This window comes from Myotis daubentonii, chromosome X (genome assembly GCF_963259705.1).
Source record: "Myotis daubentonii chromosome X, mMyoDau2.1, whole genome shotgun sequence".
In the NCBI taxonomy this organism is placed as follows: Eukaryota; Metazoa; Chordata; class Mammalia; order Chiroptera; family Vespertilionidae; genus Myotis; species Myotis daubentonii.
Window position 1 is genome coordinate 84,529,109 of NC_081861.1, and position 72,089 is coordinate 84,601,197.

At 39.0% G+C, this 72,089-nt stretch overlaps 1 protein-coding gene across 1 annotated transcript; it reads left to right on the forward strand.

Annotated features, from left to right (window-relative positions):
* The first annotated feature begins 7,486 nt into the window (after positions 1-7,486).
* Positions 7,487-42,768, forward strand: LOC132224455 (cytochrome b-245 heavy chain). Its single transcript, XM_059679653.1, has 13 exons — positions 7,487-7,614; positions 10,040-10,135; positions 11,725-11,835; positions 18,491-18,575; positions 20,541-20,686; positions 23,004-23,194; positions 27,010-27,139; positions 29,668-29,760; positions 32,701-32,954; positions 33,805-33,967; positions 35,329-35,475; positions 38,544-38,668; positions 40,120-42,768. Exons 1-13 carry the CDS (start codon positions 7,570-7,572, stop codon positions 40,244-40,246), a joined length of 1,713 nt encoding a protein of 570 aa, XP_059535636.1. The 5' UTR covers positions 7,487-7,569; the 3' UTR covers positions 40,247-42,768.
* Positions 42,769-72,089: the final 29,321 nt, after the last annotated feature.

The following is a 72,089-nucleotide window of genomic DNA, read 5'->3' on the forward strand; positions in this document are numbered from 1 at the left end:
AGATTGTTGGGTGGTGCTCTGGTATGGTCTGAAGTTCTACACTGAGTATGCTGGCTCTGGGACCTCCTGGAAGTTGCAGGCCAAGGTCAGCCATGCTCTGTGCTCTTCTTGCGGCCATATGACAGGAGTCACAGAGCAATCTTCAGATGGTTTCCACTTGTGCTGGGCTTGGAGTTCCCTGGGAGTGCTTGGCTTAGGGCTGCTTAGCAAGAGGTACAGAACATGCTGAGCCAGATGCTGATTGTTTGAGGTTTGTGGACCTTTGAGATATTTTAGGAAAGACTACAGCTTGAGGCAAAACAGACAGGCCATTTGCATGGAAACACCACTGGTAGCTGTTTCGTGGTGGTGGTTGGGGGGCAGGGGGCCTGCAAGTTGGGTGGGGCACATAAGGCACTTGAGGTGTATATAAACTGCTTTGCAAATGTTAGCTGTTTTTAAGATCAAAATCAGTCTGAACAAATAGATTATTTTCAAGAAAAAAAAATAGCCAATTTACACCAGAGGCATAGAAAATTTTAAATTCAAATCAATGATCAGTGAAGGAAAATATGTAAGCTTTATCATTTTCTTCCTTATTCTGATGAATTAATGAATGCCAATCATTTAATATAAAGAGTTCAATTTGAAATCCTCATCACAGAGATCTTTGAACTTTCTATTAAATGAAATACCAGTAAAACCATGTTCTTAATGCCTTTAGTCACCTAGAACAGTAAATTGCCTTTTCATTTCTGAATGTTTCTTCTTTTTCTTTATTTTCTCTTTCAAATGGGAGATAAAACATCTGGACCCCATTCCAGCAGCCTTATTTAACTTTCACTAACCTTAGAGATTATGGTTATGGAATAAAAACTTACAATTTACAAGAACCATAAACCAAGGATGTAACACAGTGGTTCTCAACCTTCCTAATGCAGTGACCCTTTAATACAGTTCCTCATGTTGTGGTGACCCCCAACCATAAAATTATTTTCGTTGCTACATCATAACTGTAATTTTGCTACTGTTATGAATCGTAATGTAAATATCTGATATGCAGGATGTATTTTCATTGTTACAAATTGAACATAATTAAAGCATAGTGATTAATCACAAAAACAATATGTAATTATATATGGGTTTTCCGATAGTCTTAGGTGACCCCTGTGAAAGAAAGGGTTGTTTGACCCCCAAAGGGGTCGCGACCCATAGGTTGGTGACCGACAGGTTGAGAACTGCTGATGTAACAGCTTAACTGGAGGGAGGTCACTGACGCCATCCAGGATGGACATTAGATACAATCTAAATTAACCATTTAACTGACTTGAGGGGGGCTGTGAGAGTCCACTACAGAAGCTTGGTAGTTAGGAAACAAAGAAACTCAGAAATATATAAGGAGAAAATCTCATTGTCTAAGTTGTTCAGGATCTGGATCTTTGAGTCCCCTGAACCAGCAGCACTGATTTGAATAAAGGCTTACTTTCCTGTACCTCCCAAGTGTTCAACTGTCTTCTTCCACGCCAATTCCATAACAAGATAGAAGCATCAATGACGAGAGAGAATCTTTGATTGACTGCCTCCTGCATACCCCACACTGAGGATCTAACCCACAACCCAGGCATGTGCCCTGACTGGCAATCAAACCATGACCTCCTGGTTCATAGGTCGACACTCAACCACTGAGCCATGCCAGCCCAGCAACCTGTCTTTCTAAGAGCGGTGCAAAATATGATTTACTAGAACAGTGTTCTCAAAAGGGAAGGCGCTTGCCATGAAATAAAGATTTTACTCTTCATTGTAACTGATATCTCTTCCTCCAGCTGTTAAACTGATTGAGGTTCTTAAAGCTATCAAGAAATATCTACTCACAATCCTGTGATTACTTTTATAAAGAAAGAAAAGCAATAGCAGAGAATGGTTGATTACCCACAGAAAATATCCTTTTTTAAAATTTCTTCTCCAAGTGTAGAGTGGGAAGAGTTGGAAAATGTTCCAAAAGTAGGTTTATGTGAAACAAGGAACATTATTTCCTAGTATATGAGTGTTCATGGTCCCCTTTCCATTGCTTCTCCAGCAGAGCACAGGTCTCAGGATATAGATGAAAAAATGTGGGAGAGACTTGAAGATCTAGATAGAATAAAAGAAGATTGACCAGTAGTTTAGAAAGAGAAAAGAGGGGAGAAATAGAGAGGAGAAGACTTTGATAAATTTCAAAGAGCTCAATGGAGCAGTAGTCATTCCTATGAAAGAGTTTGAGGGTACCCTAACTAGGGAAAACAGATTTTAGATTTGTAATGTTTTTTATTTCTCATTAGGCATATTACCTCACTTCTTTAATTACATGAAAAAATGAGTACATATCTGAATTAGTTTTTGTTTCAGGCAAAGTAAGTCAGAAGCCACCATATTTCAACAGAGGGGATTTCATACCAGGAATTTGTTACACGGATGATGTGAAAGTGGAGAATCCCAACATGGGTAGAGAGGCAACATAAACATTAACAATAAATATAAAATTGGTTGCAACCCTTATTAAATCCAAGAAGCCAGTACCATCTGGAAGGAGTTAGAACCACAGTAGCAATAACCAGCATGAGCTTATGCTACAGAGGGAAAGGCTGGCTGGTGAGAGCTGGAGCCTCAGTGAAAATGCAGCCACTCCAGCGATGCCACTTGAAGGGAAAGCCAGGGGAAGAAACACTCTGGCTTCTCTCCTGCTCCTCATTCTCCAGTTGGGCTGATCATATCAAAAGCCAGAGGCTAGGAACCTGACAAATACATTTCTCTCTGAAACAAGAAGAGCAAGTGCCGGGAGCCAGTCCATCCTTGCTGTTTCAAGGGACCTGGCATATATGGCATACGGTTCTTAATATGTTTGCTCACCTTCTTGGCGCTGTGTTTTAACCAAGGTCACCTCTCCGAGAAAGGTTGAATCCCCAAGTAGGGATTTTCCCCTGAAGTTAGGGAGGGAATAAAACCCCTCAACTAAGTGCCAGGCGGGTAATTAATCACTTTAACTACGAACAATCATGCTTAAGCTACATAATCTTTACTCCCTGGAATGGAGATAAGAAACGCCCTAACCTTTGTAATAGAGATTGATAGGATTGAATCAACTGGTATAAATGCAGATGTAACAAGACAGAAAGAGACAGAACTTAGAAGAGGGCCAAGAGGACAGAACCTACACAGAACCTACAGACAGAAGAGCTTCGCTGGAGAGAACATGGCAGAAGATCCTGGACTGAGCCTGACTGCAGAAGTTGGCAGGGGAGCCTGACTGGAACCTGGTGGCTGGGCCTGGCTGGAGAGCCTGGACGGAGCCTGGCTGGGGGACCTAGTGTGGGAAAATGGCCACAGAACCTGGCTGGAGATCCTAAGCAGAACCTCTCTGGAGATCGAGACCAGAACTTGGCTGGAGATCCTGGCTAGGCTGCTGATCAACTGAACGCTGTCTCCATGTCATTCCTTCTTCGCCGACTCCGTCCACACCTTTGGGGACCCCTGGACCTGCTGGGGTTGGACCCCGGCAAGCAAGGAAAGGGTGGGAACTAGATCTCAGAGGAGATGCAAATAACTAGTACATGTTTTGATTGTCTGTGTTTCTCTGAATTAATCTGTGTGCAATGGAAGCATGACAGCAATAATTATTAATGTGGGTTATATATCATCCAAGAGTAATGGAGATGGTCACATTTGAGTATCTTTCTTTAAATACTAAAAAAGAAAAATAATATTACTTAACTAATTGTCATAATTCTGGAGGCTATCTCAAGTTGTTTGTAGATAACAACCAAAAGATTTCATGCCTCTCCTTCTCTTTTTACTTATTTCATTCCCTTTTGTTCCTCTAATTTCTTATTTTACCTCTAATAAGTATAGCTGTTGTACAACCACCCTTGTGCAATTAGTCAAGTTTAATCTCATAGTGGGGTTGCTTACAAGTTCATTGGTTGATCTCTTCTCATCCATCCCCCCCCCCCCCGCTTCCCTCTGAGGTTCAAAAACTGATTATCAAAAATAGACCCAGAGCCCTGACCGGTTTGGCTCAGTGGATAGAGCGTCGGCCTGCGGACTGAAAGGTCCCAGGTTCGATCCCGGTCAAGGGCATGTACCTTGGTTGCAGGCCCGGGCCCATCCCCAGTAGGGGGTGTGCAGGAGGCAGCTGATCAATGTTTCTAACTCTCTATCCCTCTCCCTTCCTCTCTCTGTAGAAAATCAATAAAATATATTTTTTAAAAAATAGAACCAGAGTCATAGAAACATGAACAGGCTGTTGAACCTCAGAGGTATATTTGTTATATTTTAATTTCCTATACTTGTATTTGGAGTGATTTTGAATGGGGTTGTCACAGTCAGGCTTTTTTGTCTGGTAACATGGTTAAAAGTATAGCCAAGATTTTTTTTTGATGTAGTCCCATTTGTTTATTTTCTCTTTAGTTTCCACTGCCCTAGGAGCTGTATTGGTGAAAATATTACTTTGGCATATGTCTGAGATTTTGCTACCTGTGGATTCCTCTAAGATTTTTATGGTTTCCTGTCTTACATTTAAGGCCTTTATCCATTTTGAGTTTATTTTTGTGTACGGTGTAAGTTGGTGGTCTAGATTCGGTTTTTTTGCATGTATCTGTCCAATTTTCCCAAAACCATTTATTGAAGAGACTGTCTTGACTCCATTATATGTTCATGCTTCCTTTGTCGAATATTAATTGAGCATAGTGGTTTGGGTTGATTTCTGGGTTCTCTATTCTATTCCATTGATCTATATGTCTGTTCTTGTGCCAGTACCAAAGAGTTTTGAGAACAGTGGCTTTGCAATACAGCTTGATATCTGCTATTGAGATCCCTCCTACTTTGTTCTTGCTGCAGCTACTTGGGGATTTTTTTTTAAATTTTAGATGAATTTTTGGAGAGTTCGTTCTAGGTCTGTGAAATATACCATTGGTATTTTAATGGGGATTGCATTGAATCTGTAGATTGCTTTGGGTAGTATGGACATTTTAATGATGTTGATTCTACCAATCCATGAACACGGTATTTCTTCCATCTGTTTATGTCTTCCTCTATCTCTTTTTTTAGTATCCTGTAGTTTTCTGAGTACAGGTCTTTTACCTCCTTAGTTAAGTTTATTCCTAGGTATCTTAATGTTTTTGGTGTGATGGTAAGTGGGATTGTTTTTTAAAGCTCTCTTTCAGTAAGTTCACTATTGGTGTACAAAAATACCATAGATTTCTTGGCGTTAATTTTGTATCCTGCTACATTGCCAAATTCATTTATTAAGTCTAATAATTTTTTGATGGAGTCTTTAGGATTTTCTATGTACAGTGTCATGTCATCTGTGAATGACAGTTTTACATCTTCTTTTCCAATTTAGATACCTTGTATTTCTTCTTGTCTAATTGCTATGGCTAGGAGTTCCAGTACTATATAGAACAGGAGTAGTGAATGTGGGCATCCCTGTCTCGTTCCTGTTCTTAGGTGAAATGGTTTGAGTTTTTGCCCATTGAGTATGATGATGGCTGTAGGTTTGTCATATAAGGCTTTTATTATGCCGAGGTATGATCCCTCTATTACCATTTTGCTGAGGGTTTTTATCAAGAAAAAATGTTGGGTTTTGTCAAATGCTTTTTCTACATCAATTGATATGACCATGTGATTTTATCTCTCAATTTGTTTATGTGATGTATCATGTTTAATGATTTGAGGGTTTTGTACCATTCTTGCATCCCCGGGATAAATCCTACTTGATCATGGTGTATGATCTTTCTGATGTAATGCTGGACCCGATTTGCTAGAATTATTTGAGTATTTTGGCATCTATGTTCATGAGGGATATTGGCCTGTAATTCTCTTTCATTGTGTTGTCTCTATCTGGTTTTGGTATTAGGATAATGCTGGCTCCATAGAATGAGCTTGGAAGTGTTCTTGTGGTACCATCTCACACCTGTCAGATTGGCTATCATTAACATATCAACAAATGACAAGTGCTGGCAAGCATGTGGAGAAAAAGGAACCCTCGTGCACTGCTGGTGGGAATGCAGACTGGTGCAACCACTGTGGAGAACATTATGGAGTTTCCTCAAAAACCTAAAAATGGAACTGCAATTTGACCCAATGATCCCACATCTATGATTATATCCCAAGAAACTAGAAACACCAATCAGAAAGGATATATGCAACCCTATGTTTATAGCAGCACAATTTACCATAGTTAACATTTGGAAACAGCCTAAGTGCCCATCAGCAGATGAGTGGATTAAAAAGCTGTGATACATCTACACAATGGAATACTATGCTGCTGTAAAAAAGAAGGAATTCTTACCATTTGCAACAGCATGGATGGAACTGGAGAGCATTATGCTAAGTGAAATAAGCCAGTCAGAGGAAGGTAAATATCACATGATCTCACTCATTTGTGGAATATATTGAACAACATAAAGTGATGAACAAAAACAGATCCTGAGACAGAGAAGCATCAATCAGACCATCAAACCGCAGTGGGAAGGTAGGGGAGGGTGGGAGTAAGGGGGAGAGATCAACCAAAGGACTTGTATGCATCCATATAAGCTTAATGAATGAACCCAGAGACCAGAGGAGTGAGGGCATGAGTGGTCAGGTGAGGAGGGGTCAATGGGGGGGAAAGCACACATATGTAATACCTTGATCAATAAAGAAAAATAGTATAGCCAAATTGCTTATGTTTCAAATCCCAGCTTTACTATTTCTTAACTGCATGACCTTTGCCAAATAACTGCTCTGGGTCTCAAGTTCCTCATCTGTAAATGTAATCATAATAATAGAGCCTACATTATGTGGCTTGAATTGTTACAATCAAATGAATTACACATACTGAATTAATATATGAGTGTGTCTTTGTATGTATATATACATACACATATATATATCAACTCATATGCACATATATATGTGTGTACATATATATGTATATATGTATATATATGTACACATATATATCAACTCATATGCACATAGATATGTGTGTACATATATATGTATATATGTGTATATATATGTGTGTGTGTGTGTGTATGTATACACATTTATGTATTTTAGAAAACTGGCACAATATAAACATTCTATAAATATCAATAACCACTATTGTTATTATTTTACTCAACAAGACTGAAAATGCTCTTCCAGCCTGTCAAAATATATCACTTCTATTTAATGGTTTTTACCCAGCATGAAGACATGTTTAGTTGCATGACTTTTAAAAAATTTCTAGTTGATTACTGATTAGTAAAAAAGTTAATTCCCTGTGTAAAATACATCCCATGAATTACACTGTTATTTGTCTCTCAGTTGTAGAAATTAGTTTCATTCATATCCCACTACGTTTAGTTGCTATTGGATCATTATAGATCCTATTTCTGTAGTCTTTTGTGGTTTAAAGAGTTAATTTTTTTATGAAAATAAGTTTTTCAGTTGACCAATGATTAGCTAATTTCTGATTGTAGAAAAGGAAATAGGTTGCCCCGAGGCGCTATTTTCATTTCCTCATGGGGAAATGAAAGAAGAGCATAGCAGAGAAGAAAGGCTAGACACAAGCACTGAACCTCTGCCACTATGGGGAACTGGGCTGTGAATGAGGGTCTCTCCATCTTTGTCATTGTAAGTACTGATGCATTATGAATTCTCTGACTTGTCTGGGTTCTCTTGGGAACTAAAATAGAGAAAATCTTTTTTGTTTGTTCATTTTATTTCTTTGATAAATTGTATTGAAACTGATTTATTGTGTGAACATGCATCCATTTGTGAGCCAACTGAGTTCATTCTCCCAAACTTACTTTTGGAAAGAATATAACTATGGGCTCCCTTCACTTACTTTATTTCTTGAGTTTTTTGGAGTACGAAATTATCCAACATTTCACATGGGAGCAGAAGACATTTCATGTTAATGATCGCTGAGTCTGAGTTGTTTATTAATGTTTACTCCGAAAGCAAATTTCTACTTTTTATGTGTTTATTCCAACTCAAAAATGAGCAATTTAAATTTTATATCACTTTCCAAATAACAACTACAAGACTAGCTGATCTGTGGGAAATTGGCCTTTATTTCAGGAATTACAGCAAAAGTGATTGACATTCTCATATTTATTTTTTTAAAGTGCCTTCTTATCTCTGAGGTAAATTAAGTTATTTATAAGGTTTATAAAAATTTAAGGAAAGAATTGAAATTGTATATCTAGACTCATATATATATTGTATATATAATATATACTATATATGATATATGTAAATCATTTTAATCTATCTTGAGAAATGATTTTTGTAGGTAAAGATATGGCTAATCTGCAAATAGAAATGTTAATTTCTTTGATTTTTAACATAGCAAAGGTCAACCATTATTTTATGATGGTGGTCTCAGCAAAGCAATCATGGACAACTGGGAAGATGGAAATGTGATTTATAGCTATAGCTTTCCCAAATATCCAATGAAAGCATTATATATATGTTAAAAAGAACTCATAAATTGAACTTTTGAAAGAATTTATCATGAAGTAAATATTGAGTCTTTGAATTTTCTAGGTAGAGAGAAATTAGTGGCACAAGTATAATTGAAACAACAAGTATTTTGTCATTTAAAAATATGCCAAACCAACATTCTAATGCATGTGGAATTCTTCTGAGGATTCAGAGCCATTAACTTGAGTTATCACCATTTTATGAAAAGGTTACTCCTACAAAAAACAAGTTCAAATTATACTTTTAGATCCTACCACACCTTCTAAATTTCACAAACTTGAAAGTGAAGGCACAGCTTGAAAAGCAAGAGTAAGAATGACAAGGTTAGGAAATGGATAAATTGTTTTTAAAGAAATTGTTCTCAAGTGTCTATGACAGTGGTTCTCAACCTGTGGGTCACGACCCCTGAAAATACATCCTGCATATCAGTTATTTACATTATGATTCATAACAGTAGCAAAATTACAGTTATGAAGTAGCAACGAAAATAATTTTATGGTTGGGGGTCACCACAACATGAGGAACTGTATTAAAGGGTCGCGGCATTAGGAAGGTTGAGAACCACTGGTCTATGAGCATTTAACAGCTTCAAAGCACAGTTAAGAAAAGATCACTATGGAGCTGAAGGTAGAGACTAGATAGTGTCACCACTTGTTGCAGTCAGTGCTTCAGATGAAATAAGCATCAGAATCTAGAAGGTTCTTTAAAAAAAAAAATCCCAACGCCCTTCACCTCTTCATTCATGCTCAATAACGCTCATCAAAATTTAAACAAAACTTACCAAAGTAGAACTAAAGCAGTGATGTTCAACCTTTGTAAAAATTGAATGTCACACATAAATTAATTACTAAAATTCTGCAGCACACCAAAAAATATATTTTTTTGCCGAACTGACAAAAAATATAGGTACAATTTTGATTCATTCACACTGGACAGCTATTATTGTATTAGCTATTGTTATTTTTTTATTTGGCAATCTAAGGGAAAATAAGTCAGTGTCTCTTACTAAATAGTCACCCATTTCATGTTTTAAAAATTCTTACAGCACACCAGTGTGTCTCTTGACCCCAATGTGCTGTGGCACACCATTGAAAATCGCTGAATTAAAGACTTGACATTTTAGCTGATGAGACTCCCACTAGCTGGGGTGGGATGCTGTGTGGTGGAGGGAGGTGATCAGCACCTGTGAGAGAATAACACAGAGTCCTACTGGTGTCGGGGACAACATAAGAATATATTTTTTTTCCTTCTCTTTTTAAGAAAAGTCATGTGCTATCATCTATCTATCTAAGGCTAAGCAGAAAAGAGGAGTTATTATCAGTCTTGGCATACTAGCCAAGTAGTAAAACAATCATGTGAAACAACACGGGGTGCAAGGGTTAATTATAGGGAAGTATAGTGTCACTGCCCTAGGAAAGAGCTGGTTCTAAAATGGTTACATCCAGTTTTTGTAACCATCTGTGTCAAAGGCTGGACTTGGGGAAGTCCTAACCTTGGTCTGTCACCAATATTGTGTGAAATCCACCGGTTAAGATGTGAAAACCTCATGTAACTGTTTCTGTTTGTGCAGCTGGTATGGCTGGGCATGAACGTCTTCCTCTTTGTCTGGTATTACCGGGTTTATGATATTCCACCTAAGTTCTTTTACACTCGAAAACTTCTTGGGGTAAGTATAAATTCCATCTCATGCAATAATGAGTGGCTCACATTTTAATCAAATATTCTTGTTCACATTCCTTTGAAATATTTCAGTAAATATTCTATCCAACCCAAATAGCACTATCAGCCTCACTTCCTCCATTGCAACCCCTTGGACAAGAGTTTTTAGGTCTTCTAGTGTAGGACAAACAAAAGTGTGGCAGGGGTCCCAGCAGCATCCCTCCTCTCCCCAAAACCTCTGGACAAGTGTTTAGCTTAAAAGAGAAATCTAGTACTAGCTCTGGAATGGAAGGGCAGGTTGGAGAGATGTATCCAGGCATGACACAGTTGGGACAAGTGGAACTTTTCATATGATTCTTACCACTTGTGTACATATAAAGCCCTAATCCTAGTGCAGTGATGGCGAACCTATGACACGCGTGTGAGAGGTGACACGCAAACTCATTTTTTTGGTTGATTTTTCTTTGTTAAATGGCATTTAAATATATAAAATAAATATAAAAAATATAAGTCTTTATTTTACTATGGTTGCAAATATCAAAAAATTTCTTATGTGACACGGCACCAGAGTTAAGTCAGGGTTTTTCAAAATGCTGACATGCCGAGCTCAAAAGGTTCGCCATCACTGTCCTAGTGGAATGTTATGAAATGATCTGAAGGAAATATGAATTTCCCTATATATGGAGTCTTTGAAGGATGTGCCCAAGAATCACATTCATTGATTAGGCCAGCAGAATAAAGGCTCCCAACATTCCTTGGGTCTGTTAGCATTCCCAGTTTTGTTGAACTGCCTGTTCTCTTCTTCATCACAGATGAAAATAATTACAACTATAGCTGCCCCCAGAGGATATTATTTGCTACATCATGCTGAAACCATGAATTTATTACTTAATAATAATGCTAATTGTAATATATATCATAAATCATACATATAAATAATTATATCATTATACTATATTATTATGGTTGTTGGTGCCTTATTCAGGTTGATGCTGAGAAGGATGATTTCTCTTCACTTTCCCCCTCCAAAATATGCAACTTCTTTAAGTATTTCAAAGAACAATTATAATGGAAAAGCATTATACAATACCAACTTAAGTTAGTGTTGAGGTTAGTCTAAGTGCTTAGAAAAGACTCTTTAACAACCCCAGTTTCTATACTGAACTCTAGTTAATGATATGCATTTTAAGTATTTAGGGGAAGTGAACTAATGTCTGCAATTTACTTTGAAATGCATCAAAAGTAAGATATGTTGATGGATGGGTAGAGGGATGGGTAGATAGACAAATAGATGGATAGATATGTGATAAAGCAAGCAGAGTAAAATGTAAAAGATGTAATCTTGGAGATAGGTAAACAGTATTCAATATGAAATGATTTAAAATTCTCTTTATGTTTGAAATTTTTCATTTAAAAATGGGTTGGGGGTAAGGGCCAAATTAAAACAAAGGGTCCCAGCAGGCCCTAAAGGTAAACCTTCCTTTCCAAGTAACTAGATCTCTCAGGTGTGTGGGGCTCATGCTGGGAACCTTGGGGAACTGGGGAGGTGTTCTGTGCTCACAGGTACAACCCTACTCCCTCTTCTGCCTCTTTTAGTCAGCACTGGCCTTGGCCAGGGCCCCTGCGGCCTGCCTGAATTTCAACTGCATGCTGATCTTGTTACCAGTCTGTCGAAATCTGCTCTCCTTCCTCAGGGGTTCCAGTGAGGTAAGAACAAACGTTTACAAAGTTTGAGTTCCTCAAAATCTCAAAGACCATCAAGCTAAGTGTCCTATCTTAAGAAGAGCAAATCAATGGTTTATTAGGATTTCAATCTCTGTAGACTATTCATGAGCCACACCATGCTTGATTCTGTAGTTTATTTCTATATTAACTGTTGGTGGAGCTCCCTGGGACATCCATTTAACCTGAAACAGACATTAAAAAAAACAAAAAGAACCAATCAACCTATACCTCAGTTTATAGCAATAAAATCCATGTGCATGCACACACAGAGACGTACATAATATAATATGTATGTACATGTATATGTATATGTATGTGTATATAAACACAGCTTTATGAGGCTGATGTGAAATGTGGGAATTAATCTTACAGTGCCACACTTTTCAAAGTCAGAGAAAATCTCTTTTGTGGATAACATCCCAAGCAAATGGAATCAATGGGCAATGAGTCATACTATAATGAATGTGATGAAGAGGTGTTGGGTCTGAGGAACTGAGGAGTTCAGAGTTTTCCAATTGTCCAGGGCTCCTTTCACTTTCAATTCAACAATTTCATGAGCCCCTGAATGTACTATGCTTGAAGAAAAAAAGAGGTTATGTAGAAAGAACTTTTGTAACCTCTAAAATGGTATATGAATTTCTTATTGATATCATTATACAAAGATGCGAAGCACGGAACTTAGAACCTACAAATAATACTCAAATAAATGGGTCCCACAAGATGTTACAAATAAGGAACTACAGGGAATCAAAGGAGGGGAAAATTATACCAGATTGGCAGAGGATGAAGAAAGGCTTTCTGGAGAAGGTGGCATTAGATATGGGCATATAAAGATAAAATGAGCCTCTAGGAGATGTAAATGAGAGAAAAAAAACTTTCTACCTGGAGAACATGGCAAGAGCAAAAGCACAGGAAATTGTATTCTTGAAAGCCATGACTAAGCATGACCTCTGGCTTCCCTTTGGACATTTTTGCCATTCCTGATCACAACTAAATAGCTCTTCCAAAGCTGGGATTGATATGCTGGTGGGACCTATTCTACTAGCTCAGCCTCTGATTTTTCTCTTAATAAAACATATGTTTTTAATATTAACTACTTTTTAAAAAAAGATGACTTATTAAATGCAGATAATTTCTAGAGGGGAGCAGCAAAAAATCTCCTTTAGGGGAATGTAGGTATTGTAAAGGGCAGATATATGAGATAAGGCTGATGTGGAAGCTGGAGCTTTTTTTTTAATGTATTTTATTGATTTTTTACAGAGAAGAAGGGAGAGGGATAGAGAGTCAGAAACATTGATGAGAGAGAAACATCGATCAGCTGCTTCCTGCACACCCCCCACCGGGGATGTGCCTGCAACTAAGGTACATGCCCTTGACCAGAATCGAACATGGGACCCTTCAGTCCCCAGGCCGACGCCCTATCCAGTGAGCCAAACCGGTCAGGGTGGAAGCTGGAGCTTTGCTGATAAACTAGAACCTTGAATGTACAGCTGAGGAATTTAATACCTAATTTTGCAATGACAGAATATTTTGGGGAAGGAAAATGGTCTAAACTGTCAATAACAAGGAGAACTTGCCTTGAACTCTGCCTCATTTTTCCTAGTTATACTAAATTCACATTTATCCTAAGGGGAATTTTTTAAGAACAATACAAAACTCAATTTACTAATATAGGATTAGAAGACTACAACTAAAGCAGACATTGATTACAAAGATTTCCAAATAATCTCTTCAACGGAAGAAACCACAGAGGTAAAACCACATTTGCTTGAAAGTTTTATTGATGAGCCACCTATGAAGTACAATGTCTGATATACCATAGGTATCCAGTGAACATTTGCTAAATGAAGCTCATTCACTGTAGTTTTTTATTTTTAAGGAGACACAATTTTTATTCTTCCCCCTGCCTCCTGTTTGAATGCTTAGAGGAAGTAAGCCCTGAGAAGTGGGCAGTGTTTTCACCAGGATGGCCTATTAGGAAATCCTTGTTACCCCACAGGCCAAATTGCATTGCCTTTGAACTGTCATGCCCCATGAGCAATGTCTGTTGTAATGGCTGATTTTTGGCTTCCTGTGGCCCAGGAAGGAATATCCTCATGAGGGTCTCTAAAGACAGGGATGAAATAAGGCTGCTCTTCAAATTACAGAGAAGCTCAGCTCTGTAACCAGAAAGACCTGTATGTCAAATAATATATGTTGCTTAAATTAGCAGCAAGCAACATTCTTTTATAGATGGGATGTGTCCCTCCTTCTAGGTCTCACCGCTTAAAACGTGAACTTTGTAAAGGAAACTTATTTTTCTGATTGAGATTAAAGTGAGTGAGCATGTTGTGACTAATGTTGGAAATCATATTAGCTGCCACTTATTGAGCCTTCATAGACCTCACCTAATGAAATATGTATGCTAAGTCAGTGAGGTGAGGAAACAATTAAACGGAAGTGTTGGAATTCAAACCACAGTCATTGTGCCCCCAGAGCCCATTCACTTTCCTACAAGCCACTTAAACTCAAAACTGTCCTATTTTGATATTATGGTCTTAGATAGTTATTCATATATATGAATGATTGGATCATGCTGAATAACTTAGGCTAGACATGGCAAAGATGTAACTTTAAAGATTTGTTAGTAGAACACTGTAATTTGTTAACAGTCACAGAACTTCTGTTCAGTTTCTAGTGGTTTTAATCATTTAGACTTTGCGTTATAATCCTTCTGGTTACCTAGAGAAAAAAATGTGTATGGTTGGTCCACCCCAGGAAAGATAGGGGTAAAGACTCATTCTGCTTTATTGAGGAAAATGGGGAAGAATAGGCCTTAGCATACAGAAATCCCCAAAATTTTTCAAAATGATGTCAGAAAGTAAAAATGAAAACAGTGCGACAAGTGTGGATATGTGGGTAAATACATCTGTGTAGGTTTAGAATAATCATCATAGATTCCAGTACAGTGAAAATGTAATTCATTTAAACAAATAATAATTTAAGGATTTTTAAAAATGCATGACATACTGCTCTACATACAGGAAACTTACATTCTAGCTGGGGAGCCAAGCCATACTAAAGGAAAAGTTAAATAATGATACAAAAAAGCAAATATTTACTAAACACCACTCAATGAATCTATGAAAAGACTTAAGAGGAAAGAACTATGATAAATATATAGGTAAGGACACTGGTAACAGAGTAAATTGTTCAATGTCTCATAGCTAGGTGGTAGGACTGGGATACAACACAGGTATATTTCATGGCAAAAGTTGCTCTCTGAAATGTAATTCAGTACTGCTTTCTGACCCTACTAATTTTCATTCTCTCATTCATAGAAATCCAATTATGCATCAGGATGCCAATAAGGACTGTATTAATTATCTATTACTGTGCAACAACTTTCCACAAACTCAGTGGCTTAAAACAACCCCAATATTTTAGCTCATTGCCCTGCAGGTCAGAATTTCATCTGTGGTTGGGTTCTCTGCTCAAGGCTGAAACCAAGGTGCCAACTGGGCTGAATTCCCATATGGAAACTCTGGGTAATAATCTTCCTCCAAGCTCATTCTTGTTAGCAAAATTCAATTCCTTGCAGTTTCAGGACTGAGGTCCCTATCTCCTTGCTGATGGTCATCCAGGGGCTGCTTTCAGATCCTAGATGTCCCTGTTTTCCTTGTCACGTGGCTCTGTAACTGCAGATCCAGCTCAAACTGTTTGTAACAAGACCCAGAACAAAAGTTTACACCAAGTTTACACTTGGTAATCCTTAACTGCTTCCTCCCCATAATCCTTCTGGTTACCTGGAGAAAAAAATATTCAATATTGGCCCACCCAGGAAAAACAAAGGACCAGGACAGGACAGCAACCTGAGCACAGAAGTGAAGGGTCCATTGTCCAGGAAGATACGGCACTGAAACCCCTTAAAATCCTACCCTGAACCCTGGATCAGGGAGCAGAATTGAGCCTTGCCTCCTGTCTCAATGCCAGTTGACTCAAAGATAAAAGCCTTTTCTTTTCTCAAAAGCCAGTGCCATGACTTCTAAGCACATTGGGCAGTGAGCCCTTGCCTGGTAACGGCCCCCTCCGTCTTCAAGTCAGCAACAGTGCATCAAACACTTCTCATGCCTCTAATCTCTGACTTCTTCCAACTCTGACTTCTAGACCGAGATTTAAAGGGCTTTGGTGATTGGGTCAGACTCACAAAAATAATCTCTCTCATAAGGTCAATTTGGAATTTTACCACTGCAAAGTCCCTTTTGCTATATAATGTAACAAAATCACTGGAATGGCATCGATCATATTCATAGGTCAGGTTCTACCCACATTCAAAGGGAGAAAATTACATAAGGTCATTGGGAATCATCTTAGACTTCTGCTTACCACAGGGACTCTAAGAACAATTGGGAAATATGAAAAGATAATTCCTTAAAATTATAAAGAATACAATGTAGTAAAACTAAGCACAGAACTTGAAATAAACACAAAAGACAATGAGGTTATATAAGAAATAAAGGACAGTCAGGTTTTCATCAACAAAAGTGTAAAATAAGTTATTTCAAATAAGAAACCCTTGTTTTGAGAGCCTGAATCACTGCTGAACTTCACCCATTTTCCCTCCACACTGACAATTCCAGTACATGGGCAACTGCCTTCTTGAAGCCCAGTCATTCTCTGCCCGAGGATTTTTTTTCAGCCATTTCCTGGGTGAAATAGCAGGGTGCTAATGCTCTGGGTACAGCCCTCAGCCAGTGATAGATGGAAATTGGTGGATGAGTATCAAGTTTCCTAACCCTTCAGGAAAAAAATAAATAGAACAGAAAACAAAACTCTGTGGCATGTTCTATAGTCTCCTAGAGTTCACTGATATATATGATATGATAGTGGTAGTTGATATGACACACCCTTTATAGGTTTTCTTCCTTTCCAAGTCTTACTTCCCCTAACCTTGATTTCTGTGATCATCTTCCAGAATTTACACTTAAATTCTTGTGTGTGTGTGTGTGTGTGTGTGTGTGTGTGTGTGTGTGTGTGTGTTTGACAGGTAGAATAATAGTGAGTATATTTTTACCTTTGGTTTGGTTGAAAAGGACATGAACTTTCAAGACAATTAGATGTAGATCCAAGGAACATGAGAGTTAGTACTATTATCTGTAAAATGAGGACAGTAATAGTTATCTCATTGTATTAAATGATGTAATGAGTATTGGTAACCTTCCTGGCTCACAGAAGCCCAATTATTTGTTCCTTTTTCTGGAATCCTCAATGTCTTACTAGTATTTCTACATTTCTAGGAATCTGCTGTCCTAGTGAAAGTTGCCTGTCCTCCTTATATGTAGCTAACTGAGAGATAGTGGAGTAAGCAAAGTTTTTCATACAATTATATTTTTCTATAAAACCAGGACATTTTATTTAAAATTAGTAAGCCTAATATTAAACACCCTTATATTAAAATTGAATAATATGTTTAGAACCATATATTTATAATACCTAAGTTTTTTTTGTTTTGTTGGTTTCTTTGTTTGTTTGGTGTGTTTTTTGTTTTGTTTTGTTTTTTTGGCACTTCATTCTGCTCTCCTTAAAAGTTCTCTGAATCTCTATGGCAGTACATCTAGCCTTGGGGACAAAACAGCCATAGTGTGCATTTGAACAGTTTTCAGAAGAGCAAAACTCTGATTCAAACATAAACCAGGTTTTGTTTGGGGTTGGTTTTTTTTCTACTTTGGGTAGTGATCTGAATCCAGATTCAAATCCACATCTTCTTGCATACACTGGGAGAACAGTTACACCAATGTATTGAACAAAATACTATTTTTAATGTCCAGGTAATCATATAAGGTATTGGATATCAGAATATTTATATCTTTGGCATCAGACATTATGAGTTTAAATCCCAGCTCTGCCACTTTAATTAAACTATGTGACCTAAGGCAAGGTAACCTCTCTATGCTTTTTTTTTCCTTCTCATCTCTTATATAAGCATAATAATGGTACCTCCCTGATAGGATTGATGTAAGAATGAAATGACTCAATGCATGTAAAACAATTAAAACAACTCCTTGCATAAGCTCTTTGTAAATATTAACTATTATTACTTGTGCTATTATTATTTGGTTAATGAACTCCCCTTGTGATGTTGTCAACATAGGCAGGTGGACTATTTTTTTCTCCTTTAGTGTATAACCTAGAAGGGTGTTGTTCTAAAGCTATTCACTTGTTCTAGAACTGTTCACTTGTCTGTGTCCCCATTAGACTGTCAGGTCTTTAAGGGAAAGCCTGTCCTTTGCTAATTTTTATATCCTCTGTTTATTTAATAAATTAATCTGAACTATAAACTGTATAGTTAGATACGTTTTCTGTCCAAATTCATATTTTATATAATTAAGCAATGGATTCCAGGAGAAACTTTTTGGGCCACTAGTAAGGGAACATAAAATACAGTGGTTAAACCAGTTATGCCACTTACTGGCCCTTTGACGTTGGGGCGATGAGTACATCAATCTGAGCTTCAGTATTTTCACCTACCAAATGAGTACAATGACAGTTTTTATGGTGGTTGCGAGAATTAAATGAGATGATATGTCTCTAATGTCTGGCACAGGGAAAACCTTCTTATTAACAATTACTATTTCATTATTTTCCCCTTAATCCAAAGTTTTGCTCAACAAGAATTCGAAGACAACTGGACAGGAACCTCACCTTTCATAAAATGGTGGCATGGATGATTGCACTTCACACTGGTAAGTTTATTAAGATATTTGGGCTTTCAAAGAAAACTTGGAACCAGAGATTTCTCTCTAGTCTTACTTTTAAAAAATAGGTCAGCTTTTGTAGGCACATTAGGTGGTGATTAGATATATTGTATTTTTTATGAGTTCTGTTAAAAATAGTCACCCCTCTTTCCACCATCCCCAAATTAGGATTTATTCCTTCGGGTCTTAACACTTTCTAATCTTGGGCTCCTCTGATAAAATCCTAGCATCGTCAACTTTTTTCCACCCTTTTTATATAAAAAATATTGGTTAGTCCACATATGAGGGCTTTTATTCATTCATTTAAAAAAAATTATTGTTTGAACATGTAGATTCATGGATTTCTTGCAATAACTTTAGAGAAGCCACAGCCTATAAATTGAGAATCCCTTATAATAGAGTTTATCAGCTAAACACTTTATTTATTATTATTTATATATACATGTATATGCATGTATATACACATATATAATAGGTATATAAGTGTTTATATGTGTTATGTACAATGTATTATTAGAATTATTAAGGTGGCGGTATTGGCACAAGAAGGGTTGTATCTGGCATGGCAACTATCATTAATAATACTGTATTTGAAAGTTGCTGAGAGAGTAGATCTTAAAAGTTCCCATAACAAGAAAATAATTCTGTAACTATGTGTAGTGATGGATGTTTTTGCAATATGTATAACTATTGAATCATTATGCTATACACCTGAAACTTATATAATGTAAGTAAATTATACCCCCATTTTTTTAAAAAAAAGTTCAAAAAATAAAGAAGGGATGGATCTGAGACCCTTATCAAATCTCTATTAGGTCACTTAATAAATAATTGATGTGCCAGACTATAGGCATGCTCACATACACAGTGATGAACAAAACAGACTTTTACTCTATTCTTAAGGAGTTTGTCCCTGAGTAAAATAGGCTTAGTTCACAGACGTTCAGCTGGATTTCTCATTTCCTACTAGTAGATCATGCAGATTTTCTGAGCTGTGGCAAATGAAATATTTTAAAAGTGAAATGTATAAAAAAGTGAAATATATGATAAAATCTTGTTAGAAAGCAACATAGTATAAGGGTTAAGAGCACAGATTTGTGGGCCAAACTGCTTTGATTTGATTTTTTTAAATTCTTTATTGTTTAAAGAATTATATGAATCTCCTTTTTTCCCCTCATTGACCTCCTCCCTGCCACCCCCTCCCCCAAGCACAAGCATTTGGAATTGGATTTGATTCTTAAACCTGTTAGTTATTAGCTTGGTGACCTTGGGCAAGATTTTAAGGCAATCTATGCCTCAGCTTTCTCATTGTAAAATGAGATGGTAATAAACATATCTAAATCATTGATTCTTAAGCATTAAGTATTTATAAAGCACAGCAGTGCTTGGCACCTAGTAAGTCCTATGACAGTGCTTGTTAATCAAAGAGTGAAATTAAAAAAAAGAGATTCATTCTTATGCCCATTGGTTTGTATCAGTTTCATATAATTTTGTCATCTCTTTCTGGACTAATGTCAGAGTCCAGTGAATAGAACAGCTAAAGGTATATGTTACATGAGAGTCTTACTGTTTGAGCATAAATATATCTGGGGAAGAGAGACAACGACAGGACATCTAAATATCCTCAGAGACAAAGGTTATTTTGTAGAATCTTAGAAATTAGTTGAGTCTTTAGGATCATATAGTTCAACACCTTCATTTTGCAAATTAGGAAACCCAGACCAGAGAGGTTAAGTGATTTTCCTACATTCACACAACCAGAAAATAGCTTACCCACTAGAATTCCCTTGCCTCTCTGGTCCTGGAGACCCAGTTTTTGTTTATAAGTGTGTTGGACCATACTTGTGTTTCCCTGTAACTTATCATAGAGTCAGAGGCTATAGGAAAACCCAGCTTACAATAAAATTGCCCACATTCTTTACCTCCTTTGTTTCTCTTCTCTGCCCTTTTTAGCGATTCACACCATTGCACATCTGTTTAATGTGGAGTGGTGTGTGAATGCCCGAGTCAACAATTCTGATCCTTACTCAATAGCACTGTCTGACATTGGAGATAAGCCTGGTGAAACTTACCTCAATTTTGCTCGAGAGAGAATCAAGGTAAGCCTCTTATTTCCTGATTCTGATGTTCCCTAGACCTGTGGTTGGCAAACTGCGGCTCGCGAGCCACATGCGGCTATTTGGCCCCTTGAGTGTGGCTCTTCCTAAGCCTTAGGAGTACCCTAATTAGGTTAATAACAATGTACCTACCTATATAGTTTAAGCTTAAAAAATTTGGCTCTCAAAAGAAATTTCAATTGTTGTACCATTGATATTTGGCTCTGTTGACTAATGAGTTTGCCGACCACTGTGGCCTAGACTATTAAAACTGAGGACTAGATTTCAATGAGAGAAGTACTTCACTTGGCCAGAACAGCAAAAGTTGACTATCAGATTAACAAGTCTGAAGGTTCTAAGAAGGTGGAAGGTCTCCCACAGAGAAAAGATCTCCCACACTCCTAATTCCATGTGTGGAGGGTCACTAGATGTTAATCAGTTCCTTAAGCTAACCTGTGAGAGTCTGTGTGGGTGGAGCCTGGAGTAACTAAGGCTCACCCATGACAAGGCCCAACAGAAAGCCAGGAATACACATCTAGACAAATAAAATTGGATTTATTACTTTATTACTTTCTGCAGCAAAAGAGACCTTATACCACAAGGAAGTCTGAGGCATCTCAGAAGGATCTTAAGAGGGACTTGTTATAGAACCTGGGCTTGTGTTAGATAATCTGGGAAAGGTTTAAGCAAGCTAGGACTTGCTCTAGATCAGGTATGGTCAGGAATTGGGGGTAGTTCTAGGATTGGGTATTTTCATTTCTTTCTAGGGGACATAAGGGAACAGAAAGGGGCTAAATATTTAATAGGTAAAGAAGCAGCAGTCACCCATCTTTCTTATACTGGTTTAGACATGATTTTGAAGTGGTTTTGTTTTTGCCTCACTCTCTAATAGTCACGGAATGATGCTGGCATTCTATGAAATTGTATATGTGATATAGGAAACACTCTGGTCTAGGTATCAGTACCAGGTCAGTCGCCAGTTGACAACTGTCAGTTATACTTTTGTTCTTTTTTACCTACAGCATCTAAGGTGTGGCCTCCTATGTCTGCTAATTGTCATTCTTTGATATGCACAGTGCACTGAGAGTAACTCAGCAGTTCTCCAGGGGGATCCACTTGTGGTATCCACAGGCAAGGTCTTCTCCACTTCCAGCAGTTGTTGAAGCTTCCTACACTCAGAGGGAGAAGCTCCAAGTGGTCTTCATGTGCCCAGTGGCTTGGGAGAATGGCCAAATCACATCTCTGTGCACCAAATTTCAAACATGTTTCCTTCTGTTTAGAAAAGATTATAAGAAAAGTCCCTTAATTCTGAAGAAATAATTATCCTTGGACTTGACATGCAAAACTTTGGCTCATCTACTTAGGAACAGAATGAAATAGCATCAAAAAAAACAGAAACTCTTTTTCTGTAATGTGTTGGATATTTTTATTTTATATTGTTCATTGTTTTGTACAATCATATATAAGGGTGGCATTATTAACATACAAGATATGCAAGCCAACCCTGCCTTGTTGTGCTTAGATCCCTTTGGATCACTTTTATTGTGTCTGTGTTGCCCCACCATTCTGTGTGCTTTCACTTCCAATTTCCTGTATAAGCGTGTCTTCCTCATAGGACCACCCTGGGGTTATCGGAGTCCCTTTGCCCACAAGCTCAGAGATCTAGAAAGGCCTGGATAGCTACCTCTCTGTGTGCAGTCATTACCCAATAACTGATGGATGCAGGCCATGAAAGCCCAGCTTCCTTGCCTTGAGTCAGGATAAACTCTGAGTTGTAACTTACCATTTAGTTTCCCTGCAACATCAGAATGAAGCTACCCTCTATAAGACTTGGCCTGATATCACCTTCTTACTTGACTTATTCATCTTTTTTGTCCTTTTATCCATTCCCTTACCAGTTTCTTCTAAAGCACAACCTTTCTAAATCACTTGCCTATGAATCCTCATCTCAAGGTCTACTTTGGGGAAATGCAACCTAATATGTTAGATATACCCAGAATTTGCCAACAAAGCACTGTGGCCTTTTCCAAATCAAAGGGAAAAAGACCTTTAGGCCAGTAGACTGATTTGCTTTATGTGATACTCCCTTAGAACTATTTCAGTGTATCAATTCATATTTCCTATGACACCTCAACCACATAAGACTTTTTGAAACTGAGAAATATCTATTCCAAGTCTATATCCCTCTGTGAGAGATGATTAGGATTATGTAAAGGGGGAATGAAAATACCTATTGCCTTATACACTGGACACTTTATATATAGGTAGTCCTGGATGTGAGAGCCTACAAATAATGTGTGTATGTATTTGCATTTTATAGAATCCTGAAGGAGGCCTGTATGTGGCTGTGACTCGGTTGGCAGGCATCACTGGAATTGTCATCACACTGTGCCTCATATTAATTATCACCTCTTCCACCAAAACCATCCGGAGGTCTTACTTTGAAGTGTTTTGGTACACACACCATCTATTTGTGATCTTCTTCATTGGCCTCGCCATCCATGGAGCTGAGTGAGTGTTTAAACTCCAGGGCCAAGTCTTTTATGTCACACCTCCAGTTTTCAGGTGTGATGCTCTATTAGAGGCACAGTGACCTCCTTGTCTCTGTGTGGTCAACTGTCTTCTGAGAGAATATGAGGGGACAACAGAGGTTAGTGTGATAGAAACCACTCAGCAGCACTTTAGTTTCTTGCATTCAATTTATAGCTATTCACAGTGCTGTTATTTATAGCAAACTTAAAAATACATAACAATTTGAGTATCTTTGCAAGCATATAAAACATGTTGAGAGTGCTCATACAGTCTTGGATGTCTGCTATAATGTTTCCTGTGGCTTAATTACTAATATATTAGACAAATCCCCAAACTAAAAGAGTTAATGATTAATCAGTTGAAGATTTGCTATAGTTGAAAGTTTTTATTCAAGCCTATCATTAATTGATTGCCTACCATGTATGAGAACTGATCCAGGCATTATTAAGAATTCTAGAAAGAAAATACATGGTATTGCCTTCAAACATCCTATATAATTAAGAGGTAATATGCAAATTGACCATCACACCCTTGCACAAGATGGCCGCCCCCATGTGGTCACAAGATGGCCGCCACAAGATGGCCAGCAGGGGAGGGCAGTTGTGGGCAACCAGGCCTATAGGGGAGGGCAGTTGGGGGGGGGACCAAGCCGACGGGGGGGGGCAGTTGGGGGCAACCAGGCCTGCAGGGGAGGGCAGTTGGGGGCAACTGGGCCAGCAGGGGAGGGCAGTTAGGGGTGACCGGGCCAGCAGGGGAAGGCAGTTGGGGGCAATCAGGCTGGCAGGAGAATGGTTAGGGGGTGATCATGCTGGCAGGCAGAAGTGGTTAGGGGCAATCAGGCAGGCAGGCAGGCGAGCAGTTGGGAGCCAGTAGTCCTGGATTGTGAGTTGGATGTCCGACTGCTGGTTTAGGCCCGGCAGTCAGACATCCCCCAAGGGGTCCCAGATTGGAGAAGGTGCAGGCTGGGCTGAGGGACACCTGCCCCCTGTGCACGAATTTAGTGCACCAGGCCTCTAGTTCTAATATAATAAAGGCAAGAGTTAACTTCTAGTGAGTACTTGTTATAGACATGAAATGTTTCTTTTAACCCCCAAGAGGTAGGGATGCTCTTATTATACCCATTTCCTGGGAAAATTGTAGACAGGGGACAAGACTAAAAAAGGTATAATATGTAGCCCAAGCCACCCAGTTTTTAAGTGAAATAGCAGGGATTGGATCCTAGGTGGTCTAAGGTACCTGAGAGACACAGTGCCAGAACATGTGGTTGGAAGACTTTGCCTTATTGGTCATCTTAAATGAACAGTTTCTCTTATTCTTTTGTAATTTCAACCCTCATTTTGTAACCTGTTACCCATATTGCCAGAAGCTCTTTGGGAGGATAGTTTCTATTTTTTTAATGAATTGCATTGATTTTTTTTATTATGCAAAGGGAATAGCTACTTTAAATTTCAGTTCTTCAAAGTGCAATTTAGAATCTTTAAGTGAGACTTGATCATAATCCAGCTGTTTCAGAGAACCCTAGAGAGAGAGAAAAAAAGAATGTCCCCCCTCTCTTATTTAATAATTCCACAATTGTACATTCCTGTAGTTTCATAGATAAGCACATTTCTTGGAGCAGGCAGAGGAGTTATATTTACCCATTTTTTTTATCTACTACTTATACTGGTGGACTGATTGCTCACAGTCTTATGGCTAGGTAATAGCTGAACTGGGATTAAAATCCAGGCTTTCTAATTTCTGATCTTGGCATCAGGAAGAGAAGGAGAAAATAAAATTACTTTTCTATTTCTTCCTCTCCAAGTAAACGTGGGCATTAAGAACTTAAATAGTTATCATTTGTTGGATGCTTACTTTGTATCTGGAATTTGTTATGTGTCATGCCAATTGATTATTAAAATAAATATTTGATGAGGTCCTAGTGTACATATTTTATAGCTGAAGAAGCTGAGGCTCAAAAGAAGTTCAATACCTTGTCCAAGCTCACCAAACCAGTAAGGGGTGAATCTGGGATTTGAAACCAAGGCTTCTTGGCTTGGATCCAGAACTATTTTCACCAGATCATTCTGCTTCTAGTTACCTAGTCTCTCTAAGCCTCATTGTCCTCATATGTGAAATGGGAGTACTAATACTTAACTTTCAGGCTTGTTATGAGGATTAAACCAGATAATTTGATACAGTGCCTTTTTCTAGGCCAGATATATAATAGATGCTCAATACATGGTAATTTCTTCCCCAAGATCTAGGGGTAGAAAAGGATGGTTAATGACCTTGAATTAAAAAATTATCAGAATATAACAAATGACATAATAAAATTTAGGTCCCTAAACAAACTTCTACAAAGGACCTTCTATTTCTCTTCTTATTACATGTTCTGAAGATCCTGCTATCTATGTTTCTCGAGGTCAGGGACATGACTTCCTCAACCTTGTGCCTCCCTTGCTATATCCCACTAAGCCTATATTGTCTTAAGTTTTAGTAGTTGCTCAATTAGTATTTATTGAAGTGAATGGGCTCTGAGCACTTCAAGGGAGAAACCATTAGTGTTCATATCTGTGAGAATGTCTTAATCTCCACAAAGTTAAGTCATCTTAAATTGAACTCAAACTTTTGGTTTAATTTAGACAATTTTGAAACAAATAAAACACTTGTACCAAGCCTCATGGCTATTGTTTATGACTGCAGGGGTTGTCAACTACACAAAGGTGCCTGCTCTAGAGGAATAAAAGTAGCCCATGTTCTGCTGGCCAACGTCTTTGCCTATAGGACTGTCCTCACAGAGGGAGCATCTTGTTCTGAACTGCACAAAGTCACTGTATGGGTTAGCAGTTTCTTTGTTAGATTTGTAGTTTTCTGTTTGTTTGTTTGTTTATAAATGAAAATAATTCTAGAAAGACAAGCACAAATGCTCCCTTTAAGAAAACTTATATTTATCTAAAACTTCTCGTTTATAAGGTTACATATAAATATTCTTTGTGCCATTGTACATGATTTTTTTCTACTGCTAAAGATCATACATTTTCTTCCTTTTCTTTAATCTATTTGGAAGGAGCAATAAGATATAACATTTTAGTGAAAAGTACAAGACCCATATTAGAATACTTAAAATATGCCCAGCCCTGGCTGGGTGGTTCAGTTGGTTGGAGCTTTGTCCCATACACCAAAAGGTTGCGGGTTCATTTCCCGGTCAGGGCACATACCTAATTTAAGGTTTGATCCCTGGTCAGGGCGAGTACAGGAGGCAACAGATGCAATAGATGGATGTTTCTCTCTCACATTGATGTTTCTCTCGTTCTTCTTTTTCTTCTTCTTCTTCTTCTTCTTCTTCTTCTTCTTCTTCTTCTTCTTCTTCTTCTTCTTCTTCTTCTTCTCCTTCTTCTTCTTCTTCTTCTTCTTCTTCTTCTTCTTCTTCTTCTTCTTCTTCTTCTTCTTCTTCTTCTTCTTCTTCTCCTTCTTCTTCTTCTTCTTCTTCTTCTTCTTCTTCTTCTTCTTCTTCTTCTTCTTCTTCTTCTTCTTCTTCTTCTTCTTCTTCTTCTCCTCCTCCTCCTCCTCCTCCTCCTCCTCCTCCTCCTCCTCCTCCTCCTCCTCCTCCTCCTCCTCCTCCTTCTTCTTCTTCTTCTTCTTCTTCTTCTTCTTCTTCTTCTTCTTCTTCTTCTTCTTCTTCTTCTTCTTCTTCTTCCTCAAAAATCAATAAAAACATATCCTCAGGTGAGGATTAAATAAAATATGCTCAGACTGTCAAGAAATTTGCTTAATTTTCTGCTACTAAATGATCTGTACTTACATTTCCTCTCCAGGCGAATTGTACGTGGGCAGACTGCAGAGAGTTTGAAGAAGCACAATATAACAAAATGTTTTCGAAACATCTCAGATTGGGGAAAATCAAAGGACTGCCCAGTCCCTCAGTTCTATGGCAACCCTCCTATGGTATGTACAATTCATTGTTGCTATTACAGTTTCATTATCAAAATCTTCAAACTGTGTCTAAGAAATACATACAAATGTCTTGGAGTTTTCCATTATAAATGTCATGGAACAGTTAGAATGTTATAAGTATCTACTTTTTTTTCTACTGAAGTTAATATAGAATTATTTCTTAAAAAGTAAACTTTGCATTGGTCTTTTATGAACATCCTGATATAAAAATCAGAAAAGCATTGTTTTTAAAAGTGCTCTTTGGGTTTAAGAAGTTCTATCTTTTCTCTTTTGGATGTGCAGATCACAATAATACCAGTTAATGATTTTCAGAGGCATTCCATCATGAACTTAGTCGGGTAGCTTAGATAATCACCTATAAGGAGCTAAAAAGTAAAGCTTTTGGATTTGTGAAGGAAATCAATGAGGTGACACGTAAGGTTCCTGTTAGGCATCAGGAGGTCCTGTCAATGAGGCATAAAAAAGGTTGGACAGCCAGGTTCATACTAACATGCAATGGCATTGCATGGTACAGTGGGAGTGTGGCACCGGTGACAAAGGGGAAACATGCTGAAACATTTACTTTCTTTTGTGGGAGCTACAAAGAACTCCATTTTGTGTATTATTTATTTTTTATTTATTTCTGTTTTTTAATAATCACCCCAGGAGTGAGGATATTTTTTCCATTGATCCTTAGAGAGAGTGGAAGGGAAGAGGGAGGGGAGAGAGAGAGAGAGAAGGAAACATTGACATGAGAGAGACACATCGATTGGCTGTCTTCCACTCGCGCCCTGACAGGGACCCTGGGATGCAAACTGCAGCGGAGGTATGTGCACTTGAGTAGGAATCGAACTGGCAACCCTTTGGTCCGTGGGCCATCTCTAACCATTTAGCATACTAACCAGGGCCATTTTGTGTAAGCTTAATATCTCTGTTCTATAGAATTAGGAGTGGGCCCTGGGATGTTCATATCTTCCCCCCTCCCCACTTTGGAAAGCAGTATACATTATTGGTTATTATGCTAGCCATGTGTATGAAGCTAGCCAAAAAAAAACAACATTTGTATAGGGCTTCTGAGCAGAATTATTATTTTATCCTTAAGCCCAGTATAATATAATGGTAAATTTCTCATTCCATTTTCTCTTTTCTTTTTTTGTACTCTACTAGTATAGGACTACTCTTCCTTTAGACACAGCATGTTCTCTGAGACTTAACATCTTTACGCATCCTTGCTCAATACTGAAAGCAACCAGACACCTCAGTGAACTGCCCCAACTACCTTCAGACATCAACAGAAATTATAAAAAGGGAACTGTATTTCAGGTTCTCTTTATAGGCTAGGAGAAGGCACATATCCTTGAAGACAGCTGGAGTCAGAGTACTACTATCTTAACAGGCGTCTACCTCAGAGGAGTTTCTGGGTTTTGAGGGATATTAGAGGCAATGTCCAAGACTTGGCTCCATTCAATGGAGCTCCATGGTGGCTCCCAATAAATACTTAAATGGTCCCAGACTGTTTTAAAAACCTGTGCCATGAAAACAAAGTCCAGAAACAGAACAATACTGACTTTTGGGGTAGATACTCTTCAACTGTGGCTAGAGAGGGGAACATTTAGGTGATATTGCCTTCTAAAACTCTTTGCTACTTCAGGTATTAAACTAGGTGCTTTCAACTTCCAATAAAAAGTTTCTAAAAAATTTAATAGAAAGATCATATGTGAAAATATGAGAAGCATTTCATGGTTTTATTTCCTTCTTGGAATCCATTCTGGAATGTCATCTTTTAGGTGCTATTGCCTTCTAAAATTCTTTACTACTTCAGGTAATAAGCTAGAAACCTAACTTACTGAGTCCCAGAATGGATTTGTCTGGCATAAATGTTTTCATATAGCCAACAGTGCTATAAGGTAATTTTAGTGTTCTGCAACACCACCAATTCTGACAAGAGGGGAATCTAAAAAAAAATCTGAAAATCTTTGGGTATGTCCCTATTCAGCAAGTGCATTGCATAGTTCCTAGGAACTTACCAGGATATTGAAGAAACAGTTAAATTCTTACAAAAAATTTCCCATCTTGCAAAAGAATACATTTTGACTACTTAACAATTGAAGGCATTTGCAATATTGCATTAAAAATACGGTGTTGCTGAAATGCTATCTTTTAGAGAAATGTTAATTCTGAAACCAACCTTGCTCTGCTGTAGGGTTATTGCAACTGCTGTTGCAACACTAGGAGGAAATCCCATTCTTGTGCACAGTTCCTCTTTGGAAAGTTTCATACTGTAGATATGAAACTTCATGGCCTTGCACAGCTCCACAATATGATCTTGGAGAATGTTCATTTTTACTGGCTCAGTTTTAAATTTAATTTTAGATGTTTTTATGCATTCTGTTGTAGAACACATTTACTAATATAAATTATTTTTAAAGCCTACAAAGATTGATTATCTTGACTTCTAAAATGTTTTGTCTCCGTGAATCTTTTATTACCTATCACCCCATAACACATCCCTTTCTAAAAATCTTTCTTTCTGATTACAGACTTGGAAATGGATAGTGGGTCCCATGTTCCTGTACCTCTGTGAAAGGCTTGTACGATTTTGGCGATCTCAGCAGAAGGTGGTCATCACCAAGGTATTAGCTGGTTTAGAAATTACTAATAGAATCTAACGATAGCATGGAAAAATCTACCCAAGTTCCCTATATCATTGGTCAGAGCTCTTTTTTATTCATTTTTTTAAAAAAGCTTAGAGCAGAGAGATGACCTAGTTAATTTCAATGCACTTAGCTTGATAATCAAATGGTTGGGCCTTTTAACTGGATAAACTAGAAGTTCACATTTTCTGTTGAAAAATGAACCCAAATATTTTGTGGAAATAAATATGGTGTGTGTATGTGTGTGTGTGTGTGTGTGTGTGTGTGTGTGTGTGTGTGTAGAGGGGAGGGACATAAAGTGATAATGTGATTAGTTAAGAGTGGAGAAACAAGAGGAGTTCAAAAAGGCATACATTGAGCCTTAAAATAGTCAGATGCCAAAAGAACCAGGGAACTTTGGTTGAGGTTGAGATAGCTTCCTATGTCCCTTTACCTCCTTTTCTGTGCTTTGTATGTGATCATAGACTAAAAAATTAAAGTGCCCTCCCCCCAAAAATAAAGTACCTAAAGTCTTAAGCAAGTTACTAACTAAACTGCATCAAGAATTGAGTCTCCTAGCTTCAAGTATATAGTGGCTTTCTCCCCAATAATCTATGCTGTTTCTCATCATTACATAAATAAATAATATCCAGCTATAGAAATATAAACTTCTTATTATTGTTTCAGGAAACACCAGACAAGACTATTTGAAATATATATTGATTTCAGAGAGAGGAAGGGAGAGGGAGAGAGAATCATTGATTGTCTGCCTCCTGCATGGCCCCTGTCCCCTGACCCACTAGGGATACAATCCCCAATCTGGGCATGTGCACTGACCAGGAATTGATCCCTGACCTACTGGTTCATAGGTCGATGCTCAACCACTGAGCCACACTGGCTGGGCAGAAAAGACTATTTTTATCAAATAAAATTTAATTAAATTCACTTCAGTTCAAAAATATTTACCAAAAACACTACTATGGCTTATTTTTGCAATATTCACAAATTCTTTCTGTCCTTCACCCTAACTTTTCTTTCTTGTCAACTAAGGAAGGTCATAGTAAAGACAGTCCATCTGGCATTAGAAATCTGAAAATACAAAAAGCCACAAAAGTTCTTCTTTTATGATATTTATATTGTACTATCAGAAAAATCCCACAGATCAAAAGAGCTACCTCAAAATTTCCCTTACTAGACTAGGACCAACAAAATAAATGTTTCCCTTAAACATATTTCTATGGCAAAAATTATTTTCCTTTGAAGAAAATAGATACTCATTTTCTTCTCATATAAACATACATAAGAAACAATGCATGATCTATAAGTATTCCAGTCATAAAGCTGTCCCCTAGTACATTTTATTAAATTCAATCCTAATTTTGCCTGTGGTAGCAAAATTGCTATATGATAAAAATTTGTTTCACCACACAATATTACAACATGGTAAACATAATTTTCAAAATAGTCTTTATAAATTTTTATTTTCTGTTTTCAAAATGAAACTTTATAACTCTATTTCAGTGATGAAGGGAAGTTGGTTACAGCTTTATCATGTAAGATCTATTTAAATCACAAGTTTCAAAATGTTTGGCAATTTTTATTAAAAGGACTTCCCATTCTATTCTTCCTCACTGGTGAAAAGAAAAGCTCAGCAAGATTAGTCAACATTGGGAAACTGCTATTTTTTTCTATTGATTTTTCTTTCCTTGTATATCTCCCTTTTTAAAAAATTTTGTTTTATTGCTTAAAGTATTACAAAGAGTATTACATATATCTCCTCCCCCCCCCTTGACATTCCCCAGGCCTCCCCTACCCCCCAGTGTCTTATGTCCATTGGTTATGCTTATATGCATGCATACAAGTCCTTCAGTTGATCTCTTACCCCCCCTTCCCTCCTCCTAACCCTCCCCAGCCTTCCCGCTGTAGTTTGACAGTCTGTTCAATGCTGTTCTGCCTCTGTATATCTCTTGTTTGTTTTTAGTTGTACATATGAAGTCCTTCTAGGTTTTTCAGGAATCGTCAAAGAAACAATATATTACTTTCTGTATTAAAATGAAAGCTTTCTATTGTGTTCTATTTTTTAAAATTGTTTACTAACTCACCAATTGATGTGCATTTGTACTGTTTCCCATTTTTTTTTTGCTATTATAAACAAAGATGTTATCAACTTCCATGTATACGGATTGATGGCAACAGGTAGGTAGGGCCTGGCTTTGAGAAAGATAGATAGTGTATTCCTCAAATAGGGAGAAATGTAGAAACAATGCCTGGAGTCAGACAGGTTTGAGGTGTGACTCAGGACAAAGGCAGATAAACACAGTTAGTCTTGGTTTGGGAGATGTTGCTATAACACACCAATAGGGTCTTCTTTCTCTTCTATCCAGATGCTAAGGCTCTCATTCCCTGGGGAGACAGGAAGACTGAGCAGGAAACCATCTCTTCTTTCTGTTTCTAGCCCCTGCCTTGCCTTCTTAAAGAACAAATATGATAATAAGCTGGTTCTTAGGTTCAATTCCCTTGTAAGACTCTGAGCCAGAAAGCTACATGTAGAAGGTTTATTGGAACATGTTCTCTGGAGATGAACCTGTCAAAGAAAAGAAAGGCAAGATTGGGAGAGGAAAAAGCTGACCCTAAATATGGTTGCAATTGCAGTCTCAGATGATCCTGCAGAGAGTGCTGGAGTTAGTATGTCCCCTTGGAGTTGTCCCAAATTGAGGAGAGGGGCCAAGCCTCTCTTCTCAGGCATCAGCTCATCATTGGTCATGGGCTACAACTGAGGGCAATGCCCAATGAGAGAGATATCTGCTGCAGGAAATGCTGTGTTGGCCCTGAAGAAAGAACCTGGGTGTGGCATCTTAGTTCAGCCCTTTATACATACAGACACTGAAAAGGCAAGTTTTGGGGAAAGTGTAGTTTTCAGAGATATGTTTTGTTCCTTAGGTGGTGACTCATCCTTTCAAAACCATCGAGCTACAGATGAAGAAGAAGGGATTCAAGATGGAGGTGGGACAATATATTTTTGTCAAGTGTCCCAAGGTGTCCAAGCTGGAATGGCACCCTTTCACACTGACCTCTGCCCCTGAGGAAGACTTTTTTAGCATCCATATCCGCATTGTTGGGGACTGGACAGAGGGACTGTTCAATGCTTGTGGCTGTGATAAGCAGGAGTTTCAAGATGCCTGGAAATTACCTAAGTGAGTACAAAGCACATATAACAAAGGCATATGAGTTCAGGAAAAATGACACTAAATAGCTCCTCTCCCCCCCATCTCTCACTATCTCCTGAGTCTGACAAAACACACAGGTTCTACAAATATAGGTAGCTATCTCTATGTTCCCCATTTTTTTGTGTGTGGTGTATTTGTGCATATATTCATAAATCTTATGTGAAAGGTAAAATATTTGAATCAAATATGAACATTCCCAAATTCCTTTCAATATATAAGGATCAAGGCCAAGGTATATTAACCTAACAAGCAAACATATTATACTAAAGATGTTCTTAAAATACAATTGGTGCATGTTATTTGAGGGTAAATGCCATATATCATTCATTTTACCTCCTTCTCCCCATATGCCTAACATGGTATTAGGCACTTAGTGGATGCTGAAGAAAAGTTTGTTGAATAACTCAATGAATACACAGATGAAAATGGACAAATTAAAGCTACAAGAGGTTTTGATGTAGAAATTTCTCACTTTATTTCAATGCACAATATAAGCAGAAATTTCAAGCATGGGACACCCTGACAAGAAATACAGACATGTGTGTATGTGGGGAGGTTATGGGTAAAGGGGATGAGGAGATGAACAAACTACCTTTGAGAATTAGCAAATGTTTTCAGTAAGTTAACAATTCCTCTTCATACTTCCAACTCCAATGTTCATACTAAGTTGGTTACTTGAAAGTTGTTTCACAAAATAAAGTGCTCCATATCCTGGTTTGAAGTGACATATTGCACACCCCTAGGAATAATGTGTGACCCATCACACTCTGAAGAGTAGAATATGTCTGTAACCGTCTCCTCTTATGCTTCCCTCCAGGATAGCTGTTGACGGGCCCTTTGGCACAGCCAGCGAAGATGTGTTCAGCTATGAGGTGGTGATGTTAGTGGGAGCAGGGATTGGGGTCACACCCTTTGCATCCATTCTCAAGTCAGTCTGGTACAAATATTGCAATAATGCCACCAATCTGAAGCTCAAAAAGGTAGGTCCCATTATTGTTCAGAAGGCTTGGAGCATTCATCACACTCTGACAAGTAAAGTCTGAGAGAGTCTTCGTGGCTGAGGGTGGCAGAGACCAAGGGAAGTGTAGGCCCTTGGTATACTGTATTTGTATATTACTATATAGAATAGTATATCACAAGAAATTTGGAAGAAAGAAAGTTGGGGTAGAGAGAAAGTATTTACAACCCCAATCCAATAGCTGTCCTTTTTGTATATTCTCTTTCAATATTCCCCACATTTACATATTTTTAGAAAATTGTAAATAATTCAGATGTCCAATTTCATGTCCTGGTTTTCTAGAAACAGTGTTTTTCTGTGTTGCTGCCGGCTTTCAGTAATCATTTTAATGATTCCTTCATGTTCCATTGAGAGGATATAGAATATTTTTTCTATCATCCTAGGTTAGTGATCAAGATCAATTTCATTTTCAGCCTCCCAATACTTTTGTTGCAGGAAGAGAGCAGGAGCCATGTTTTTCATATAACTTTTACTTTCTTAGGATAACTCTTCAGAATAAATTCCCAGAGGATTTTGTTCGTCCCATGTAAATTTGGTTTCATTATATGATAAAGAACATCATTATTGAAACTTGAGGCATTTTAATAACCCTAGATATTACCGCTAATGGGAACATTAAGCTTATCATGACTTTTAGTTCTTCCCTTTTCCTATTTCCTATGTAAGGAAGGTTTGGGTAGAAATACTTTTTTCCTTAGGAACTCAGGAATGTCTGGTAGTAGAAGGCAGGGAATTGGTCCTGTGATTCAAGGTTCTACATTAGTCTAGATCAGCGGTTCTCAACCTGTGGGTCCCGACCCCTTTGGGGGTCGAATGACCCTTTCATAGGGGTCGCCTAAGACCATCGGAAAACACATATATAATTACATATTGTTTTTGTGATTAATCACTATGCTTTAGTTATGTTCAATTTGTAACAATGAAATTGTGGGTCACCACACATGAGGAACGGTATTAAAGGGTTGCGGCATTAGGAAGGTTGAGAACCACTGGTCTAGATTCTAGTGGTTTTTATGAGAGGAGATACAAGGGAATCCAGGGATTCTGGGAAGGGAAGAGCAGACCCAAAGAGAAAGAGGTGGGCTAATATTTTTTCTTAAACTTTGTATGTTTGAAGCCAAGCTATTCATTTACTGCCTTGCCAATGTGAAGGCCAGAGTGGGTTCATGTGAACTAGCTTTTCAAATCTCTAGAACTTTCTGAAAACTTCTTTCTAAACCTTTTGAGCAACAAGAAAAAGTTGGGAGGAGGAAAGTAATCCCTGGGTCAAGTCTGACAGGGCTTATTTAAATATAATCTGCTTTATGATCTGTCCTCTTTCAGATCTACTTCTACTGGCTGTGCCGGGACACCCATGCCTTTGAGTGGTTTGCAGACTTGCTCCAGCTGTTGGAGACCCAGATGCAGGAGAGGAACAATGCTGGCTTCCTCAGCTATAACATCTACCTCACTGGCTGGGATGAGTCACAGGTAAGGACAAGATCTGAAATTTCAGGTTCTTCCCACAGTGCCCAGGGCTTACTGACTTCCCTTTGGCTATTGAAGTGTCTTCTGCACTGTTTTTACTAAGAGCAGTTGATTGATTCTGGTGATTCAGCCCATTCACTCTCACTCAATATCCCCACACATTCAGACTGTTGAGATGATATTTTGAAGTTGATATCTGTGGAACAGATCAAAGCTAAGCTGCTGACAAGGAATAAAAGCCGAGACTGACCTTATAAGAGAAATGCTACCTCCCTAACCGGTTTGACTCAGTGGATAGAGCGTCAGCCTGCAGACTGAAAGGTCCCAGGTTCGATTCCGGTCAAGGGCATGTACCTTGGTTGCGAACACATCCCCTGTAGGAGGTGTGCAGGAGGCAGCTGATTGATGTTTCTCTCGCATCGATGTTTCTTTCTATCCCTCTCCCTCCCTCTCTGTAAAAAAAATCAATAAAGTATATTAAAAAAAAAGAGATGATTCTTAAAAAACAAAACAAAACAACAAAACAGCCCTGGTTAGAACGCCAGCCCGTGCACTTAAGGGTTGCATATTTATTTCCCAGCCCTGGTTGGGGTGTGCGTGGGAGGCAAGCAATTGATCTCTCTCTCTTCCTCTCTCTTTCTTCCTCCCTCACTAACCTCTCTCTCCTCATCCTCCTCCCTCAGCCCCCCTCCTTCCATTGTCCTTTAAAAGTAATAGAAGAAATATCCTCAGGTGAGGATTAACAAAAAAAAAACAAAAAACAAAACAAAAAAAAAAGAGAGAGAGAAATGCTACCACCGGAGGTCTCAAACAAGGTAGACCAGAGGATCCACAGGGTAATGAGAAGATAGTATTAGCTCTCTTTCTCTCTCTCTTTATATCTACACACATATACATACATATACTGTATATACCTTTAATTTTCAGTGTATGCATGTTTTATAATATACACAATACATATACTATGTGCCAGATATTCTTTTTTAAAAATACATTTTTATTTATTTCAGAGAGAGGAAAGGAGAAACATCCATGAGACAGAAACATTGATTGGCTGCCTCCTACATGTCCCCTGTTGGTGATAGAACCCACAACCGGGGCATGTTCCCTGACCAGGAATCAAACTGTGACACTCCTGGTGCATGGGTTGATGCTCAACCGCTGAACAACACTGGCCAGGCCCAAATATTGTTCTTAGAGTTGGTATAGTTTGTCTAATTAAATCCTCACAACAACCCTATGAATTAACCACTATTATTATCCACATTTCACAGATGAGGAAACCAAGGCCCAGAACAAGTTAGGTCATTTGTCCAAGGGCATCAAATTAGTAATTAGCAGAGTCAGAATGTTCCAGAGCAGCACTCTTAGCAACTTCTAGTAGTTTGCTATTAGCATTTGTAGATAAACCAAAATATATCTAACAAAGGTGTATATACACACATACATATATGCTACATATATGTATGTGTGTATATGTACGTATCCCCTCCCTCCAGGGACACTTAGCAATGTAAACATTCTATGATTCACAAAGACAACCCCTAACAACAAAGAATTATCTAGTCCTACATGACAAAAGAGCTTCAATTGAGAAACTCTAAAACAAGTTAATTCCAAGAGGATAGCATTTATAAATAAGCAAACATTAATGACTTGCATGGAAACAGCATAAGCTGTCACTCTGAGAGGAGAGCTACAGCAAGAGTCTGCTTATTCCTGACCAGTGTCTCAGTGGCTCCTCAATCCTGGCCATCTTTCCAATGCACGATGTACCTTGAAAATTGACTTTTTCTCATTTGGGTTTTGGCATATTGTTTAGCATGGATTCCCTGAGTCTTAGAAAAGTCTTGTTGCAAATGGGCCAGGGACACATGACTGTGAAAATTGCTAGTCAAAAAAAGTGGTTTCAAGATGCAACTTCTGCAATTCAAAAACAAAACAAAACAACAACAACAACAAATACTTGATAAAAATGAAACCCAGGAAAAAAATCTATAATATAAAAATTGCTTTGCAGTTTTGATATTTAAAAAGCCAGATACAGTTTTTGATGGGAAATTTATTTGTATTGAAAAAGAATTATTTTGCTTTGCAAAAATAGTCTCTACAGTTTTATTAAAACAAGTAACCACCCTTTTTACCTCATTCATCCCCGGCCCAGATAATTTAAAATCTGATTTAATTTTAAAATAAATTTAATTAGCTACTTTTATGAAAAATATCTGTGTTCAAACTGAAGCTCCCTAGAATGGTAGCAGAAGTCAACACAAACACACACACATATACACACAGACTTGCTTTATTTGATGTCTCATGATGTTATCAAAATATGAGTGCATTTTAGTCAAAGATTGTTTTAGTTCTTAGTGATTCCCCTAAAGAAGAGGGAGTGGAAATATATTAGTGCAAATGAAGAAAGTCATAGAGCAGATGAGACACAGAACCAAAAGAAAAACAAGTGAGACAAAGAATTTGAATCCTACCTACACTTCAAAGACTGAATCAAATGCTGCCACCCTGAAACCATCCTATAGCCTCCCACCCCAACTCCTTCCTTTCCTCTCATTGAGATGTTTGTGTCTCTTCTACAGCACTCATCATACCTTACTCTATAAATATGATTATTCATGTTGATACTTCAAGGTCTGCCCTCCTAGATTATAAATTGCATGAGGAGACCTAGTTTTTTCTTTTTTTTAAAAATCCTCACTAGAAGATATTTTTTCCATTAATTTTTAGAGAGTGGAAGGGAGGGAGGAGGGGGAAGAGAGAGAAATATCCATGTGAGAGACACACTGATTGGTTGCCTCCCTCATGAGCCCTGACCAGGACCAGCAATTGAACCTGAACCCTTGGTTACATAGGCCGACACTCTAACCATTGTGCAACCGGCTAGGGTTGGTCAACTTTTCTATCTTCTACCCTACAGCATGTTTTTCTCCAAATATATATATATATATAAATTTGTCCTTGCTTTGTGAGATATGTAAATATTTCAGAAAAAAAGAAACACGTTTTTACAGCATGTCTTTTTTTTTTTTTTTCTGAATTCATTTGCTATCCTGCAGGCCAATCACTTTGCTGTGCACCATGATGAAGAGAAAGATGTCATCACAGGCTTGAAACAAAAGACTTTGTATGGACGGCCCAACTGGGATAATGAGTTCAAGACAATTGCGAGTCAACACCCAAAGTAAGGCATTTCCTGCTTTAAGGTGTTCTTGAGGTTTGTGGTCTGTCTAAAAGCAGCAGCTCCCAAATATGGTTATATTTGTATATTGAAAATGAAACTACCCAGATTCCTATATTTACACCTAATGGAAGGTTCTACATATCTTTGACTTCAAGATAAGTCTTTCAATCACATCAAAATTACCTGGAGAGTTATTAGAAACAAAGATTCTCAGGTCCCCACCTTGGACATTTTGAATCCTGCTCCTCCCAAGTAGGACCATAAGTTGGTTCTTTTCTTTCACCTTCTAAATTTCACTAGTGTCTCTACTTCTTTTAATTCAATACAATTTATACATGTTATAAAGGAGACACTGTCCCCACTTTCAGTTTTAGCTTTTGGGTCTAAAATCATAAATTGACAGACATCCCAATGTCCTTTCTGCCCTTACTAAAGCTTTAGCCATCAGGAAACTTTGAAGGGATCCTTTATCTTGTTGGAATACATTATAAACTCAAGAAATCTCTGCAAATATACCCTTAAGGTGATTGCTTACATTTTAATGAGCATATGAATCACTCAGATGATATTTTCAAAATGCAGGTACTGATTTTAGTAGAACTGGGGAAGGGCCCAAGAATCTGTATTATTAAAAAGCTGTCACTGAGGCTATTGGTCTGAAACCACGTCTTTCAGGGATTCAGACTCTCAAATATAGAGAGATAAAGCTACACCAAGCTGTGGGCGGAGTTGGTGTACTTAAGAGTGGACTTGTTCTTGATTTCAGGATGCTGGGGAGGGTTGGGAGGACACAGAGCCCTGAAGGGAAGTAGCTCACAGACTCACAAATTCATCACGATTTTTTCTGTGGTAGAGGTTTCCATAAACCTTGCTTAAATGTGTTAGGTGGCTCAGGAGGTGGCGTAGGAAATAAAAAGAGCCGAGTCAATCAGAAAAGAAAGAAAAGGCAAGATTTTATTTTGTGTTCCCGGGCGACCCACAAAACCCAAAGACAGGACCAGTGGATTCGCACCAACAGGGAAGGCGGGTTTCTTTTTATGCAGGTGTTTAATGAGGGGCGGGGGCATGAGCTGAGGAAGTCCCGCCGCAGGAGTCCCTAGGGTATTCAGGAAGGAGTCAGTATCTGTGTGGGGTCGTCGTGGATACCAGGGAGGAGCCAGTATCTGTGTCTGGCATGCTGATCTGTTAGAAATTCCAGAGAGGGTCCATTATCTCGTCACGCATCTGCATGCATCTGATCCTAGGCTCCCTCATTTTAGTATCCTGTTGCCTTCACAAACAGGGCTGAGCAGCTCTCCCATGGGGCAATCTAAACTCAACCATTTGTGGAAAAGACAAAGGAGCAGAGGGGCTCTTCCCTGAGGCCTAAAATCATTTGGAAATCCCCCTAGGTTCTGTGTAATCTATGGCATCCCAAAACCTGAAACTGTCTTTTCTTTCTTTCCCCAAAGTACCAGAATAGGAGTTTTCCTCTGTGGACCTGAAGCCTTGGCTGAAACCCTCAGTAAACAAAGCATCTCCAACTCTGAGTCTGGCCCTCGGGGAGTGCATTTCATTTTCAATAAGGAAAACTTCTAATTGGTTTCTTTCATGAGAAAATAAATGTGGGTTATACTGTTGAATGTCCAAATAGTGCTAGCTGGTTATGTAAGTTCCCCCTTAAAAAAATGGAGAAAAAGAAATTCTAATGTGAAAGTTTTCCCTGAAAGGAATGTCAAATTGTTTGATTGTAATAATTTGCATTTGAATGGGGCTTTCTAGTTTTAAGACCACTTTTACAAACATTATTTTTTTCTGTCACTCATGCCAGAGAAAGGTAGGGCAATGATTCCTGGAGTTAGTTTTTAGGATAAAAAACAAATGGGGACTCAAATGATGAAGTAACTTCCCGAAGGTTATGAAGCTGAGATGCATCTGACTCCAGATTTGGTATTCTTCCCACAATACCAGTCTACCTGGAAATGGGTTTGTATATTTCCCAAAAGGAGAAGCAAACCAGAAAGTAGCTATTCATTTTCCATTTTGTATCATCTTTGTTCTCATTATTGTCATATGGAAGGAAATATTATGTGCTGACACATTTAACATGAATGTGTCAGTGTTAGATTTTTAACATTAACATTAAAAATTTAACATTAACAGGATTGACAGGACTGACAACATTAACAGGATTGACATTTGTTCATACTTCAGTTTACCAATAGATCATATTAATTGTGTCAGATATTCTTCTTACAAAAGAATATTAGAGTAACTGAAATTGATGTATTACCCAACATATACAATCATGCTTGGCGCAGAGTAGATATTCAATGAAAATCTGTTGAATGAATGAATGAAAAGACATTTAGAACCATATAATGACAGGGTAGAATTAATTTAAAGCCTTAAACAGAATTCTCTAAGGAAATAACTTCTGTTACTCTTATAGGCCAAAGGAACATGATGCTCCTGAAGGTAGGGAACAGGCTAAGGATAATAACCAATAGGGTGTCCTGGAGGTTCCCTCACATTCATATTTGAAGCATGGAGAGAAGGTAGATGGAGGCAGAGAACGGACCTTCTACTGTAACTCAGGCTGGCTTCTCTATTCTCTAGTCTTGCTGTCTGTGTTATGAAAGAAATGCATACTTGAAAGGATCTCCCCCAATCATCACTTGTGAATTTAAAATTAAGTATTGTGATAAATATGTATCTGAATGTCCATCTGCTTTAAATAGCATCACCCCTTGCTTTACTTAAATACTCACATACAAAAAATGGTTCTTATTGTGTGACTAATGATTTATTGTTTTATCATCATCACCATGAAATTTATATCCTAGAAACTAAAATACCCAGTTTATTGTGTAGGTATTGAATTCACACTCAATAGAATGTTCTCCATATCTATGTGTTCAAAAGAGAGTCTCTAAATCATTGTTAATATGTCCAGAAACATTTTTCTTTTTCTTACAACTGCTCTTATAGCTGTTAACTAAAAAGTTTTCTTGGCCCAACCCTCTGGAGCCACAGATATTTAGAATTATTCAACTTCAGTAAGGAGGAAGAAAGAGAAGTAAGCAGGGGGAAGGGCAGAAGACAAGGTATGGAATAAATGGGCAGGAAGGAGGAAAGAGAATAGAAGAATGAGAGAAAGCTAAAAAGGTAAAAGGTTAGGGTAGGGGAAAGGGACCTCACATTGCTCAGTTTCTACCCCAGACTTAAAGTCTTCTATGTACTGAATGTAAGTGAAGGAAGCATGCACATATTCATTTTATTTTGATTACATATGATATTGAATATGAAATTCTTATTACAAATTTTGATGTGAGTGAGTATATTCAGGGTACTGGGATGAACTAGTAAGAACTCAGATTTTCTTTTGGGTTCTCAGGATGACCAGGACACTAACAAGTCAGGTCTGCTGCTGGTATGTCATCTTCCCAAAATGTCCCAGGAAAGTTTCCACATAGAGAAATGTAGGTCCAGCCTGCTCACACTGCATGCCAAGTATCAGTTCATTCATTTAACAAATTTTTATTGTGCTATTACAATGACTCTGGCTCTATCTTCCTGTTTTCAATTCTTGATACCAAGTGTGAGGAAAGGGGGAACCACACTTATATGGAGTCTGGGACTCTTGGCTACCACTAATCTATTTTGACATAAATAAAACCAACTCCATTTGTTGCTCTGAAAATGTTTTTCCCTTTGGCACTATAAAGGGTTTTCTCCCTTTGGCACCAACATGGTTACCAAAATCGAGAAATCTGTCCTGTGTTATGCTGGTTATGAGATTTTTAAAGATGAGTATAAAAGTGTTTGTCATTTTGAGAGCTTTCTTCTTCATGCTTCTTCCAAGCCACCAGTGCATCTTTTTTTTTTTTTTTTAATATTTAGTATTTAGCATTTAGTAACAATTACTGAGAGAATGACTAAGCAGTGTTTTAATCTCAACATTCTAAAGGCTTTTCTTAGTTCTTTCGTTTTTGCAATATTGCTTTTATGAAATTTGGATGCTTGTAGGTATGGTATGTGATTATCCTGGGGGTCCCTGGGAGATAATTCTTAGGAAGAACTATTAAAACTGTACTCGATATTAAAATTAATGAACTCTTTTGGTGTCTGTGTTGTTGATCTTTGTGTTAAAGGTTGGACTCAGATAGTAAAGATTTCTTTTCTTCCACAGTAGAGTTGAGATTCCCTGTGTTTTTGTATATGTCATGCCAAAAACTGCACAATTTATGGATTGGGAAGGGAAAACTGAGTATAGAGTTCTGTGCTACTGTCCTGGTGACCATCACATCACTGGTATAAGGAACAAGGAATCATCACCTCACATCAGAATTTAAAAGGCAAAGAAGCCCTAGCATAAGACCTCTTTTTTTTTTTCATTTCCTCTTGGGTTCTAACTATGTAATTAAGTGTCATCAAATCAGATTGTTAATATCCTATCTAATAAAAGAGAAACATGGTAATTAGTGTACAACCGCTACCCTTCCCATTGGCTAATCAGGGCAATATGCAAATTAACTGCCAGCCAAGATGGCGGCCAGCAGCCAGGCAGCTTAAAGTGAACATGAGACTTGCTTGCTTCAGTGACGGAGGACTCCAACGTTCCCCGCCTGCCTTGCCAGCCTCTGAGCTTGCAGTTTGAACCATAGTTACAAATATAGAAGCTAAACAAAACCCCACTGGGCTTTCAGCGAGCCGGGATCTCAGAGCTGGAGTTGATAGAGAGTTTCGATTATAGAATGCAAACAAACCAGATACCTGCTTTCAGCAGCAGAGGCCTCAGAGCTGGAGCCAGAGTTAAAGCTGGCCCAGAATAAAAAGAAAAAAGAAAAAAAGGAGCAGTTGGGAGCTTCAGTCACCCGCCAGCCTGAAAACAGCCATCATCCCCTCACCCAGGCTGGCCAGGCACCCCAGTGGGGACCCCCACCCTGATCCAGGACACCCTTCAGGGCAAACCAGCCAGCCCCCACCCGTGCACCAGGCCTCTATCCTATATAGTAAAAGGGTAATATGCCTCCCAGCACCGGGATCAGCAGAGCTGCGAGGCCTCCCAGCACCGGGATCAGCGGAGCCGCGAGGCCTCCTGGCACCAGGATCAGCGTGACAGGGGGCAGCGCCCAAACCCCCTGATCCCCCTGCGGCTCTGTGTGTGACAGGGTGTGGTGCCCCAACCCCCTGATTGGCCCTGCTCTGTGGGTGATAGAGGGCGGTGCCCCCCGCCCCCACGGGCCCTGCTCTGTGTGTGACGGGGTAGAGCCATAACCTTCCCATCGGCCCTGCCCTGAGTGTGACAGTGGCGGCGCCCCAACCCCCTGATCCGCCCTGCTCTGTGTGTGACAGGGGGCGCTGCCCCAACTCCCCTATTGGCCCTACTCTGTGAGTGACAGGGGGAGCTTCTCAACCCCCTGATTGGCCCTCCTCTGTGCATGACAGGGGGTGGCGCCGCAACCTCCCCATCGACCCTGCCTTGAGTGTGACAGGGGGCGGTGCCCCAACCCCCCAATCGGCCCTACCCTGAGCGTGACTGAGGGTGGCATTGCAACCTCCTGATCCGCCCTGCTCTGTGCATGACAGGGGGTGGCGCCCTGACTCCCCACTCGGCCCTGCTCTGAGCCCAACCAGGGGCTGCACCTAGGGATTGGGCCTGCCCTCTGCCACGGGGGAGCAGGCCTAAGCCAGCAGGTCGTTATCTCCCGAGGGGTTCCAGACTGCAAGAGGGCACAGGCCGGGCTGAGGGACCCCTCCTCCCCCCCGAGTGCACAAATTTTTGTGCACCGGGCCTCTAGTATATACATATGGTTCTGTGTTGGCCATTGTTCTAAATGAGTCAACCAGTTACAATCTCCGCTGTCCAGGAAATGGATAAAGGCATAGGCATATATTCCTGTGGGAGTCAGCAAATTCTGCCATGGTGGCTAAGGACATTACCTGAAACAAGTGTTAATAATAGAAATAGCTAGCTAACATTTAGCAAATATCTTCTACTATGTCAAACATTTTACATACACTTCAGCTAATCACTCAGGACACTGCAAGGTAGTCATTTTATCCCAATCTTGTTGATAAAAAGCCAGTCTACGAAATCTAACACTGATTCAAACTATCATTTAGTTTACAGTCATATATAGGTGACACTGTATCCTCAGTGTATTAGAAGGTAGGTATTGACAGTCTGTCTTGTTATTGGTGGTATGAAGTTTAATCACCAGATTTCTCTGTTATAAATGTAAAGGTATTATTTTACTTTTGTAACTAGTAAGTAATGTTTGGGGAATATTTTGTGATGATAAAAATATCATTTTCTCCAATAACTTTTTACCCAGTCATTTTAGCACATAAAATTATATCATCTGCAAACAAAGATAATTTTACTTCTTCCTTTTTGATTTCATGCTGCTTATTTATTTTTCTTATCTGATTGCTTTGGCTAGGACTTCCATTACCATGTTAAATAGGAGTGATGACAGTGAGTACTTTTGTCTTATTTCTGATTTTAAAAGAAAAGCTTTAAATTTTTTACCATTGAGTATGATGTTAGCTGTTGGCTTGTCATATATGGCCATTATTATGCTGAGGTATGTTTCTTCTACATCCATTTTGTTGAACATTCTTATCACGAAAGGATGCTATTTTTTGTCAAATGCTTTTTCTGCATCTATTGAGAAAATCATATGATTTTTATCTTTCTGTTAATGTTGTGTATCACCTTTGTGGATTTGTATATGATGAACTATCCTGCATCTCACCAATAAGTCTTACTGGACAATAGTGTTATAGTGTATAATCTTTTTACTGTGCTATTGAATTTGATTTGCTAGTATTTTGTTGGGAATTTTTGCATCTATATTCATTAGGGATATTAGCTTATATTTTCTTGTAGTTTCATTATCTAGATTTGGTATCAGAAAAAGGCTAGCCTTGTAAAATGAGTTTGGGGGTGTTTCTTCCTCTTCAATTTTTGCAAGAGTTTGAGAAGGATTGGCATTAATTAGTCTTTAAATGTTTGGTGGGATTCACCAGTGAAACCATCTGGTCCTGAGTTTTCTGTTGAGGGGTTTTTTGATTACTGATTCAATCACCTTATTCTTTTTTGATCTCTTCAGATTTTCTATTTCTTCGGTCTGGGTAGGTTATATGCTTCTAGGAATTTATCCATATCTTCTAAGTTATCCAGTTTGTTGACATATAATGGTTCATAGTATTCTCTCATGAACCTTTTTTTTTTGTATTTCTGTGGTATCAATTATAATGTCTCCTCTTTAATTTCTGATTTTGTTTATTTGAGTCCTGTCTCTTTTTATTTGAATTTGAGCTAAAGGTCAATTTCAGTTATCTTTACCAAAAACAAAACAAAACAAAACAAACCTGTTAGTTTCACTGATTTTTTAATATTTTTTTCTGGTCTCCATTTTATTTATTTCTGCTCTGATTTTTGTTATTTCCTTTCTTCTGCTAACTTTGGGCTTAGTTCTTCTTTTTCTATTCCCTTGAGGTATAAAGTGAGGTTATTTGAGTTGTTTCTTAATGTCAGCATTTATTGCAATAAACTTCCCTTTTAGAACTGCTCTTGTAGCATCTCATAGATTTCAACATGTTGTGTTTTCATTTTTGTTTGGTTTGAGATATTTTTTTTATTTTCTGTTGGATTTCTTTTTCTAACCCATTTGTTGTTCAGGAGAATGTTGTTTAATCTCCACACAGTTGTGAATTTTCCAGTTTCCTCCTGGTTTTTTTGTTTGTTTGTTTCATACCACTATATTCAGAAAAGATACTTATGATTTCAATCTTCTTAAACTTGTTAAGACTTGTTTTGTGACCTATCCTGGAGAATATTCTGTGTGTACTTGAGAAGAATGTGCATCCAGCTGCTGTTGCATGGAATATTCTGTATATGTGTGTTATTTTTATTTGGTCTAAAGTATGGTTCAATTTCAATGTTTCCTTGCTGATTTTCTATTTGGATGATCTTTCCATTGTTGAGCGCGGGACATTGAAGTTTCAAATACTTTTATCTTATTTCTGTCTATTTCTCCCTTCAGATCTGTTAGCATATGCTTAATATAGTTAGGAGTACCAATGTTGGGTGCATTTATATTTAATTTATTATATTTGTTTACTCCTTATCATTTTATAATGTTTTTCTTTGTCTCTTGTTACCATTTTTGGCTTAATGTCTATTTTGTCTGATATATTTATAGTGACCCCTGTTCTCTTTTGGTTTTCACTTGCATGGAATATCTTTTTTCATCCCTTCACTTTGAATCTATATTTTTCCTTAAAACTGAAGTGAGTCCCTTATAGGCAGCATTTAATTATGTCTTTTTTCTTAATTTACCCATCCAGCTATTCTATGTCTTTTGATTGGAGAAGTCAATCCATTAACAGAGATATTATTGATAGGTAAGGACTTACTATTGCCATCTTTTAAAATGCTTTTTGGCCATTTTGTGGTTCCATTTTTCTTTACTTCCTTTCTTGCATCCTTCCTTTGTGAATGGATGATTTTCCATAGTGATATGCTTTGATTCCTTTTTCTTTATCTTTTATGTATATATTGTACATTTTTGTTTTGTGGTGCCCATGAGGCTTACATAAAACATCATATACATATAGTTTTTAGCTCACTGATTCTGTCTCCTGCTTGCTCAAGTCTACTGTAGAAGCTTTCTATTGAATTCGTTAGTTCATTCAGTATTCTTCAGCTCCAAATTTGTTTGATTGTTTTTGTGTTTTTTCTATGTCATTGTAGAACTTCTCATTTAGTTCTTGTATTGTTTTCCTGATATCATTAAATTATTTATCCATGTTCTCTTGTAGCTCTCTAAACATTTGTTGAATAATTATTTTGAATTCTTTGTTGGATAATTCCTGGATCTCCATTTTTTTTAGAGCAAGTTACTGAAGTTTTACTATATGCCTTTGATGGAAACATGTTTCCCTTATTCTTTATAATTCCTATAGCCATTCATATGAGTCTACACATTTGAAGAAGCAATCATTTGTCCAGACTTTATGGATTGAGTTTACTAAGGGAAGCTTTTCACCTGAGGATGGAGGCACATTGAATGACGTTGTGACCTTTGGCCCATGGTGTAGGGTGCCAAGTTTGCCAGTATAAGGCAGCACCAGGTCTGAAGAAGTTTGACATCTCTTCATCTCAGGACACTGGGGTCCACAGTATCAAAACTGTGTGGTCTTTGGTGAGCAAAACAGAAAATCTACAGTGACTGTAAGGGCTATTGGGGTCCTAAATGGACCTCCAGCTCTGTTAGCTGGGAATCATGGTAATCAATGGTGGGGGCCAGAGCTGGTGGTGTGCACACACTTGTCTATAGGGTGTCAGTTTCTAGTACCTATATAATGGGGCCAGTTTCAGACATCCTCAAAGTCACGGGAGCCAGGGCAGATAGCAAGGCCTGGGAACAACTATAGACTCACTAGCAGCTACAGAGGATATGACTATTTTTTAAACTTTTTTATTTATTGAATAAGGTATTACATATGTGTCTTTATAATCCCATTGCCCACCACCCCACACACACACGTGCTCTCACCCCCCTGTTGTCTGTGTCCATTGGTTGGGCTTATATGCATTCATACAAATCCTTTGATTGATATCTCCCTCTTATCCCCACCCTCCCCTAATTTCCCTCTGAGGTTTGACAGTCTGATCTATGTTTCTCTGTCTCTGGATCTGTTTTTGTTCATCAGTTTATGTTGTTCATTATATTCCATAAATGAGTGAGATCATGTGGTATTTATCTTTCTCTGACTGGCTTATTTCACTTAGCATAATGCTCTTCAGCTCCATCCATGCTGTTGCAAATGGTAAGAATTCCTTCTTTTTTACCGCCACATACTATTCCATTGTCTAGCTGTACCACAGCTTTTTAATCCACATATCTGCTGATGGGCACTTAGGCTGTTTCCAAATCTTAGCTATAGTGAATTGTGCTGCTATGAACATAGGGTTGCATATATCCTTTCTGATTGGTGTTTCTAGTTTCTTGGGATATATCCCTTGATGTGGGATCACTGGGTCAAATGGGAGTTCCATGTTTAGTTTTTTGAGGAACCTCCATACTGTTCTCCACAGTGGTTGCACCAGTCTGCATTCCCACAAGCAGCACACAAGGGTTTCTTTTTCTCCACATCCTCGCCAATACTTGTAGTTTGTTGATTTGTTGATGATAGCCATTCTGACAAGTGTGAGATGGTACCTCATTGTCTTTTTGTTTTGCATATCTCAGATAATTAGTGATGTTCAGCATGTTTTCATATGTCTCTTGGCCTTCCTTCTGTCTTCTTTCGAAAAGTATCTATTTAGGTACATTGCCCATTTTTTAGTTGGGTTGTTTACCTTCCTTTTGTTAAATTGTATGAATTCCCTGTAAATGTTGGAGATTAAACCCTTATCGGTGATAACATTGGCAAATATGTTCTCCTATGCAGTGGGCTTTCTTGTTGTTTTGTTGAGGGTTTCCTTTGCTGTGCAAAAGCTTTTTTATTTTGCTGTAGTCAAAATACACCAACATTTATTTATTTGTTTATTTATTTATTTTTTATTTTTGTTTATTTTTTCACTAGTTTCCATTGCCCTAGGAACAGTATCAGTAAAGAAATTTTTTTGGCATATATCTGAGATTTTGCTGCCTGTCGATTCCTCTAGTATTTTTATGGTTTCCCATCTTATGTCTCAGTCCTTTATCCATTTTGAGTTTATTTTTGTGTATGGTGTAAGTTGGTGGTCTAGTTTCTTTTCTTTTTTTTTTTTTTTTGCATGTATCTGTCCTATTTTCCCAACACCATTTATTGAAGAGACTGTCTTGACTCCATTGTATGTTCATGCCTCCTCTGTCGAATATTAATTGGGCATAATGGTTTGGGTCAATTTTTGGGTTCTCTATTCTATTCCATTGATCTATATGTCTGTTCCTGTGCTAGTACCAGGCTGTTTTGACAACAGTGGCTTTGTAATACAGTTTGATATCTGGTATTGAGATCTCACCTACTTAATCCTTTCTCAGGATTGCTGTAGCTATTACAGGTCTTTTTTTATTCCAGATAAATTTTTGAGGAGTTCGTTATAAGTCTGTGAAATATGTCATTGGTATTTTAATGGGGATTGCATTGAATCTATAGGTTGCTTTGGGTAGTATGGACATCTTGATTATGTTGATTCTACCAATCCATGAACACAGTATGTTATTCCATCTGTTTATGTCTTCCTCTATCTCTTCTTTCAGTGTCCTGTAGTTTTTCGCATATAGGTCTTTTGCCTCCTTAGTTAAGTTTATTCCTAGGTATCTGAATTTTTTTGGTGTGATGGTAAATGGGATTGCTTTTTTAGTCTCTCTTTCTGTTAGTTCACTATTGGTGTATAGAAATGCCATAGATTTCTTCACGTTAATTTTGTATCCTGCTACATTGCTGAATTCATTTATTTAGTCTAATAATTTGTTGATGGAGTCTTTAGGGTTTTCTAAGTAAAGTATCATGTCATCTGTGAATAAGGACAATTTTACTTCTTCTTTTCCAATTTGGATGCCTTTTATTTCTTCTTCTTGTCTAATCACAATGACTAGTACTTCCAGTACTACGTCGAACAGGAGTGGTGAGAGTGGGCATCCCTGTCTTGTTCCTGTTCTTAGGGAAAATGGTTTTAGTTTTTGTCCATTGAGTATGATGTAGGCTGTGGGTTTGTCATATATGGCTTTTATTATGTTGAGGTATGATCCTTCTATTCCCACTTTGCTGAGAGTTTTTATCAAGAAAGGGTGTCAGATTTTGTCAAATGCTTTTCCTGCGTCAATTGATATGACTGTGATTTTCATATTTCAATTTGTTTATGTGATGTATCACATTTATTGATTTGCAGATATTATACCATCCTTGCATCCCCGGGACAAATCCTACTTGGTCATGGTGTATGATCTTTCTGATGTACTGCTGGATCCGATTTGCTAGAATTTAGTTGAGGATTTTAGCATCTATGTTCATGAGGGATATTGTCCTATAATTCTCTTTCATTGTGTTGTCTTTATCTGGTTTTGGTATTAGGGTGATGCTGGCTTCATAGAATGAGCTTGGAAGTGTTCCTGCATCTTGAATTTTTTGGAATAGTCTGAGGAGGATAGGTTTAATTCTTCTTTGAATGTTTGGTATAACTCCCCTGTGAAGCCTTCTGGCCCTGGGCTTTTGTTTGCTGGAAACTTTTTGATGACTGCTTCAATTTTGTCCATAGTTTGCTCTATTGAGATTTTTAGAATCTTCCTGATTGAGTTTTGGAAGGTTGTATTTTTCTAGGAATATGTCTATTTCCTCCAGGTTGTCTACTTTGTTGGAATGGAATTGTTCATAGTATTTTTTAACAATCATTTGTATTTCTGTGGGTTCTGTTGTTATTTTGTCTCTTTCATTTCTGATTTTGTTTATTTGGGTCCTCTCTATTTGCCTGGCTAGATGTTCATCAATTTTGTTTATCCTTTCAAAGAACCAGCTCTTGGTTTCATTGATCTTTTGTATTGTTTTTTGTTTGTTTGTTTGTTTCTATGTCATTTATTTCTGCTCTGATCTTTAGTATCTCCTTCCTACAGCTCACTCTGGGCTTTTCTTGTTGCTCTCTTTCTAGTTCTTTAAGTTGTAGGGTTAGGTGATTTACTACCATTTTTTTCATATTTTTTGTGGTTGGCCTGTACAGCTATAAACTTCCCTCTCAGGACTGCTTTCATTGTGTCCCATAGATTTTGGATTGTGGTGTTTTTATTGTCATTAGTTTCCAGGATGTTTCTAATTTCTTCTTTGATCCTATTTGTAACCCACTCATTGTTTAATAGAATGCTATTCAGCTTCCAAATGTTTGAATTTTTTGGATTGTTTTTATTGTAGTTTATTTCTAATATTATACCATTGTGGTCTGAGAAGATGCTTGGTATGATTCCAATCTTCTTGAATTTGGGGAATCTTTGCTTGTGACCCATTATGTGGTCTATTTTTGAAAAAATCCCATGAGCACTTGAGAAGAACATATATTCCGTGGCTCTGGGGTGAAATTTCCTGAAGATGCCAATTAAGTCCATCTGATCTAGTGAGTCTTTTAGGACTGCTATTTCTTTGCTGATTTTTTGTCTTGAGGTGATGTCAGTGGTGTATTAAAGTCCCCTTCTATGATTGTATTGTTGTTGATCTCTCCCTTTATATCTTCCAGGAGTTTTTTTTTATGTATTTGGATGCTCCTGTACTGGGTGCAAATATGTTTATCAGAGTTATATCTTCTTATTGTATCAATCCCTTTAGTATTATGAAGTGGCCTTCCTTATCTCTTGTTATGGCCTTCACTTTGAGGTCTATTTTGTCCAATATAAGTATTGTTACCCCAGCTTTTTTTTCATTTCCATTTGTCTGAAAGATTTTTTTCCATCCCTTCACTTTCAGTCTGTGTGAGTCCCTTGTTCTGAGGTGGGTCTCTTGTAGACAGCATATATATGGGTCATGTCTTTTTATCCATTCAGCCACTCGATGTCTTTTGATTGGAGCATTTAGTCCATTTACATTTAAAGTTATTATTGAAAGTTACTTGTTTGTAGCCATTTCTGTTTTTTTGTGCCTGTGTTCCTTCTTACCTTCTCATTTCTTCTTTTTAGAGCATTCCCTTTAGCATTTCTTGCATTGCTGGCTTGGTAGTGATAAACTCCCTTAGTCTTTTTTTGTCTGCAAAGCTCCTTATTTCCCCTTCAATTTTTATTGATAGTCTTTCTGGATAGATTATTATTGGATTCAGTCCTTTGCTTTGCATCACTTTGTATACCTCCTTCCATTCCCTTCTAGCTTGATGTGTTTTTGTTAAGAAATCATTTGATAATCTGATGGGGGATCCTTTGTAGGTAACTCTCTGTCTCTCTCTCTTGAAGCCTTTATGATTCTCTCTTTGTCATGAAAACTTGCCATTGTAATTATGACATGTTTTGGTGTAGGTCTTTTGGGATTCATCTTGCTTGGGACTCTCTGTTCTTGGGTAACTTTTTCTTCCTTATATCAGGGAAGTTTTTTTCTGTCATTATTTCTTTAAATAGATTTTCTAATCCTTGCTACTCTTCTTGTCCTCCGGCAGCCCTATTATGCATAAGTTACTTCGTTTTGTATTGTCCCGAAACTCCTTTAGGCTCTCCTCCTGCTTTTTAATTTTTTTTCTCTAGTTACTGTTCAGATTGGACTTGTTTCTGTACTTTATCTTCTAACTCACTAATTCAGTCTTCTGCTTCTTCTAGTCTACTGTTGAAACCTTCCATGGTGTTTTTGATTGTAGCTATATCTCTTTTCATTTCTTCCTGATTTTTGCATAGGTTGTTGATTTTCTCGTCCATCCAGTGTATGAACTTTGCAACCATTACTCTGAATTCTTTTTCTGTCATGTTGCATGCTTCTGTTTCACTTATTCCTTTCTTGGCTAGTCCTATTTTTCTTTCCTCTGGGGATTCTTTTGTTGTCTCCCCATTCTATCACCAGAAGGTTCAAACGTCAAGTTGCATGGGCCTGGGCCATGTGCCATGGGAGCTTCACACGCCCCAAGTGTCACTTAGAGCTCTGACACCAAGATGTGTGGCTGCTGTGGGTTGGTGGGAGCCACACTCACCCAGGATCAGAGTCATAGGTGTTTAGTGTGACCTCATGTGTGCACCTATGATCAGGGACCCTGCCTGTGCCACACTGAAACAGATACCCCAGTGGCATTTGCCAAAAATCAGAGTCCTCTAGTGCGTGTCAAATTCAGAGACTCCCCCCCACACACACTTTGTTCTTGCCAAGATCATGTATCAGAATCTCTGTTGCTTGGTGCAGTCTCACACCAAGCATCAGTGTCCCTGTGTACACATGCACCAAGAATTAGAGTCACTGTCTCTTAGTGTGAATGCACTGGGAATTAGGGACCCCAGGTGTGCATGATGAGAAACAGAGTCAAGTCACTGGTGCGCAGTGCTGCCTCTTGTGAGGAGAATCAGGGTCCCTGGTCTGCTTGGGAGATTGGGTTGCACAGTCACATTGTGTCGGCAGGAGGTCCACTTCTGCCCTGCGGAAAACAGCCTTCTATGTGCGCTTGCCCTGAATCAAAGTCAGGTGGTACTGCTGCTCAGTGTTGGCATGGGGTCTGGTCACGCTGGTGTGCACTGCAGGAAACAAACTCCCTATGTCCATGCACCCAGGCTCAAATTCAGTGTTGCCTCCCTGTGTGGGCATGCGTCAGGTCACGGGAAACAAACTCCCCAAGTTCAAGTGCCCAGCTTCAAATTCAGATCTGCCTCCCTGCTTGGGCATGGGGTCTGGTCATGGAAAAGAAACTCCTGCAGATCGTGCACCTAGGCTCAAATTCAGCGCTGTCTCCCTGCATGGGTGTATATTCTGGTCATAGGAAACAATTTTCTGGTGTCCACGCACCCAGGCTCAAATTCAGATAGAGCCGCCACTACTGTGTGTTTGAGCGGAGAAGGTCTGGCAGTTCCTATGCCACTGCTGCAGGGCCGGCGGGGAGGAAGATTGGCTCTGTGACTCACAGAAATCTGCGGCCAGGGTGCCTGGGGTCTTGGTGTCCATGGGTTTGCAGCTGTGTTTGCAAGTCTTTTACTTGAGTGGCTGTAGGGACCTGGTTTGTGACTGAGACCAGATTGGGTAGTGGCGAGGCTAGGATCCTAGTCTCAAGCAGTTCTGTTCTTCAAGATGGCATGGTCTCTGTGCTGGTGGTGTCCTCCCAGGAGTGTTTGCAGTGACAGTGGGGTTTTGCCATCTAAAACTTCCCGTTTTGGCAGCCTGTTGGAAGATTTGTAGGATCTAGCTGTCCCTAGCTCTAACTCACACACACCACCCACGTCTACACACTCCTCTACTGCTCCCTCATTCTCTCACACACTCTCCCTCCCTATATTCTTGCCAGTCTCCATCTTTTTCCCAAAGGTTGTATTTTTCTAGGAATATGTCCATTTCCTCTAGGTTGTCGAGTTTGTTGAAATAGAGTTGTTCATAGTATTTTTTAACAATCCTTTATATTTCTGTAGGGTCTGTAGTTATTTTGCCTTTTTCATTTCTGATTTTGTTTATTTGGGTCCTCTCTCTTTGCTTTTTGGTGAGCCTGGCTAGAGTTTCATCAATTTTGTTTATCCTTTCAAGGAACCAGCTCATGGTTTTGTTGATCTTTTGTAATGTTTTTTGTTTTTGTTTTTTGGTCTCTATGTCATTTATTTCTGCTCTGATCTTTATTATCTTCTTCCTTCTGCTCACTCTGGGCTTTTCTTATTGCTCTCTTTATAATTCTTTAAGTTGTAGAGTTAGTTGACTTACTACGTTTTTTTTTTTTTTCTTGTTTCTTGTGGTAGGCCTGTAGACCTATAAACTTCCCTTTAAGGGCTTCTTTCATTGTGTCCCATAGATTTTGTATTGTTGTGTTTTCATTGTCATTAGTTTCCAGGGATATTTTTAATTTCTTCTTTGATCTCTTTGGTAACCCAATCATTGTTTAATAGCATGCTAGTCACCTTCCAAGTGTTTGAATTTTATTGATTGTTTTAAATGTAGTTCATTACTAATATTATACCATTGTGTTCTGAGAGGATGCCTGATATGATTTCAATATTTTTGAATTTGGAGAGACCTTGCCTGTGACCCAATATGTGGTCTATCTTTGAAAATGTCCCATGTGCACTTGAGAAGAATGTATATTCTGCGGCTTTGGGGTGAAATGTTCTGAAGATGTCAATTAAGTCCATCTGATCTAGTGAGTCATTTAGGATTGCTGTTCTTTGCTGATTTTTTGTCTAAAGGATTTATACAGTGATGTCAGTGCTGTATTAAAGTCCCATACTGTGATTGTATTGTTGTTGATCTCTCCCTTGATATTTTCCAGGCCTTTTATTATGTATTTGGGTGCTCCTTCATTGGATGCATATATGTTTATCAGGGTTATATCCTCCTTTTGTATTGATCCCTTTAGTATTATGAAGTGCCCTTTTTTATCTCTTGTTATGGCCTTCGCTTTGAGGTCAATTTTGTCAGATATAAGTATTGCTACCCCATCATTTTTTTTTCATTTCCATTTGCCTGAAAGACACTTTTTCATCCCTTCGCTTTCAGTCTGTGAGAGTCCCTTGTTCTGAGGTGGGTCTCTTGTAGACAGCATATATACGGGTCATGTTTTTTTATCCATTCAGCCACTCAATGTCTTTTGATTGGAGCATTTAGTCCATTTACATTTAAAGTTATTATTGATAGGTGCTTTTTGGTAACCATTTTCATTTTTTGTGCCTGTGTTCCTTCTTACTTTTTATTTCTTCTTTTTACACCAGTCCCTGTAGCATTTCTTGCATTACTGGCTTGGTAGTGATAAACTCCATTAGGTTTTGTTTTTTTTGTTTTTGTTTTTGTTTTGTTTTGTTTTTTTGTTGTTTTTTTTTGTCTGTGAAGCACCTTATTTCCCTTCAATTTTTAATGATAGCCTTGCTGGATAGAGTATTCTTGGATTCAATCCCTTGCTTTGCATCACTTTTAAATTTCCTTCCATTCTTTTCTGGCCTGATGTGTTTCTGTTGAGGAATCATTTGATAATCTAATGGGAGATCCTTTGTATGTAACTTTCTGTCTCTCTCTTGCAGCCTTTATCATTCTCTCTTCATCCTGAACATTTGCCATCATAATTATGATGTGTCTTGGTGTTGGTCTTTTGGGGATCATCTTGTTTGATACTTTCTGTGCTTGTGTGACTTTTTTTATTGCCCACATCAGGGAAGTTTTCTGACATTTCTTCAAATAGGTTTTCTAAACCTTGTTCCTTTTCCTGTTGTTCTGACAACCCTATTATTCGTATGTTGCTTCATTTCATGTTGTCCTACAGCTACCTTTGGCTCTCCTCCTGTCTTTTAATTTTTTTCTCCAATTGCAGTTCAATTTTTGTGTGTTTTTCTTCCATGTCTTCCAATTCGCTAATTCAGTCCTTCACTTCTCCTAGTCTACTGTTGAAACTTTCCATGGTATTTTTTATTGCAGCTATATCACTCTTTGTTTCATCTCAATCCTTACATAAGCTTTTGATTTTTTCATCCATCTGGGTTCTCAACTGTAGGACCCTTATTCTGAATTCTTTTTCTGACATAATGCATGCTTCCTTTTCACTTAGCTGCTTTTTTGGCGATTTTTCCTTTTCTTTCCTTTGGGGGTTTATTTGTCTACCCAATTTTGTTCTTACTGAAAAATCGAGATGTCAAGTTGTGTAGGAGCTGCTACTTGGGTGGCAGTGGCTCCTTGGGCAGCAGTTGATCCTCGGGTGGTTGTGGCAGCGGCTGCTTCCCAGTTGGCAGTGGCTCCTCTGGTGGGTGCTCTTCGCAGCAGTGGAGGCTCCTCTGGATGGTGGGGGGAGGCTGCTTACACAGCTGCTGCTCCTCAGATGGGGGTGATCTGCTCATGTGGCTGCTGCTCCTTGAACGGAGGTGGGCTGCTCGCATGGCTGCTGCTCCTCAGATTGGAGCAGACTGCTCATGGGGCTCCTGCTCCTTGCATAGGGGCTGGCTGCGTGTGGCTGCTGCTCCTTAGATGGGGCAGGCTGCTCGTGAGTCTGCTGCTCCTTGGATAGGAGCAGATTGCTTGCAGGGCTGTTGCTCCTCGTACTGGTGGAATTCTCGTGCAACTGCTGCTCTTTGGGTGGGGCCAGGCTGCTTGCGCAGCTGCTGCGTCTCGGATGTTGGGGGGTAGGCTGCTCACAAAGCTGCTGCTCCTCGGATGGGAGCGAGCTGCACGTGTGGCTTCTGCTCCTCTGATGGGGGCAGCCACTTGCATGGCTGCTTCTCGTCAGATGTGTGCAGGATGTGTGCAGCTTCTGCTCCTTGAACAGGGGCTGGCTGTGCAGGGCTGCCACTCCTCAGACATGGATAGGCTGCTTATGCAGCTGCTCCTTGGATGGTGTTGGGCTGCTCATGAGGCTGCTGCTCCTTGGACAGTGGCAGGTTGCTTACACGGCTGCTGCTCCTCATACAGGGGTGGGCAGCTTGTGTAGCTGCTGCTCCTCGGATGGGGACAGGCTGCTCACACGGCGGCTGCACCTCAGACCGGGGGCAGGCTGTGTGGGGCTGCCTCTCCTCAGTCATGGGCGGGCTGCTCATGTGGCTGCTGCTCCTCTGGCTGGGGCATGCTGCTCCATGGATCAGGGTGGGATTCTCGCGTGGTTACTGCTTCTCAGATGTGGGGACGGGCTGCTCATGCAGCTGCTGCTCCTTGGACAGGGTCAGGCCACGTGAAGCTGCTGCTGTTCGGCCTGAGGAGGGTTTCTCATGGGGCTGTTGTTCCTTGGACAGGAGCGGGCTGCTCCTGAAGAGATAGCAGTGCCCTGGGCTAAAGCATTGGACCAGTCAAGGGGCGCACTCTTTGGAACTCACAGGAGTCTGTGCCTGGGGTGGCTGGAGTCTCGGTGACCGTGTGACCACAACCTAGGTAGCAGGTCCCTTACAGGGGTGGCTGTAGAGTCCCAGGTGTTATCTGAGGGAACTCTGGGTGGAGGTGAGGCTGGGCTCCCAGTCATAGCAACTCTCCCCTTCAAAAAGCCGAAGCCTCTGAGGAAGAGCCAGCCTCTCTGGGACTGTTGCAATGGTAGCGGAGGCTGCCTAGTTAGGTGAGCATGGTTAGCCTGCCCCCAAAGGCCCTGCAGGATCTAACTGTGCCACACACACACACACACACACACACACACACACACACACACACCACACCACACGACCACACACTCCTCTTTTGCTCCCTCACTCACTCACACTCTCTCCCTCACTGCCACCTTCTTCCTGCCTCTGTAGTTGGGTCTGGAATGTTATTGACCAGTTTGTGGATGGAGTCTCCTCTCTGGGTGTCTGGTTATGTGGCTCGCTCTCCAACACATTGGCCAAATAGGATAAAATTCACCTCGACAAGACACGACACAAAAGGAACAAAACACAAATGTACTCATGACACCGATAACTCAAGTATAAGTGACCACCAGTGAAAAGAGAATTAGGGGAGAGAAAAGGGAGCACAAATGATATCAAAGAGAGAAAAAATTGCATGAGAGAAAAGAAAAAGAATAAAAAGGAATACACCAAGAGGACAAACAGGTAAATCAAAACATACAAACAAACACCAAATTCCCAGTAAAGAGGGTGGGGGCAGAATCTTATATACAGAAAGTAAGGTAAAAATTGGATGAATATGGGGAGGACTTCAGTTCAGCATAGAGGAAGTAGAAAGAAGATGAATGGATAAGAAGAATTAGAAAGAGAAGAAAACAATAATAATAATAATAGTAATAATAATAATAAAATTTTTAAAAATTGAATAAAAATTAGGATAAATATAAAATAAATTGGAATGATAGAAAAAATAATGTGAAAAGAAATAGATAATATAAAAATAAACAGGAAAAGGAAAACAAAGAAAAAAGAGATAACAAAATAATAATAAAATCAAATAAAAATGAAAAAGTGAAGTGTCATTTCTTTGGCTGGTTTAAGATCCCACTCTTCTGTACTGTCTGTGGCTTCTCAGTTTTCTGTTGCTGTGACTGAAGGCCTCTCTTAAGGCCAGTCCCTGTGGATTCTCAGGGACTATTCAGGGGTTTTTTTGTATCCTTTGTAACACTCATAGTATAGTCTGGGTGTGGCTGTATTGGTTTCCTGGAGACTGCGGGGAGGGGCTATCTCTTCAGCAGAAAATGGCTACCTAGGTCCTGCATGTCAGATATGACTCAGCGCCAGACTCACAGCTGCTTCTCCTGGGTCCTTCCCTCACCCCAGCCTCTCCCCAGACTCCACAAGTCTACACCTTCTCCTGCACCTCAGCCACGGGAGAGTGTCTGTATCTGAAAAGTCCTATGAAGTAGGTTCCACAAAGAAAAACAAAGGCCACAAAGAGGGGAAAGAGCTGCACCTCTGTGAGCCCCTCTCCTGCCCCCTCTGGGCTCAGTCTTTCGTGACTGTGGACCCAGATCTAGAATCCCCTGCCACCAGCAGTCCTGCGGACCTCCTTTCCACAATCAGATGCTGTGCCTGTCCCAAATGATGCAGCTTGATGCCGTGCAGTTTACCTCTGACGCTCTGGAGTCAGAGGTCTCACAGTTCTCTCCAGCCAAGATCCTTGATTTTACCTTTCTCCAGGGGTCCTCTGCCCTTCCTGGCTGTGAATTATCTCACCAGCTGTGTCTCCTTCACTAATTCGGGGTTGATGTTATTCAATTCAGCTGCGCATTCCATCTACTCTGGGACAAGACTCGAGACATGTCCATCTATTCTGCTTCCATTTTGTGGCCCCCAAGGATATGACTTGACATGTTCATCTGTGGCTACCCCTCTCACTCTGGGCTAGCACACTGTTGTGGAGGTTGTTAGTGGTTTGGGACTAAAGGTTTACAGGTGCAAATCTGGGTGGGCATGGTTGTGCCAGCCACTGACATAGGACAGGGCCTGAAATGGGCCCACAAGCAGCTATGGGGACCCTGGTTGTTGATTCGCTAACCCGTGGCTGCATACTCTCCCCTTGTACTGGCAGGTGTCAGTGGAGACCAGTGACTTGTGGCAGGACAATGGCATGCAAGTGCACAGTTGGTGTCTTGCACTTCTCCAGCTGCAGAAGCCTGAGCTGGCTGTGAGCATGGCTCTCAGGCTCTGGTGAGGGAGGAGAGCGACTCTGGCAGCTGGCATATTACACTTGCCCAGCTACAGAGACCTCAGTGACATCAGGTGCAGGTCTATGTCTCCAGTGGGAGTGGTGAGGGGAAGAGAGCAGGGAGAGACTCAGGTTGCTGGTGTGGTACATGTGAGACAAGCCCTGGAAAAATCTGCAGAGCGTCTACTGCAATTGTGCTGAACATTGGTTTCATGAGTGGTGAAATATACCTAGGTTTTCTTCAGAGCAGGTTTCTAAACCACAGTTGCTTCTGCTATATGTCTGTTAATAATAGCCTATGCTTTTCTTCATTGTTCCTAGCTGGCTTAACACATCTCAACTTTGCAGGTCTAGGTGGGATTAAACTAAAGTGGGAAGCTTGCACAGTGTCAACATAGACTTGGAAAGCTGATCAATCACCTTACTCTTCTTTTCCTGATGAGGAGAACTCTTTCTAGCTGGGAAGTTCTTTCTTGGTGCTGAACAATGTCAGCGTGGGGGATGGGATGATGCAAGCAATATGAATTTGTTTTCCTTTTCTTTTGTGTGACTATTCTCAGGTTTTTTGTTGTTATTGTGGTTGTTTTGTTTTGTTTCACAGTGTTACTAAAATGTCCTAAGTGGACTGTAGAGATCTCTCAGAACTGTTTTTGTCCATGGATAGTGCCTAATCATTGATCTTTGTGGGAGTACAGGGAAGCTGGGTTCTCCTACCTCACCTTTCATTCCATGTACTCTAATTTTTACTTTTAAATTAAGATAAGATAGGACCTATAAAGAAGTGAAATTATCTGGCTAGATAAAAGAAGGATCTATTCTAGGGTGACTCAATAATAATTAATTAATATACTCTTTAAATATTTATTTATTTATTTTAGAGAGAGGAAGGGAAGGGGGGGAGAGAGAGAGAGAGAGAGAGAGAGAGAGAGAGAGAGAGAGAGACAATGATGTGAGAGAGAAACATTGATCTGTTGCCTCCTGTATGTATCCCGACCAGGGATCAAACCCACAGCCTAGGTATGTGCTCTGACCAGGAATCAAATCTGCAACCTTTTGGTGCACTGTTGCACTATTGGCTATATCATAGGTGTGTGTGGGTGTGTGTGTGTGTGTGTGTGTGTTAAAAATAAAATTACATAAGAAAGAAACTAAGTTATAAAATGAAAGAATCTGTCAACTGTAAACGTTGTTGGGTAAAAAAATTGCTGACAGAGTCTAAGAAATCTGGCCCTTAGAGATTTCTAAAACTTCAACAAAAGATCAACCAGGTGGCCTGAGATTCTTTTAGAACTATAGTCTTTTTTATATTATTGTGGTGGCTAAGGAATACAGTAGTCTCAACAATTGGATATTCCAGCTAATAATAATTATTGCTAACATATTAGCAATTTTCAAGGAATTGGGATACTGTAAGGTATAAGAAGAAACTAAATTTAGATATATCCTGTTTTGTGAACAAAATGAATTACTAAGAAATATTGTACATTAATAGTGGTCACTGTGAATTTATTTCGTCTTACTCTGAGAACTAATGACCTGGAGACTGTACCTGTCTAACTTTTGGAAACAGCCCTGAGTATTATATTCTGAAACTTCATCCTTCAGAGAAGACTGTTCCAAATACAGTAAACCTGATTTTTATAAAAATGAGGCTCAAAAGATATTTATAAATTTTAGAATTACATTAGAATATTAAGTAATCACCAAAATTGTTAAATATTGCTTTCTCTTTTCAGCCATGCAATTTCCAATTAAGTAACAATGAAATCACTAACCCACCTACATGCATAGAAAAAGCTAAACATCACTCTTTCAGGTCAGATGGGATGAAATTCAGGTCATGAGGAATGAGTCTCCTTTGTCCTTCCAAAGGGATTTCAGAGAAAATTTCAGATTTCCTTGCATTGGTTGATAAGAAAGACAGCATTCTATCCTAAACATTTCCTGGGGATTGTTAATGTGAAAGTATGGGCTAAAAACCACCAGGGCACACTATTGACATGGCAGTTATTCCAGATCTAACTATTGAAGGTCAGGAGAGCTATCTGATCATCCTGTTTTACATTTGAGGCTTTGTATGGCCAAAACATTAAACTCAGACATCTGTGTTGTGAACTTCATGCTGCGTTTATTAGCCAGTGTTTCATTATACTAGGGCAAATGTGCTATGACTTTACTGAGATCAAAGGCAATAGTGAGTTTGACCATGTCCAAATCACAGTGGAACTATGGAACTAAGCTGTAAAACACCCTTTAAAATGTATGTTTTTGTACTTTTTTCCTTTGTAGAAAATATTCGCCAAACTTTACTTTCCATTTGGATGACATAAAAGTACATTTTTGAGAAATCTTCTTTAAGATATTGTACATCAAAGAGTGAGGGTGGGGGAAAATAGTGAAACATAAATAGATGGCATCAGCATTAACTAGAAGGAACAAAACAAGGTAAGGAATATTAAGATAAAATGAATAGTGATTATTAATTTTATTAACCAATGTCATCTCAAAAAATTTAATAAAAAACAGTAAACAAATAAAAGATATCTGTTCTATTTGAAAAAATAAATAATGCTTAAATTGATTGAAATTTGCCATTAGTTTTCCACTTTTCTCTGTATCCATGTCCTCTGCAATGCAACTTTATAGTACTTTCCTGCAAGAGGAGTGGGCTATTTACTCACCCTGTTGAATCTGGGCTATTCTTGTGACTTGCACTGGCCAGATTAACCAAACAACATATATGCATATATGCATAGCCCATGGACACAGGCAATAATGTGGGGAAAGCCTGGGGTGGGGCAGGGGCTGGGTGGAGGGAGTAAAAGGGTGGGAAATGGCGGACATCTGTAATACTACTAGCAATAAAAAATAAAAAATGAATGCAGCCAAAGTTATATGTGAATTCCAGTCTAGGCCTCAAGAAACCCGGCATGCTTTTGTTGTCTTTCGCTCCTCTGCTTTTTCCATGACACTATGTTCAGGCTAGCTTTCTCTGGAGTGAAACATGAAGAGCAGAGTAGTCAGCCTAGTAGTATCAGCAAAGACATCAGACATATGAAAGAGAGCCCAAGATTAACAGAACTTCTTAGGCAACCCACAGCTGACTGCAGTTGCATAAGTAAGCCTAGCTCACAACCACGAAATCACCCAGATGACCTGTAGATGCATGGGAGATGGTAAATAGTTTTTTGTTTTAAGCCACTAACTTCAAGTTACTTCTTACAAAGCTACTGACATAAAAAAATGATGAAAGAGATGGAAGTGTCCAGGATAAGAGTTGTAGCCAATTATACTTATGCTTACATTGCATGTTAAACTTTTCTGAGCTGTGCTGTAAAGAACATACTAACTTGCCTATGAAGAAAACACTATATCATTTGAATTATCATGATTTGTTTGGAGTCATACTTGTTTTAAATGTCCCTGAGCTCATGGAGCACAAAGGTGTTGTCATCTAGAATGTAGCAGATAATTTACTTTAGACAATTCTACCTCAGTAACAAGCATGTTGTCCCATCAATGTAGAAATAAGCTATCTGGCAATCTCACTGTCTAAAATGGAAATAGTAACAGGGAATGATGGCAGGAGGAAGTGGCTGAGCAATCAAAATGGAACTAAAATCCACAAACAGTAATATATTAAACTCTGGCATAGCTTATCAGAAATTCTCTCTCTCTCTCTCTCTCTCTCTCTCTCTCTATATATATATATATATATATATATATATATATACACACACACACACACACACACACACACACACACACACACACACACACACAATGGTTTCAAGTGACATCTAAGAATCTAAAGAAAGGGCAATGAAAGAAACACTATAAGCATACTCAAAAATCTTAGAAGCATAGCAGTCTGGAGTCATTTAGTGTAAGGAAAAAGAGTTCCTTATACCTCAACAGACCTTAACAGCATCATTGTAATGCATTTCTTCATTCCTTCATTTATTCAACAAATGCTATTTGTCTGTGCTTTTTGCTGGTCAATGTACTGGCCAGAACCTAAAGGACTGAGATTATTAATTAGAGCTTACAATTTGGTACAATAACATGTGTAATCACAGTGATGTGGGGTTTTTTAAATATATTTTATTGATTTTTTTACAGAGAGGAAAGGAGAGAGATAGAGAGTTAGAAACATCGATGAGAGAGAAACATCGATCAGCTGCCTCCTGCACACCTCCTACTGGGGATGTGCCAGCAACCAAGGTACATGCTTTGACCAGAATTGAACCTGGGACCCTTCAGTCCGCAGGCTGATGCTCTATCCACTGAGCCAAACCGGTTAGGGCCACAGTGATGTTTTAATAGCCCATTCACTAAAGGGTTAAATCATGTTAAGCCAGCTAAAATATGCGTGCACAATGGTTAAGATGTTTGCCTATGTTTAAAATGTAACTCTTCAGTTATCTGAAAAGTGCACACATGAGAATAACTCTTCCAGAGTGTTCCCACATGACTTAAATTTTGTATTATTAGTATGTCTAATTTTTTGTAAGGTTTGTATAATGAGTATGTACATTTCCAGGAATATCAATATTTCTGGGAGAAAGGAAAAGAGAATTTGTGTAGATTGTGCATAAAGAAGTAAAACTTACTTACAAATTAAAGATAAAAACAAAATATTAGGTTGTTTTTAAAGCGGGGAGGAGAAATCAAAATTTCATGATATTTAAGGCATTAAAAGAAGAAAAATGACTTTTCACTCTTTTAAAAATAATTCTTTATCTTAGCTATTGTAAATTGCACTGCTATGAACATAAGGGTGCATACATTCTTTCTGATTGGTGTTTTGGGTTTCTTAGTATATATTCCTAGCAGTGGGATCACTGGGTAAAATGGTAGTTGCATATTTAATTTTTTAAGGAAATTCTATACTATTTTCTATAATGGTTGCACCAGTCTGCATTCCAACCAGCTGTGTACTAAGTTCCCTTTTCTCCGCATCCTCTCCAGCACTTGCCATTTGTTGATGGTAGCCATTCTAATAGGTGTGAAGTGATACCAAATTGTGCATAATTTGCATCTCCCTGATGATCAGTGATTTTGAGCATTTTTCACATATCTCTTGGCCTTCTGTATATCCACTTTGGAGAAGTATCTATTTAGGTCCTTTGCCCATTATTTTAATTGGATTGTTTGTCTTCTTTTGTTAAGTTATATAAGTGCCTTATATATTTTGGATATTAATGCTTTATCAGATGTATCATTGACAGATATGTTTTCCTATATAGTGGGCTCCCTTTCCAATTTGTTAATGGTTTCTTTTGCTATAGAAAAGCTTTTTATTTTGATGTAGTCCCATTTGTTTATTTTCTCCTTAGTTTCCTTTACTCTAGATGTATCAATAAAAATATTGCTACAACAGATGTCTGTGATTTTGCTGCCCATGGGTTCTTCTAGTATTTTTATGGTTTCCCAACTTACATTTAAGTCCATTTTGAGTTTACAGCCCAAGTGTCCATCAGTAGATAAGTGGATAAAAAAGCTGTGGCACATTTACACCATGCAATACTATACTGCAGTAAAAAAAGGATCTCTTACCCTTTGAGACAGCATGAAGGGACCTGAAGAGTATTGTGCTAAGCAAAATAAGCCAGTCAGAGAAAGACAAGTATCACATGATCTCACTCATATATAGAATCTAATGAACAAAAAAACTAATGGAAAAAATAGATACAGAGACATAGAAGCATGAAACAGACTTATAAATCTCAGAGGGAAGGTAGGTAGGAGAGGGAGAAAGTGGGTTGGAAGAGATCAACCAAGGAATTTGTATGCATATATGCATAACCCATGGACACAGACAATAGGGTGGTGAAGGCCTGGAGTGAGGGGGGGGGGCAAGGGCAGGCTAAAAGGGGAAAAGAGGGGACACATGTAATACTTTAACAATAAAGATTTAAAAAAAACACAGAGCTGAGAACCAGAGGCATGTAAAATAAATAAATAAATAAATAAATAAATCCTTAAAAATGCTAAAAGTGGAGAGAAACCAAGATGGCGGCAGAGGTAAACACCTGAAATTGCTGCCTCGCACAACTACTTCAAAAATACAACTAAAAGACAAAACGAACATCATGCAGAACCACAGGAAGGCTGGCTGAGTGGAAACTCTACAACTAGAAGGAAAGAGAAAAGCACACTGAGACTCAGAGGAGGTGCGGAAGTAAAGTGCAGAGGTATGGAGGCACACGTGGAAAGGGCTGGCAACTGAGGACACAGTTGTCTTTTTCAATCAGGAGGGAGTCTCAATCTCCCGACTGCTCTGAACTCCAGTTCTGGGCAAGTCTCTGGGAATCCAGACTCATACGGGGAGAAGCTGGACAGTCTGGCATCAGTCAGAACTTGAGGGCGGCTTTCTCTCAGAGTTGCTTGCAGAGATTACCAGGACACTGAGACCCGGGGCCTCTTAGGGTAGGACTGAGGATCAGCCATGGCTGTTTGCTTCGCCCTGTTGATTCCCTGAGACCCTACCCCACCCAAGCTGTGAGCAGAGGCTTTTGCATATGAAAGGCCTGGCCCTTTGCAATCTAAAAATTACCTAACAAACTGCAGCTGGGTCAGAGAGACCCAAAACTTCCAAAAGAAGGCCCAAGGCCCCACAGCAGCTTGCATTGCTTCACAGCTGGGCCTCATCTGGGTACCTCCAAACCCCAAACAAAGAGGAATCCGAATAACTCTCCATAGCTCCTGCTGGGTAGCCTCAGGCAGAGGCTAAATTAGCACCTCTTTAGAGATCCAAGAGCCAGTGTACCCAGTGGTCAGAGTGGGACCATCCAGATTACAACTCCTCAGATCCATAAGGGACACACTCAGGGGGCAGACTCAGTGAGCACCAAAGCCCCACTGAAGCAAATCTTGCCCCAGAAGGGTGTCTCCAGCACAGAAGTTCTCCCACCCACCATAGACACAGCTGATTCTCACAGCCTGGAGGTCAATTCCTCCCAGTGATACCTACAACAGTCAAGGCTTAACTACAACAAGACTGTGCACAAAGCTCACAAAGGGGTGCACCAAGAGTGTCAACCTCAGGTAATTGGGGAGGTTGAGCCACTGGGCCCTATAGGGCACCTAGCACACAAAGCCACTCTATCAACACAGGGAAGCATAAAAAATGCAGAGACAAAGAAACAGGTCACAAATGACAGAAATGGAGGAAAGCAAACTACTGGATATAGAGTTCAAAACCACGGTTATAAGGTTTTTCAAGTGTTTTCTAAAAACTGCCGATAAATTTAGTGAGACCCTCAAAAAATCTAGTGAGACCCTCAAGGATATGAAAAAGGATCAACTAGAAATTAAGCATACACTGACTGAAATAAAGAATATTATACAGAGTTCCAACAGCAGACTAGAGGATCGCAAGAATCAAGTCAAAGATTTGAAATACGAAGAAGCAAAAAACACCCAACCAGAAAAACAAAAAGAAAAAAGAATCCAAAAATATGAAGATAGCGTAAGGAACCTCTGGGACAACTTCAAGCATACCAACATCAGAATTATGGGGGTGCCAGAAGAAGAGAGAGAGAAAGATATTGAAAACCTATTTGAAGAAATAATGACAGAAGACTTCCCCTACCTGGTGAAAGAAATAGACTTATAAGTCCAGGAAGCGCAGAGAACCCCAAACAAAAGGAATCCAAAGAGGACCACACCAAGACACATCATAAGTAAAATGCCAAGAGCAAAAGACAAAGAGAGAATCTTAAAAGCAGCAAGAGAAAGAAAGTCAGTTACCTACAAGGGAGTACCCATACGACTGTCAGCTGATTTCTCAACAGAAACTATGCAGGCCAGAAGGGAGTGGCAAGAAATATTCAAAGTGATGAATAGCAAGAACCTATAACCAAGATTGCTTTACTCAGCAAAGCTATCATTCAGAATTGAAGGTCAGATAAAGAGCTTCACAGATAAGAAAAAGCTAAAGGAGTTCATCACCACCAAACCAGGATTATATGAAATGCTGAAAGGTATCCTTTAAGAAGAGGAAGAAGAAAAGGGTAAAGATACAAATTATGAACAAGTACATATCTATCAATAAGTGAATCTAAAAATCAAGTGAATAAATAATCTAATGAACAGAATAAACTGGTGAATATAATAGAATCAGGGGCATAGAATGGGAGTGGACTAACTATTCTCAGGGGGGAAAGGGGTGTGGGGGGTGAGGGAAGAGACTGGACAAAAATCCTACATCTATGGGTGAGGGCAGAGGGTGGGGTGGGAACCGGGTGGAGGGGAGCTATGGGGGGGGGGAAGAGGAACAACTGTAATAATCTGAACAATAAAGATTTAATTTAAAAAAATGTTAAAAGTGAAAAATATAGAATTTACTACTTTTTTTGTTACCATACCAACCTTTCATTTTTATTTTATTTTTAAATTCTTTATTAGTTAAATTATTACATATGTCTCCTTCCCCCCCCCCACTCGCCCCACTGACCTCTCCCTGCTTACTCCCACCCCCCAGCACATGCCCTAAACTTCCTAGTGTCTGTGTCCATTGGTAATGCTTATGTGCATGCATATAAGTTCTTTGGGTGATCTCCTTTTTTCAGTTATTTAATTTAATTTAATTTTTCTTTATTGATTAAGGTATTACATGTGTCATTATCACCCCCATTATCCTTACCCCCCCCACACACACACACTCATGCCCTACACCCATATTGTCTGTGTCCATTGGTTAGGCTTATATGCATGCATACAAGTCCTTTGGTTGAACTCTTCCCCTTACCCCCATCCTCCCTTACCTTCTCTCTGAGGTTTTATGGTCTGATTGAGGCTTCTCTGTCTCTGGATCTGTTTTTGTTCATCAGTTTATGTTGCTCATTATATTCCACAAATGAGTGAGATCATGTGGTATTTATCTTTCTCCAACTGGCTTATTTCACTGAGCATAAAGCTCTCCAGGTCCATCCATGCTGTTACAAATGATAAGAGTTCCTTCTTTTTAAAAGCAGTGCAATATTCCATTGTGTAGAAGTACTACCGTTTTTTGTTTGTTTGTTTTATTGTTTAAAGTATTACATATGTCTCATTTTCCCATGATTGAACCCACCCCGGCCACTCCCACCTGCTGAAACAAGCCCCCACCACCACAGTATCTGTGTCCATTGGTTATGCTAATATGCATGCACACAAGTCCTTTGGTTGATCTCTAACTCCCCTCTCCCCTGCATTCTCTCTGGGGTTGAACAGTTTGTTCAGTGTTACCTTGTCTCTGGATCTATTTTTGTTCATCAGTTTATGTTGTTCATTATATCCCACACATGAGTGAGATCATGTGATATTTATATTTCTCCAACTAGCTTATTTCACTTAGCATAATGCTCTCCAGGTCCATCCATGCTGTCGCACATGGTAAAAGTCCCTTATTTTTTATAGCAGAGTAGTATTCCATTGTGTAGATATACCACAGTTTTTTAATCCACTCATCTGCTGATGGACACTTAGGCTATTTCTAAATCTTAGCTATGGTAAATTGTGCTGCTATGAACATAGGGGTGCATATATCCTTCCTGACTGGTGTTTCTGGTTTCTTGGGATATATTCCTAGAAGTGGAATTACTGGGTCAAATGGGAGTTCCATTTTGAACTTTTTTACGAAACTCCATACTGTTTTCCACAGTGGCTGCAACAGTCTTTATTCCAACCAAAAGTCCACAAGGGTTCCTTTTTCTCCACATCCTAGCCAGCACTTGTCATTTGTTGATTTGTTGACGATAGCCATTGTGACAAGTGTAAGATGGTAACTCATTGTCATTTTGATTTGCATCTCTCAGATGATTAGTGACTTTGAGCATGTTTTCATATGTCTCTTTGCCTTCCTTCTGTATTTTTCAAAAAGTATCTATTTAGGTCCATTGCCCATTTTTTGATTGGGTTGTTTATCTTCTTTTTGTTAAATTGTATGAGTTCCCTGTAAAGGTAAATAATAAACTCTTATCGGCGATAGTATTGGCAAATATGTTTTCCCATGCGGTGGGCTTTCTTGTTGTTTTGCTTATGGTTTCTTTTACTGTGCAATAGCTTTTTATTTTGATGTAGTACCATTTATTTATCTTCTCTTTAGTTTCCATTGCCCTAGGAGCTGTCTCAGTGAAGATACTGCTTCGGCATATTTCTGAGATTTTGCTGCCTGTGGATTCCTGTACTGTTTTTATGGTTTCCCGTCTTACGTTTAAGTCATTTATCCATTTTGAGTTTATTTTTGTGTATGGTGTAAGTTGGTGGTCTAGTTTCATTTTTTTGCATGTGTCTGACCAAATTTCCCAGCACCACTTATTGAAGAGACTGTCTTGACTCCATTGTATGTTCTTGCCTCCTTGGTCAAATATTAATTGAGCATATTGGTTTGGGTCGATTTCTGGGTTCTCTGTTCTGTTCCATTGGTCTATATGTCTGTTCTATTTCCTGTACCAGGCAGTTTTGAGGACAGTGGCTTTGTAATACAACTTGATATCTGGTATTGAGATCCTTCCTACTTTGTTCTTCCTGCTCAGGATCGCTGTGGCTATTCAGGGTCTTTTTGTATTCCAGATGAATTTTTGGAGAGTTTGTTCTAGGTCTTTGAAATATGCCATTGGTATTTTTTTCTTTATTGTTTAAGGTATTACATATGTGTTCATATCCCCACATTGCCATCCTACCCTTCCAATCCTGCCCTCACCCTCAGCTCCTGTTGTCTGTGTCCATTGGTTATGCTTATATGCATGCATACAAGTCCTTTTGTTGATCTCTCCCCTTTACTCCCACCTGCCCCTACCTTCCCTCATAGGTTTGAGCATCTGATCGATGCTTCTCTGCCTCTAGATCTGTTTTAGTTCATCGGTTTATGTTGTTCATTATAATCCACAAATGAGTGAAGTCAGGTGATATTTATCTTTCTCTGACTGACTTATTTCACTTAGCATAATGCTCTCTAGCTCCATCAATGCTGTTGCAAATGGTAGGGCTTCCTTCCTTTTTAGATCAGCATAGTATTCCGTTGTGTAGATATACCAAAGTTTTTTAATCCACTAATATGCTTAAGGGCACTTAGGCTGATTTTAAATCTTAGCTATTGTAAATTGTGCTGCTATGAACATAGGGGTGCATATATCCTTGTTATTGGTGTTCCTAGTTTCTTTGGATATATTCCTCGAAGTGGGATCACTGGGTCAAATGGGAGTTCCATTTTTAGTTTTTTTGAGGAAACTCTGTACTGTTTTCCACAGTGGCTGAACTAGTCTGCATTCCAACCAGCAGTGCATGAGGGTTCCTTTTTCTGCTCATCCTCACCAGCACTTGTCATTTGTTGATTTGTTCATGATAGCCATTCTGATAGGAGTTCTTTTAGGTCTGTGAAATATGCTGTTGGTATTTTAATGGGGAGTGCATTGATTCTGTAGATTGCTTTGGGTAGTATGGACATTTTAATGGTGTTGATTCTACCTATCCATGAATACAGTATGTTCTTCCATCTGTTTATGTCTTCTTCTTTCTCTTCCTTCAACGTCCTGTAGTCCTGTAGTTTTCTGAGTAGAGGTGTTTATCTCCTTAGTTAAGTTTATTCCTAGGTGTCTCAATTTTTGTGTGCAATGGTAAATAGGATTGTTTATTTTAATTACTCTTTCTGTAAGGTCACTATTGGTGTATAAAAATACTATAGATTTCTTGGTGTTGATTTTGTATTCTGCCACATTGCCAAATTCATTTATTAAGTCTAGCAGTTTTTTGATGGCTTCTTTAGGATATTCTA

Coding starts and splice junctions, on each gene's coding strand:
- LOC132224455 (XM_059679653.1), top strand. CDS start 7,570: ATGGGGAACTGGGCTGTGAATGAGGGTCTCTCCATCTTTGTCATT. Junction 10,136..11,724: donor ACACTCGAAAACTTCTTGGG/GTAAGTATAAAT, acceptor TGCCTCTTTTAG/TCAGCACTGGCCTTGGCCAG. Junction 33,968..35,328: donor CCAATCTGAAGCTCAAAAAG/GTAGGTCCCATT, acceptor GTCCTCTTTCAG/ATCTACTTCTACTGGCTGTG.